The 72,089-nt window shown below is 43.9% G+C and overlaps 1 long non-coding RNA gene across 1 annotated transcript; it reads right to left on the minus strand.

Annotated features, from left to right (window-relative positions):
* Positions 1–15,027: 15,027 nt before the first annotated feature.
* Positions 15,028–32,833, minus strand: LOC116984222. The gene is made up of 3 exons (XR_004414930.1): positions 32,807–32,833; positions 29,152–29,158; positions 15,028–15,042 (listed from the first exon to the last, which is right to left on the minus strand). It is a non-coding gene; the product is annotated as an uncharacterized LOC116984222 (long non-coding RNA).
* Positions 32,834–72,089: the final 39,256 nt, after the last annotated feature.

Consider the following 72,089-nt stretch of genomic DNA (forward strand, 5'->3'; position numbering starts at 1 on the left):
TTTACAACTGCAACCATGAATTGTTGGGCAAAATTCATTTTCAGATTTTTACCTGGTCATATTAATGAATTTGAGACATTTCTCTCGGCAATATCCTATAAGCAAATAAAAAAGACATAAAGACACAACTCAGGCGGCATTTCTATTTTTAATGTAAGTTTCTTCACAACATCAGATTGCAGCTGAGAGTGGGAGTAAACAAAATTATGGATATAACATTAAGGTAAGATGCGAGGCAACCTTCTGTCTATTGCTACAGTTTTCAAAGATATTGAGTGCGTTTTAAAGCTATCAAAAAAATAGCTGCTTCATGCTGTTAATGCATGCATTGTTCTTTAGATTGAAAATGCTTTCATTCTGAAGATGAAAGACCATACATTCTGAAGCGCTTCAGTGGGTGAAATGGCTACTTAAGAAGCTCCCCTGTCTCATTGATCGCAGGAGTTCAGGAAGTGGGATTTAAGTAGCCAAGGTGGAGATCAGGGTGAGTGCACTAATTCCTGTAGAAATCGCTGGTAAACAGTTGTCTTTGACAAGATGACAAAGGACAGCTGGCAATATTAATCTTATCCTTGCTTCATCTTGTGTCTAAATCCTTGGTTGATAGAAATCAAGGAAATGTCATTCTTACAGTCATTGTGACTTTCTTCTTGGGTTGAAGATAAATTGTGCCCTCATAGAGTTACAGTTATAGTGTCATATAGCACAGAAATAGGCCCTTTGACCCAATTTGTCCATGCCGACCAAAATGCCCTATCTAAGTTAGTCCCATTTGCCTGTGTTTGGCCCATATCTCTCTAAATAATAATAATTTAAAAAAAAAAAAAAAAAAATAATAATAATAATAATAATAATAAAAAAAATAATAAAAAAAAAAAAAATAAAAAAAATAATAAAATAAAAATAAAAATAATAATAATAATAATCATAATAATAATAATAATAATAATAAATGTATTTGTATAGCATGTTTAAAAACAACTCTCGTTGACCAAGTCCTTCACATCAGTGCAGGTACTAAATTTGATACATATAACGGTAGACAGACCTAACGATACATACATACACTGTTTACAGCGCCCCCTCAACGGGGCTCAAAAACGCTTGGGTGTAGAAATAGGTTTTGAGAGGTGACTTTAAGGAGTCGATGGTGGGTGCAGTTCTGATGAGGAGCGGGATGCTATTCCACAGTTTAGGTGCTGCAACCGCAAAAGCGCTGTCACCCCTGAGCTTAAACCTAGACCGTGGGATAGTCAGTAGCCCCAAGTCGGCCGACCTAAGGGCTACTATCCATTTCCTAAATGTTTCCTATCCATTTCCCTGTCCAAGTGTCTTTTAAATACTGTTATAGTATACGCTTCAATCACCCTCTGGCAGCTTATTCTATATACCCATCTCACCTTCTGAGCGGAAAAGGTTGCCCTTCAGGTTTGTATTAAATCTTGTCCTTTTCACCTTGAATATATGTCCTCTGGTTCTTGATTCCACTACTCTGGTGAATGTCCCATTCACCCTATCTATTCTCCTCATGATTTTATACTCCTCTATAAGATTTAACTTCCTGCGCACCATTGAAACTTACAAAATTCTTAAGAGGTTGGACAGGCTAGATGCAGGAAGATTATTCCCGATGTTGGGAAAGTCCAGAACTAGGGGTCACAGTTTAAGGATAAGAGGGAAGTCTTTTAGGACCAAGATGAGAAAATCATTTTTTACATAGAGAGTGGTGAATCTGTGGAATTCTCTGCCACAGAAGGTAGTTGAGGCCAGTTCATTGGCTACATTTAAGAGGGAGTTAGATGTGGCCCTTGTGGCTAAAGGGATCAGGGGGTATGGAGAGAAGGCAGGGATGGGATACTGAGTTGGATGATCAGCCATGATCATATTGAATGGCGGTGCAGGCTCGAAGGGCCGAATGGCCTACTCCTGCAACTATTTTCTATGTTTCTATGAATACAATTCTAGCCAGCTCAATCTCTCCATGTCAAATCCTGGCAACAAACTTGTAAATCCTCTCTGCACTCTTTCCAGCTTAATGACATCCTTCCTATCACAGGGTGACCAACACTGAACATAGTTCTCCAAGTGTGGCCTCATCACCTTCGCCATTTCTTACTGCAAAGTCTATCTCTAATTCACTCCCTTCAAATTTCACCTGATGTGTTGAATGTTTCCAGATATTCTGGTTTTATTACTATGAGTTCTGAGGTGGCTAATAAATCCTAAGTGGTATCTTATGAGATACAATGGGAGAAGTGTGTGCATAGGATTGAGAGATCCTAAACTCTTTCACAAGTTCACGGTCACGACTTATAGGAGCTGAATTAGACCATTAGGCTCATCAAATTCACTCTGCCATTCAATCATGGTGTTCTATCTTTCCCTCTCAAGTTTCTGTGAGTTCCCTCCTCATCCATCTAAACTGTAGCGGGGCCAGCCCCGTGTCATGAAACACTCATCATATGTTAACCTAATTATCCCTGGGATCATCCTCGTAAATCTCTGGATAATCTCCAATACCAGCACAACCTTCCTCAAATATTGGGCCCAAAACTTAATTGTGTTTCCTTGGACTTTCAAACACATTTGGCTCTTCAACGTGCTTCTGTGACCCCCCAAATAACCATTATCCATTTCAATTAATCATGGCCTGGGTTTCACATAAATTGATGATAATTCTTCCAATTTGTCCAGAACGTTTTGAGAATGATGTGGGTCCTCCTGAAATTCTCTTCCCATGTCCGCGCTTGGAACACACAGCCTCCTTCAAGGATTTAGTGTCAGACACTTGGATGATACGTCCTACATATTGTGACTTAGGGCACAATAAGTGGAACAGAATTTAGTTGCAGCAGTTATATTTAAGGGCGGCACAGTGGCGTAGCGGAAGAGTTAGTGCCAGAAATCCAGGGTCACTCATGCCGATCTCCGCCTTGTCAACCTATGCCCTTTAGTGTTGGTTATTTCCAGCCTCGGAAAAAGACTCCAACTGTCTACCCTATCTGTGGCTCACATAATTTTATATACTTCTATCAACCACCCCCCCCCCCCCCAACCTCCGACGTTTCCTGATTGTATACCTTGTTGTCACCTTCTTCTCAGTTAACAACGATCAATTTTACATTTTCCTTGAACTTTGTCCCCTTTGATCAATGCTTGCTTCTCAATGCATGGTCCACACAATTTGGACACATAACATCAAGTAGAGCCTATCACCCAGTATGCTTTTTGAATCTTCTCAACTTGTCTTGCTATCATCAAGAACATGTGAGTATTTCTGCTTGCTCCAACCCTACCCTCTGATCTTCGCTGCATACATCTCTGCTAAGTTTGTGCTCTTTGCTTTACACTCGCATTGCTCATTGTTGCATCCAAAATGAGTCACTTCACACTTGTCAGCATTAAGTTTCATCTGCCATGTGCCTGTCAGCTTATTTCCTCCTACTCCATCATTGTCCCAACAACATACTGCATTTCTCAAAACCTCTGCGACTGGAGCTTCCCGACATCAACCTCTACCCGAGACTGCGAGCTCCTCAATGGCGAAATCCGCAGGCCGCGGTTGGAGTGTCGATCCCAGGCAAGGGATTGCAGGATTCAATGGTAAGTCCACGGCCCCGCGGTGGGGCTCAAAGTCTCGAGCAAGGCAGCCAGCTCCATGATGTTAGGCCACAAAGTGACCGGAGATACAATTCGGAAAACAATCGCTTCTCCAGCAAGGTAAGAGATTGAAAAAAGTTTCCCCCAACCCCCCACATAAAACAAATCAGAGAACATTAGCATATAGTTTTAAAACACACTAAAAATAACAAAAAAGACGAAAAAACAGACAGACAGTTGGCGAGGCTGCCATCACTGACGGCGCCTCCCGGTATGGACATCCATTCCCGTCCAATAAATTTACAATAATATACTAGGTAACCAGGCCCTAATAGTGCGTCAATGTACATAGTCCAACATACAAAGTCAGACACAAAGTGCTGGAGTAACTCAGCGGGTCAGGTAGCACCTCCAAAGAACATGGATAGGCAACGTTTCAGGTTGGGACCCTTCTTCAGACCCACAATTCTGAAAGACTTCAGTTATTCAGTGCTGAGATAGGATTATGGTTAGGGTAGTGCAGTGTGGTTCAAATACATGATGCTTATGGATGAAGCTGTTCTTGAACCTGGAGATAATAGTTCTCAGACTCCTGTATCTTCTTGTTTATGGTAGCAGCGAGATGAAAGCATGGCCAGCTAGCATTCCAGGGGCATCTTAATCAGAAATTCCTCCCATTTTCCCTGTGAGTGCATGAGTTTCTTCCAGGTGCTCACGTTTCCTCCCACATCTCAAAGACAAGCGAGTATGTAGGTTTGTTTAAGAAGGAACTGCAGATGCTTGAAAATCGAAGGTAGACAAAAGTGCTGTAGAAACTCAGCGGGTGTGGCAGCATCTATGGAGCGAAGGAAATAGGCAACGTTTCGGGCTGAAACCCTTCTTCAGACTGATGAAGGATGGGGGGAGGTGGGGGGGGGGGGGAGAAGAAAGGAAGAGGAGGAGCCAGAGGGCTGAGGGAGAGCTGAGAAGGGAAGGAGATAGTGAGGGATACCTGAAATTGGAGAAGTCAATGTTCATGACGCTGGGGTATAAACTGCCCAAGCGAAATATGAGGTGTGCTCCTCCAATTTCCGGTGGTGCTCACTCTGGCCATGGAGGAGGCCCAGGATAGAAAGGTCGGATTCGGAATGGGAGGGAGAGTTGAAATGTTGAGCCACCGGGAGATCAGGTTGGTTATTGCGGACCGAGCGGAGGTGTTCGGCGAAGCGATTATGTAGGTTAATTGGGCTCTGTAAATTGGCCCGACTGTCTAGGAAGTGGATGAGAACATGAGATAACATGGAACCAATGTGAATGGGTGATGGATGTTTGGCGTGGACTGGGTGGGTCGATAGGCCTATTTCCATGCTGTATCTCTAACCTAAACTAAAATATCTTATCGCTCATTAATTGCAACTCGATAATTCTTGAAACCACAGTCATGCCATTCATTTCTAAGAAAAGCAAAGTGTTGCCCGTCCATTCCCTCTACAAATATTGCCTGACCCTTTGAGTTCCACTAGCACTTTCTGCTTTTCTGAAGATTCCAGCATCAGCAGTTCCTTTCGTCTCCATTTAAACTTATTAGTTGAGTGCAATTTAGAATTACCATTTACTTTGTTATATAAACCAAAAATATCAACAGATGTCACAGTTTTCTGGATCCAGATTAAGATTCTCAAAGGTGTTCATCATAACATTCTGTCCAGCCACGTGAAATTATCCAAGGGATTGGCGCAAGACGACTATATTGCTCTGAACTTGATTGATTGACAAATCTATCTTTACTGGCATTAATAGTTTAAATGCTGTGTATTTGATTCTCTTTCTGAGCTCCAGTTGGATTTCTACAAAATGGTCTGAATAATAATCTTGTAAACTTTATTATTTTCTATGGGGCATATAAATCAGGATTAACAAGTAGTTGTATTATGCGACATATTTAAAGCAGGAAATAATCTCAAGGCATTAAGCAGAAGAATACAGACTAACTGCTGAACCAAATAAAAGTCATATTAGGAAGGTTGATGGCAAGCTTCATTCAATGCATGGAGTGTTAAAAATAATTGTAAAGTAGGAGGTACTGATTTTCAGAGAGGTAATTTGTGAGCTTGGATTAACATGGTGCAATGGTTCTTTATTGTCATGTATGTACAGCACAGTGAAATTCTTTTGCACAGCCCACAAATGCACAGGCACCATTTACAAAGAGAAAGAGCAGTCCGTATGTTGGAAGCACTGGAATACCCCCGATCCAGGTAAACCCAGGTAAGCCCAGGCGAGCTCAGGTAAGCCCCAGGCTGCTGCCGATGCACTACTAGACACTCCTCTCCTCGCCTCTGTGTCTCCTGCAGTCGATTTTGAAGGCACAGGAGGCAACACCAAAGAAGCCAGAAGCAAAATTTCTATTTAATTGCACTGCAATGTCATTATTGCCCAATATAATTTCTCCAGTAAACACCAGAGACCGCAGATGCTGGAACCCTGAGCAAAAGAGGAACTCAATGGATCAGACAGCATTTGTGAAGGGAAATGGACAGGTGATGTTCCAGTTTGAGACAATTCTTCCTGACCCAAAACATCACCAAACCATTTCCCTTCAAAGATACTGCTTAGTCTCTACAGCAGATTGCTTTTGCTTTATAACTTCTTAGACTTAGTCCTTAAGGACACCACATTAAAATTTGATAATCTTTTGTTTTGCATAAATATAGAATTCTTACAGTGTATTTTTATGTAGGTCAGCTTACATTTTTATTTTAATATAATGTCTCAGAGTGAAAGGGAGAACACACAAGGCATTGGGGAATGAGGAACATTAAATTCTTATACCGGCCTGGATGAGATGGTAAATTGAATGGCACAAGGGCTATTGAGGGATTTGAATTGACCATTGGGAAATGCACTAATGGCTGATGAATGCTTGACCTGGGAGAAGATGGTGTTCTGGAGCTACAAGGAGTTGCAGTGAATAAGAGCAGGTGAATATTTGAATCAGAATTAAATTCCTAGAAAGCACTCAGGCAACGTCTGTGGAGAGATAAAAAGTCAATGTTTTAGAGTAATGACCTTGGGACTGGGAATGGACCATGTTCTGAGTTTCAGGTAAAGAAGAGGAGTGTAGAGAAGAAATACAATATTTGTAATTGGGTGGAGATCAAGAGAGGCAGTGATGCACATGGTGATGCGGATAGAAGATGCTGAATGCTGGTGAACTATGGCTGATTTGCCTGGTGAAGAAGTAAATAAGGATTATGTTCAGTGTACTTTAGTGTACTTTAATTTAATTTAGTTTTCTATCGATTAGTTTAAGGGGACAACGTGAAAACCGACCCTTCGGCCCACCGACTCTGTGCCAAATAATGATCACCTATGCTCTAATTCTATCCTACACACTTGGGACAATTTACAGAAGCCAATTAACCTACAAACCTGTACGTCTTTGGAATATGGGAGGAAACCTATGCAGATCACAGGAAGAACCAAAAAACTCCATACAGACAGCACCCGGAGTCAGGATCGAACCTGGGTCTCTGGTGTTGAAAAGCAGCAACTTTAGTTTATTAGTTTTACAGATACAGCGCGGAAACAGGCCCTTTGACCAACCAAGTCTGCACCAACCAGAAATCCCCGCACATTAACACAAGCCTAAACACATTAAGGGCAATTTACACTTATACCAAGTATACGAACCCCAGCCAATTAATCTACAAACCTCCACGTCTTTGGAGTGTGGGAGGAAACCAAAGGTCTCGGAGAAAAACCACGTGGTCACGGGGAGAACATACAAACTACATACAGACAGCACCCATTGTCAGGATCGAACCAGGGTCTCTGGTGCTGCAAGCGCTGTAAGACAGCAACTCTACCATTGCATCATCGTGCCGCCCAACTCTACCGCTGCGCCACAGTTGCGTAAGGCAAAGGAGAGCAAAAAAACAGGGCTCGATCTGTGAGATCAAAAACATTGCTGTTGCTGGGAACCTGAAATAAAAGAGAATGCTGACAATACCAAACAACTTAGGCAACATCTTTGGTAACAAAATAAAACATTAGAGATTGATGAATTTTCCTTAGAACTGGATAGCTCCCAAACAAAATGGAAAGACAATTATTGAATTTAATGTTGAGTCGTGATGGCTGTGAAGAGATGCTGCTCTGTAAGCCAATGATAACCATTCAAATAATGAAAGAGGCCAAAGACTGAGAAGAGTGGGAGTGGAATGAAAATATAAAGTGACAGCCAACTGGAAACTCAAGGCCAACTTTGAAACTAAGTGTGTGCCATAAAGTGGTTATCCAATGTATTTTTTAGCATTTACTGTGTAGAGAATTACACCTAATTAAAAGAAGCGGTAGTGAACCATTGCTTCAACTGGTTGGAGTATTTGTGTTCTTGGATAGTGGGAAAATAAAAGGTAAAAGGGCAGGTGGTGTATCTTCCATTAGTTGCATGGAGAGTGCTAAGGGAAGGGGATTGTATTGATGGAGTGAATGAACCAGGGAGTTGTAGAGGCAATAATGTCACCATAAAATTTTTTACCACAGTTTCTGGCATTGGACCAGTATCCACAAAAACAGATACATAGGGGGTTTAATACATCAATGTCTGCTAAATCTGGAACCGTTTATAAGAGTTTTTAAATTACATCTCTTAAGGTTGGTTAGAAGCAATCATTCCCACTTTTGAAAATCTGATTTGTACCAAAGAATTATTTTGCTGCAAATCGTCAAATGAAGCAGTACTGTAACATAAGAGATAGTTATATATAGACATGGTTTGCAGCATTTTGTTATGCCATTCTCAAACAAGCTAAGTTTCTAATGTGTTTTTGTTTTGCATTTTTTGCTGCCAGTTTTCTCTCCCAAGTGATTTCTTTTGTCAGTTTCTTTTTAATCAAACTTTTTTTTTCCGAACATTGCATTGAAATGTTTCAAACCAATGTTCAAAGAACTCTTCAGGTGCATTTGACTGTCAAAGTCTTTTTCTCTGCAAGTGTCTATTGTATAGGTTTTATACCCGCCTTGAGACAGATTTTTGGTTTATCAGATTTCAAAGTTAAATAAAAAACATTGTTCTTTGCCTAGATTGCTGCATGTATATCTCCAACATTCTCCTGCATGATCCTTTCAGAATCTTACTGGTGGACTAAAGGGCCTGTCCCACGAGCATGTGACTGCATGCGGCGAGCGCGACCAAACCGGAAGCGGGGGCCGCTCAGAGGTTGAGTGAGTGGCGTGAAGTTCGAGCGAAGTCCGCGGAAAGTTCGCGCGTAACGTACGGCGTCAAGACGCTGCACATGCCCGTCGAGGCGGTGCGTACAGCGTTGAGGCGGCTGCGGGCCGGTAGGCCGTTGCCGCGCGGAATTTTTGAACAGTGTCAGTTTTTTGGTGCCCCGCGCGATGTCGGGACCAGCTCCGCACAACTCCATACGGCTCCGGCGATCGAAGTGGGACCGGCCCCGCGAGGCCGTACGGCTCAAGCGACCACGTTAGGTTGCGCTTGCCGCATGGAGTCGCATGCTCGTGGGACAGGCTCGTAACCGTTCATGCGCACAGGAGGTCCGAGATAGAACAGGGTGTTATCGTTTTCCATGTAGCAGTATGTACTTCTGCATTATTCACAGAGGAACAAGACACTGCTGCGTAGGAAGGAACTACAGATGCTGGTTTAAACCAAAGATAGACACAAAATGCTGGAGTAACTCAGCTGGACAGGCAGCACCCATCCTTCTCTCCAGAGATGCTGCCTATCCCGCTGAATGACTCCAGCATTTTGTGTCTAACAAGACACTGCGGTTGTAATAAAAGATGCTGTGATGTACATGTAACCCTCATTATAACAGACCATGGGGGGGAATGGTGTCCGTTATTACCGATTGTCCACAATAACCGAGTAAGGGGGAGGGGGTTAAAATGTACAGTATTGGTAGAACAACAAATAAACATACACTAAACAAGACACACAAAAACAGGAATGGACACATAATACATAATACTTTAAACAGTGTAAAAACATTTAAAAAAGTTAACATAATGTAAGATTCACTCTAACCATCTAGTGATCCCTCCGTGAATAAAAATAAACTAGATCCCGTGTTCTGGTAAGAATGGATGCCTCTGTTACAACAGATTCTGCCCGCTGTAACCAAAATCCACTATAAAGAGGTCCATAATAAGGAGAGAAGACTGTAGTAGGAATTATTTATTGTAGACTTATGAGGAACCACCATTGAAAGAAATGCAGGCTCAGTAATTGAACTGTTCATAACACATTATGCTTAGTAGTAAATTAAGAGTGCAGAGTACCATAGGCAGTAGAGTTACTGCCTCACAGAACCAGAGACTTGGGTTTGACCCTGACCTCAGGTCTGGATCAAACCCAAGTCTGTGTGGAGCTTGCACCTTCTGCATGGGTTTCCTCCCACATTCCAAAGACATGTGGGCTTGTGAGTTAATTGGCTTCTGTAAATCATCCCCCTCATCAGCGTCCACATCTGCGCCAGGTGCGTCGAGTTGGGGCTCCTAAGGGACCGTGTTAAGACCCTGGAACAGCAACTCGATGACCTCTGTCTGCTCAGGGAGAGCGAGGAGATCATAGAAAGGAGTTACAGGGAGGTGGTCACTCCAAGACCACGGGAGACAGAAAACTGGGTCACAGTTAGGAAGGGCAACGGGCAGAGGCAGGGACTGGTGAGTACCCCGATGGCTGTACACCTTGAAAATAAGTACTCATGTTTGAGTAAGGGTGGGGGAGACAGCATACCTGGGGGCAGCGACAGCGGCCGGGCCTCTGGCACAAAGACCGGTCCTGTTGCTCAGAAGGGTAAGGAAAAGAAGAGGAGGGCAATTGTAATAGGGGACTCTATAGTCAGGGGGTCGGATAGGCGATTCTGTGGATGCAGACAGGAGACCCGGATGGTAGTTTGCCTCCCTGGTGCCAGGGTCAGGGATGTGTCTGAACGGGTCCTAGAAATCCTGAAATGGGAGGGAGCAGAGCCTGAGGTTGTGGTACATATAGGTACCAACGACATAGGTAAAAAAAGAGAAGAGGTCCTGAAAGAAGAATTTAGGGAGTTAGGTAGAGAGTTAAGGAGAAGGACTGCAAAGGTAACAATCTCAGGATTACTGCCTGTGCCACGCGACAGTGAGAGTAGGAATGGAGCGAGGTGGAGGATAAATGAGTGGATGAGGGACTGGTGCAGTGTGTATGGATTCAAGCTTCTGGATCATTGGGACCTCTTTTGGGGAAGGTGCGACCTGTACAGAAAGGACGAGTTGCACTTGAACTCGAGGGGGACCAATATCCTGGCGGGGAGATTTGCAAAGGCTACTGGGGAGACTTTAAACTAGTATGGTTGGGGGGAGGGACTCAAATTGGGAAAGCTAGCAGTCAGTGTGTGAGGCAAGGGGCAGAGAATGGTAGTACTCTGACCCAAAATGTAGGGGAGAGAGAAGAAAAAGACAATAAACAGATAATAAGAGAGGGTGGGTTTCTTAAATGTGTATATTTTAATGCTAGGAGCATTGTAAGAAAGGTGGATGAACTTAGAGCCTGGATTGACACCTGGAAGTATGATGTTGTGGCGATCAGTGAAACATGGTTGCAGGAGGGCAGTGATTGGAAACTAAATATTCCAGGATTTCATTGCTTCAGGTGTGATAGAATTGGAGGGGCAAGAGGTGGAGGTGTTGCATTGCTTATCAGGGAAGATATTACAGCAGTGCTTTGGCAGGATAGATTAGAGGTCTCGTCTAGGGAGGCTATTTGGGTGGAACTGAGAAATGGGAAAGGGGTAGCAACACTTATAGGGGTGTATTATAGACCGCCAAATGGGGAGCGAGAATTGGAAGAGCAAATATGTAAGGAGATTGCAGATATTAGTAGTAAGCACAAGGTAGTGATTGTGGGAGATTTCAATTTTCCACACATAGACTGGGAAACACATTCTGTAAATGGGCTGGATGGGTTGGAGTTTGTAAAATGTGTGCAGGATAGTTTTTTGCAGCAATACATAGAAGTACCTACTAGAGAAGGGGTGGTGCTGGACCTCCTGTTAGGAAATGAGACGGGTCAGGTGGCAGAGGTATGCGTTGGGGAACAGTTTGGGACCAGTGATCACAATACCATTAGTTTCAATATAATTATGGAGAGGGTCAGAACTGGACCTAGGGTTGAGATTTTTGATTGGAGAAAGGCTAACTTTGAGGAGATGCGAAAGGATTTAAAAGGAGTAAATTGGGACAGTTTGTTTTATGGGAAAGATGTGGAAGAGAAATGGAGTACATTTAAAGGTGAAATTTTAAGAGTACAGAATCTTTATGTCCCTGTTCGGTTGAAAGGAAATAGTAAAAATTGGAACGAGCCATGGTTTTCAAGGGAAATTGGACACTTGGTTCAGAAAAAGAGGGAGATCTACAATAATTATAGGCAGCATGGAGTAAATGAGGTGCTTGAGGAGTATAAAGAATATAAAAAGAATCTTAAGAAAGAAATTAGAAAAGCTAAAAGAAGATATGAGGTTGCGTTGGCAAGTAAGGTGAAAGTAAATCCAAAGGGTTTCTACCGCTATATTAATAGCAAAAGGATAACAAGGGATAAAATTGGTCCATTAGAGAGTCAGAGTGGACAGCTATCTGCAGAGCCAAAAGAGATGTGGGAGATATTGAACAATTTCATTTCTTCGGTATTCACCAAGGAGAAGGATATTGAATTATGTGAGGTAAGGGAAACAAGTAGAGTAGCTATGGAAACTATGAGATTCAAAGAAGAGGAAGTACTGACACTTTTGAGAAATATAAAAATGGATAAGTCTCCAGGTCCGGACAGGATATTCCCTAGGACATTGAGGGAAGTTAGTGTAGAAATAGCAGGGGCTATGACAGAAATATTTCAAATGTCATTAGAAACGGGAATAGTGCCGGGGGATTGGCGTACAGCGCATGTTGTTCCATTGTTTAAAAAGGGGTCTAAGAGTAAACCTAGCAATTATAGACCTGTTAGTTTGACGTCAGTGGTGGGAAAATTAATGGAAAGGATACTTAGAGATAATATATATAAGCATCTGGATAAACAGGGTCTGATTAGGAACAGTCAACATGGATTTGTGCCTGGAAGGTCATGTTTGACTAATCTTCTTGAATTTTTTGAAGATGTTACTCGGGAAATTGATGAGGGTAAGGCAGTGGATGTTGTATATATGGACTTCAGTAAGGCCTTTGACAAGGTTCCTCATGGAAGGTTGGTTAAGAAGGTTCAATGGTTGGGTATTGATGGTGGAGTAGCAAGATGGATTCAACAGTGGCTGAATGGGAGATGCCAGAGAGTAATGGTGGATGGTTGTATGTCAGGTTGGAGGCCAGTGACGAGTGGGGTGCCACAGGGATCTGTGTTGGGTCCACTGTTGTTTGTTATGTACATCAATGATCTGGATGATGGTGTGGTAAATTGGATTAGTAAGTATGCAGATGATACTAAAATTGGTGGGGTTGTGGATAATGAAGTAGAGTTTCAAAGTCTACAGAGAGATTTATGCCAGTTGGAAGAGTGGGCTGAAAGATGGCAGATGGAGTTTAATACTGATAAGTGTGAGGTGCTACATTTTGGCAGGACAAATCAAAATAGGACGTACATGGTAAATGGTAGGGAATTGAAGAATGCAGGTGAACAGAGGGATCTGGGAATAACTGTGCACAGTTCCCTGAAAGTGGAATCTCATGTAGATAGGGTGGTAAAGAAAGCTTTCGGTGTGCTGGCCTTTATAAATCAGAGGATTGAGTATAGAAGTTGGGATGTAATGTTAAAATTGTACAAGGCATTGGTGAGGCCAATTCTGGAGTATGGTGTACAATTTTGGTCGCCTAATTATAGGAAGGATGCCAACAAAATAGAGAGAGTACAGAGGAGATTTACTAGAATGTTGCCTGGGTTTCAGCAACTAAGTTACAGAGAAAGGTTGAACAAGTTAGGGCTTTATTCTTTGGAGCGCAGAAGGTTAAGGGGGGATTTGATAGAGGTCTTTAAAATGATGAGAGGGATAGACAGAGTTGACGTGGATAAGCTTTTCCACTGAGAGTAGGGAAGATTCAAACAAGGGGACATGACTTGAGAATTAAGGGAATGAAGTTTAGGGGTAACATGAGGGGGAACTTCTTTACTCAGAGAGTGGTGGCTGTGTGGAATGAGCTTCCAGTGATGGTGGTGGAGGCAGGTTCGTTTTTATCATTTAAAAATAAATTGGATAGTTATATGGACGGGAAGGGAATGGAGGGTTATGGTCTGAGCACAGGTATATGGGACTAGGGGAGAATACGTGTTCGGCACGGACTAGAAGGGTCGAGATGGCCTGTTTCCGTGCTGTAATTGTTATATGGTTATATGGTTATATCCCTGGTGTTTATGGAGTGAAAGTGCAAGTGGTATAATATAGAACTGGTGTGAATGGGTGATTGATAGTCACCATAGACTCAGTGGGATGAAGGACCTGTTTCCATGAAGTATCTTTGAATCATTCAATCAAGCAAATGCCAATGTATGGGTACCCCTGCCTTACTACCCTGTACCACCACTTTATTTTTGTATAGTGTGCATGGTCCACCTCCAGGGTTTGAGTGCTAAGCCTTGGCAAATGCATTGTTTTGTCCATCCATGCACAATAGTGGCCAGAAGTTGGGAAGTCTATGGTTACGCTGGGACTACCCATACTAGTTTGCGGCATTCCTGCACCTCTGATGAAGAGTTGCCCACTGGGTCAAACCACTGAGCGATGAATGTGCAGCCCGTGAAACATTGAGCAGAAGTATGGTTGAGTAAAACATGGAGTGTCTTTGTTTCAGTGGCATTGACTTTGACCTCCTTTGTGGGTGAAAGCAAAGATATCCTCTGCATTCAAAAACTCAGAAATATGGCCAAGGTGAAATATCAATGGAATATGCTGAACAGGGAGATCAGCTTCACAGCTAAAAGCCTGCAGGCTTGATCCTAGAGCATGGAAGGTTTTAGTGACCAGACACAAGGTCAGTGAAAACACCAACTCCCAACTTCCAATAAATGTATTATTACCATGGATGGCACAGAGGCCAGAGCAACGTTTTTAAACTCTTGAGTAGGAAGGAACTGCAGATGCTGGTTTAAACCGATGATAGACACAGGAAGGTTTATCCGGAGATGGTGTCTGACCCGCTGAGTTGCTCCAGCTGCCTCTGTCCTTCTTTTTTTTAACTCTTGATCTCCCTTTGCATCTCATGCAAGGATAATAAAACAATCTGGACACAAAGTGCTGGAGTACCTCAGCGTTTCAGGCAGCGTCCATGGAGAACATGGATAGGTGGCGTTTTGGGTTTGGAAACAGAGTACACTCTACAGACCTACAGTCTGAAAAAGGGTCCTGACCCGAAACATCTCCTATTCATGTTCTCCAGAGATACTGTCTGACACGCTGAGTTACTCCAGCACTTTGTGTCCTTCTTTGCAAACCAGCACCTGTAGCTTGTTTCTACAATAAAAATAATCTCATCTGTATTATAACATGCAGATGGTTTAAACATGTTTCTCTCTCCATTGCCCTAGTTTCTTTTACCTTTATCATTTCAGATAAAGAAAAAACAGCCATACTTTGGATGATTAGGAGACTGGACTGGAGTGAGGGACATGGACTTGAGATATAATCTTTCATCACCAAGATCCACTGGTCATTCTGGCCTGGTTACAGCAATTAAAAATGAGATTGGTTACAGCAATTACCTGACAGACAGGAAGCAGCATGTGAGGCTGGGAAAGCACATTTCAGACCCGCAAACGCTCAGCATAGGAGCACCTACAGCAGCTGAGGAAGCACAATCTGCCACACGGCCATCGTAGAGTCTGTCCTCGCCTTCTCCATCATGGTCTGGTTTGGCTCAGCCACCAAGCACGACACCTGGAGGCTGCAGTGAATCGTCCGATCAGCTGAGAAGGTTATTGGCTGCAACCTTCCCTCCATTGAAGAACTGTACACTGCAAGGGCCAGGAAGCGAGCAGGCAAAATCATCTCTGACCCCTCTCACCCTGGCCACAAACTCTTTGAATCACTTCCCTCTGGAAGGCGACTCCGGACAGTCAATGCTGCCACAGCCAGACATAAAAACTGTTTTTATCCACGAGTAGTTGCTCTACTCAACAGCCAAAAATCTGTAGCCTCCCTTTGATCTGGTATTTTGTTGGTTCACATGCTTGATCAACAGTGTTTTATCATTAATGTTTTATTATTATTAATGTTTAGTGTTTTCTGAGTCATTCGTAACTGTCACTGTATGTCATGTTGTTACTTGTGGGTGGAGCACCAAGGCAAATTCCTTGTATGTGAATACTTGGCCAATAAACGTACTTACTTATTAAAAATGGCATTGGTTTATTATTGTCACGTGTCCTGAATACAGTGCTTGACATCTAATTATAAACATCCATCCATGATCAGAACATACATGAGAACAGCAGGTAGTGCAAAGAGAAGGGAACTGAGTATTACAGATACAGAGAAAGTACAGATAAAAGAAAAGTACAAGGGCAGTAAAGAGTTAATGGGCTGAGCTCAGTGAGGAATTGGTCATGTGCTTCTTGGGGTTTGAGACTTGATCAAGAGGATATTTATATTGTGGTTACAAGATCGGTCCAGTTAATAATTTGATGGAATGCCAGTTATTTGGTGTTGGCAAATGGAGCCTTGAACAGCACACAGGTGTGGTTAATCCTTCCCTGAATCTGTGGGAATGTTACAATCCAGACAGTACAGTGGTGCAGGCATAGAATTGCTGCCTTACAGCGCCAGAGACCCGGGTTCGATCCTGACCATTCTGTCTGTACGGAGTTTGAACGCTTTCCCTATTTGTGGGTTTTCTCTGGGTGCTCCGGTTTCCTCCCATGTTTCTAAGACATGCAGGTTTGTAGGTTGTTTGCCTTCTATAAATTGTCCCTAGTGTGGTATAGAACTAGATTGAATAGGTGATCGCTGGTTGGCATGGACTCTATGGGCCGAAGGGTCTGTATCCATGCTGTACCTCTAAAACTAAAACTAAAAGCTAGACTGAAACTAAACAATGTGTTAGATTTAAGGGACGAGGAAGTTCTGTGTGACTGTGGCTTTCACTTCTAGAGATAGTGGGTTAGTGACTGGAATTCTGCCTGCACTAAGTTACACACCTCCGTCACAGTTGCCATTGGCCCCTGCTGCATTTCTCTCCAAATAGATTGAGGTAAGAGTGTGGTTCCCAAATTACTCCTAGCCAGACCTCTTCTCCCTCTCCTCCTCCACATTTCCGTGCAAGAAAGTTATTGTGTTTAAGACCTCTCCACTTACCCTGACCATGCACGTGCACCAGATGGACCAGAACTAAAGTATCTTAAGCTATAGGAGCAGAATTGGGCCACTGGGCCCATCACGTCTACTCCACCATTCAATCATGGCTGATCTATCTTTCCCTCTCAACCCATGCTCCTGCCTTCTCCCCATAACCCCTGACATCCTTACTAATCAAGAATCTGTTCATCTCTGCCTTAAAAATTCCAATTGACGACCCTCCACAACCGTCTGCGGCAATGAATTCCACAGATTCACCATTCTCTGACTAAAGAAATTCCTCCTCATCTCCTTTCTGAAGGTACATACATATTCCAAGTCTATGGCCTCTGGTCCTAGACTCTCCAATTAGTGGAAACATCCTCTCCACTTCCACTCTATCCAGCCCTTTCACCATTTGATAAGTTCCCCCCTCATCCTTTTAACCTCCAGCGAGTACAGGCCCAGTGCCGTCAAACGCTCACCATACTTTAACCCAATCATTCCTGGGATCATTCTCTTAAACTATCTCGTACCCAGACAAACCTATAAACATCCCATCCTCAGAAATATTCTGAACTCTGCAGAATTGTTGCATGTCCAATCTTCTGTATATCTGGCTTCAACAAGCTCAGCTGCAGCTGGCTCCCTACAATTAATCGATCCATTTAAATAGGCCAACCACCAGGTTTAATCCTGCTTATTTTCTGTGCGTGGTTGACATTATGTGGTAATTGCATCTACATCAATCATTTTCACAGCGGAGGTGACTTTGTGGGAGGACTGATATCACCCACGTGCACATCTTGCATTTCCAGTGTGTACGCACAGCACTGGGAGGCTGGACGTTTAAACACAACGTGCATCAGTAGCTCCCAATTGCATTAAGTGGCCAGTTCTCCATTATAATTCAATCCAGTAGTGGTAGTTAACATGCACCATGTAATTGAATTTACAGGTTGAAAAATCTATGCTGTGATACAGTAGCTGCAAATGTGCAATGGGGGCACAAAGCAACACTGAGAGTTGTAGAGGAAGGTTAAATTATGGTATGGTCCCATAGAATAAAAACAGTTATATGGACAGAAAATAAATGGCACCATCGTACAAGTTATTAATAAGTTTGATTAATGCAATGTTATTCTTTATTGTCGAGTTTACTCATGTTGTTTAGAGACGCAGTATGGCCCTTCGGCCCATTGGACCCGTGCCGACCAGCGATCTCATATGAACTAGTTCTATCCTACACTCTAGGGGCAATTTACAAAAGCCAATTAATCCTACAAATCTGCACATCTTTGGAATGTGGGAGGAAACCGGAGCACCCGGAGAAAACCCATGTGGTCACAGGGAAGATGTACGAACTCCGTCTAGACAACGCCTGAAGTCAGGATCGAACCCGGGTCTCAGGCGCTGTGAGGCAGCAACTCTACCGCTGTGTCACTGTGCTGCCACTTTATTGACATATGCATAAGCATGGTGAGGTACAGGTTCAATGTGAAACCTTGCTTGTAATTTCATCACAGGGACACACTCAGACAAACACACAAAAATCCATTATGAATGAATGAATGAATGAATGAATGAATGAATGAATGAATGAATGAATAAGTTTATTGACCGAGTAATCACATACAAGAAATTTGCCTTGGTGCTCCGCCCGCAAGTGACAACCTGACATACAGTAACAGTTAAGAATGATACATAAAACATTAAACATTAATAATAAAACATTATTGATTAAACATGTGAATTAAATAAAATACAAGAGCAAAAGCAGGCTACAGATTTTTGGTTATTGAGTAGAGCTATTACTCATGGAAAAGGCTGTTTTTATGTCTGGCTGTGGCAGCTTTGACAGTCCGGAATCGCCTTCCAGAGGGAAGTGATTCAAAGAGTTTGTGGCCAGGATGGGAGGGGTCAGAGATGATCTTGCCCACTCGCTTCCTGGCCCTTGCAGTGCACAGTTCATCAATAGAGGGAAGGTTCCAGCCAACAACCTTCTCAGCTGATCAGGCGATTCGCTGCAGCCTCCGGGTATCCAAACCGGACCATGATGGAGAAGGTGAGGACAGACTCTACGATGGCCGTACAGAATTGGACCATCATTGTCTGTGCCAGATTGTGCTTCCTCAGCTGCCGCAGGAAGTACATCCTCTGTTGTGCCTTTTTGATTGTGGAGTCGATGGTGCCCCCCCCCCACTTAAGGTCCTTGGAGATGATGGTCCCCAGGAACTTAAAATACCCCACAGATGTGAATGTGGTGTTGTTGATGGTGAGTGGGGTGAGGGGAGGGGGAGCTCTCCTAAAGTCTCCAATCAATTCCACTGTCTTAAGAGCATTGAGCTCCAGGTTGTTGCGATGGCACCAGGAAGGCAGCTGTGTCACTTCCTGTCTGTATTCCTCCCCATCATGGATCAGTCCAATCAGGGTTATGTCTTCCGCAAACTTGAGAAGCTTGACAGAGGAGTCAGTGGAGGTGCAGTCCTTGGTGTAGAGAGAGTAGAGGAGAAGGGAGAGTATGCAGCCTTGCGGTGCTCCTATGCTGAGGGTTTGCATGTCTGAGATGTGCTTTCCCAGCCTCACATGCTGCTTCCTGTCTGTCAGGAAGCTGCCGATCCACCGACAGAGGGGTTCAGGCACAGTCAACTCGGAAAGTTTGAAGTGTAGTAGCTCTGGCACAATGGTGTTGAATGCAGAGCTAAAAACAACAAACAAAATCCTTGCATAGCCTGGCGGTCTAGGTGCTGGAGGATGAAGTGCAGGCCCAGGTTGACGGCATCATCCACAGATCTATTGGCCCGATATGCAAACTGCAGATGGTCCAGCAGGGGATTCGTGATATTTTTCAGCTTGGCCAGCACAAGCCTTTCAAGGGTCTTCATGACTGCAGAGGTCAGTGTGACAGGCCTGTAGTCATTAAGACCAGGAATCCTTGCCTTTTTGGGTACAGGGACAATAGTGAAGACTTTGAAGCAGCAGGGACAGTACAGGTTTGCAGGGACTGGTTGAAAATGTTTGTGTAGACCGGTGCCAGTTGTTCGGCACAGCACTTGAGAGTAGAGGGGGAAACATTGTCCGGTCCTGGAGATTTCCGGCTTTTCTGTCTTCTGAAAAGCCTCTCCACCTCCTCTATTTTTATTGTTGATGAAGGAGACTGACAAAAACCTCCGGGAACCTCCGGGAACCGCACGAAAACCTTGGGTGGGGCGCAAAGTCTCCAGATGTTTCCGTTCGGGTTTCCTACGTGGGACAGGGGCATTACTCTAGCACTTTGTGTTCAATGCAAAATCATAATTTTATTAAAAACAAGTCCATGGTAGTGCAAGAGGTGGACTGTAGTATTTCATTATTGAGATAGGGTTAAGAGTGTGCATATTGATTCAAGAACGTGATAATTGTAGGAAAGTTAGACACATTGTGTTTGAGTAACTCAATGGGTCAGGCAGCATCTGTGGAGTAAAAGGATGGGTGGCGTATTGGGTCAGGATCTTTCTTCAGACCCAAAACTAGCTGTTCCTGAACCTTGCGACGTTCGTTATGCTTTTGTACCTCCTGTCCGATAGGCAAAGTGAGAAGAGGCCATGGACCAAATAGTGAAGATCCTTAATGATAGACGCTGCTTTCTTGAAGCAATGCCTGGCTGAGTCCACCACTCTTTGTAGCCTATTACATTCCTGAGTATTGGATATATCAGGCCATAATGAAATCAGCCAGGATATTTTCTACAGCTCTTGCATGAAACTATGCAAACTATGCAAACTATACAGCTTGTCAGAAACTATGCTCTCCTTGGCTAGATGCTATTTTGAACCACAGACTGCAGAAGCCCTAATATCACTCCACAAGGACATTGGGCATGAGCATATTCAGACAACATGAACATGGATAGGACAGGTTGGAGGGATATGGACCAAATGCTGGCAGAGATGAGTGTAGCTGGGAAATGTTGACCAGTGTGGGCAAGTGGGCCGAAGGGCCTGATTCAACACTGTATCACTCTATGACTCTATGAACATTGCATTCTGAACCTATGTCCGGTGGGCGGCGCGAATCACGTCGCAGCGGCCTCTGCAGTCCGTCTGTCTTTTTATTATTTTTTGTCTCGTTTGAATGTAGTTTTTATTATTTTTTTTGTGTATGTGTGTGGGTATGTGTGTGGGGGTCAGGGGGTGGGGGAAACTTTTAAAAATCTATCCCCTGCACGGAGAACCCGACCTTTTCTCTGTCGGGTCTCCTTTGTCGTTGGGGCCTAGCACTGTGGAGCAGCCTCCAGCAGGAACGACCTGGGGCTCCAGTCATGGAGCCTGCAGACCTACTCACCATCGCGGAGCTGGCCGAGTTCGGAGCGGGAGGAGCGGTGGTGGCGCTCAGCTGCGACCCGACCCCGGGGATTCGGAGGCTTACCACAGGTCTGGCAGACAGGAACACCGGGAGCCCACAGGTCCCTGCTGGGAGACCGCTTTTCGGGGCTTCCGCAACGGCGACTTCACCTGCCCGAGTTGCGGGGTTGAAGAGTACCTGGAGCGGGGCCTTACATCATCGCCCGGCATGGCTTGGAATGGCTGCGGGACTTTGCTAGCGCACGCCTGGGGCTCCAACACCAAGACCCGGAGCGTGGCCTTGCATCACCCGGCGTGGCGTAAATGGCTGCGGGACAATTACCATCGCCCGCCGGGGGCTTTGACTTTGACTTTGACTCTGACATCGGGAGGGGAATGGGAAGTGCAGGGGAGAGATAAGTCTTTGCCTTCCATCACAGCGAGGAGGAGATGCACTGTGATGGATGTTTGTGTAAATTGTGTTGTGTCTTGGTTCTTTTTTGTGTGTATGACTGTAGAAACAATTGAATTGAATTGAATTGAATTCCTTTATTGAATTGAATTCCTTTATTGTCATTCAGATCTTACGGTCTGAACGAAATTTCGTGCCTGCAGTCATACATACAATCATACAATAATAAACAACACTTAACACAAATTAACATCCACCACAGTGTATCCTCCAAGCACCTCCTCACTGTGGTGGAGGCAAAAATCTTAGGGCTGCAGTCTCTTCCCTCCTCTTCTCCCTCTGCGCTGAGGCGATTCCCCACCGGGCGATGGCACAAACAGTCCCGCGGCTCACCGAACCCCGTTCAAACACCGCGGCCCGGGGTGGTCGAAGCTGCCGTCCTCCAGTCCAGCAGATGCAGCCGCCGGCCCGCGGCTGAACCCCGGACTCAGGTCACCGCCGCCAGAACGCCGTCCCAGCCACCCGAGCACCGTTCCAGCCCCGAGCCGGATCGCCCTCACGTGAGTGCCGTTCCTCCCTCGAGCTGGGCCGCTCCGACGGGAGTGCCGTTCCTCCCTCGAGCTGGGCCGCTCCGACGGGAGTGCCGTTCCACCCTCGAGCTGGGCCGCTCCGACGGGAGCGCCATTCCACCCTCGGGATGGGCCGCTCCGACGGGAGCGCCATTCCACCCTCGGGATGGCCACAGCCCCTCACGGGAGAGTCTCAGCCCCTCGCCAGGCCGCCCTCACGGGAGCGTCACAGCCCCTCACGGGAGCGCCGTTCCAGCCCCGAGCTGGGCCGCCCTCACGGGAGCAAGCCTAGGGTGAGTCCTGACTGGCTGCCTCCGGAGTCTCGAGTTCGCCAGCTCCGCCATTAGGCCTCAGCGCAGATGGAGGCAGAGAAGGGGGATACGACAAAAAAGTCACATTCCCCCGAAGGGAGAGACAGCAAGCCCCGTTTCAACCCCCCACCCCCCCCCCCCCCACTGTCCCCCCACATGAACACAACCTAAAAACCAAAAACTTAACTAGACAAAACGAAAAAAAACAACACAAAAAAGTAAAGACAAACGGACTGCAGGCGAGCAGCAGCCGTTCACCAGCGCCGCCACTACATTTCGTTTGAACCTAAACGGGTTCAAATGACAAATAAATTGTATTGTATTGTATTGTATTGTATTGTATTGTATTGTATTGTATCGTATTGTATTGTATTGTATTGTATTGTATTGTATTGTATTGTATTGTATTGTATTGTATTGTATTAACACTGCAGCACTCACCATAGTGCAAAGGTGCCTTTCATTTGACAGTGTCGTAATGTGAAACAGGTATTTCAGAATGGGATTAATTTAGTCCTGATGAAATAAACATTCCCGTAATAACTCATTAATATCTAGTTCAAATAAACACACACAGAAAGCCATTAGAACCACTATAGTTATCTTACACTTAATGACATTGACATGTTACCCATATGGATCCATGTACAGCATGAATTATACAGCTTGATGAGAAAGGAAAGAACATCCACTTATTGAGCATCTTTCTTCACCGGATGAAGCCCCAAAGAACCCAGTGAGGCATTTAGAACGGCAGTCTCTGTAGTAAGATGTGTGCCCAAGCAATGAAATAATGGCCTGATGATCAGGTTAGTGTTGTCAGTTGAGGCATAATAATTGGCTAGGACACGGGAAATAAAATTCTGCTGCTTTTGAATAATAGTGTGGAATTATTTACAATTGGATTTAGACAGCTTCATCCAAGAATGGAAAATACTTACATGACCGTAGATTAGGATAAAAAGGCCAATTTGTAACTTAATTTTTATTTTATTTTTCAATTATTTCCCAGTGTTCAATTTGTTGTAAAAAAATATATTATAATTTTTTAATTGACAGTAAATGTAATCATTTTTACCTACTTCTGCATATTAGAGATATTTAAATATCATAAAATAGCTGATAGGGTTTGACTGTTTCTCCCCAGCTGTTATCATGCCTGTCAATGGGTAAATAGTTCCATTTGGTTGGTGTTTCTGCAAAGAAAGCTAATTGTAATTAGCTGACACCATTCGCATTTCTTTCACAATATCACAAATGTTTTTATGACCAATGAAGACTTTTTGAACAATGTGAAATAGAAATATGGCAATCATTTTGCACACAACAATCCTACCAACAGCTAGAGAACTGTTGAATGTATCCTCAATAAGGATTGTATCATAGTTGTTTGGTAGGTTATTATGGATATATGTTTGTATTGTATTATGGTGGTGGGTTCTGGCTTGTTTTATTGTAGTGTAATTATTCTTTTTTAATAATTTGAATACATTTTTTGATTAAAAAAAACAAAAAAAACAGCTAGAGAACAGTCCTGAGCTACTATGTACCTTATTGGAGACCCTCAGCCTATCTTTGGTCATACTATACTGGACTTTATCTTGCACTAAACGTTATTCAAGTTATTCCCTTCATCATACACTGTGGGTGGCTCGATTGAAATCATGTATTGTCTTTCTGCTGTCGGGTTAACACACAACAAAAGCTTTTCACTGTTCCTCAATACACATGGCAATAAACTGCACTAAAACTCAAGCTCAAACACAAAGGAGATAAGGCTCTAGTTCTGTCCTTGGGACACTGGCATTAAACAGATCGTGGTTTGTTAGCTTGTGTCAAAATCAGCTGGGTAAAAAAATGGACTATTACCAAGGGTAATGAAAAGCGACTATTTGGCGCTATTAGTCAAATACCAGTTGTAACCCAGAGAGTTGAATTGTTCTTTGTAAAGAAGAGTGACTAATGACACTAAAAAGGCACTGAATACTCAATACATGAAATGTGGTTAATAATAGCTCTAATCACCATACTGTTCCTATGGTAATGATTAATCACAACATTTTTGGAAGTTGCTATGGACAATCGAGGCAAAAACAACATTGAGGTTGTTGACAATATTATATAACCCACTGCTGTGGAGAGTTGGGAGTTTAGTCACACTTGGCTTCTGCTACCTGAATTCACTCCACTCGCCGGTTTCAAAGTCAGCACAGTGGCGCAGCGGTAGAGTTGCTGCCTTACAGAGCCAGAGACCCAGGTTTGACCCTGACTGCGGTGCTGTCTGTATGGAGTTTGTATGTTTTCCCTGTGAACTCGTGGGTTTTCCAAGGGGGGGCTCCGATTTCCTCCCACGCTGCAAATATATGCAGGTTTGTAGGTTAATTGGCTTCTGTAAATTGTTCCTTGTGTGGAGGAAACCGGAACACCAGGAGAAAACCCATGCAGTCACAAGAAGAATGTACAAACTCCATACAGACAGCACCCATAGTGAGGATCAAACCCAGGTCTCCGGCGATGTAAGGCAACACTGCGCCACTGTGCTGCCCTTAATTCTGACACACGTTGAATCCTCTTTCTCCGCTTCAATATCTCCGCTTCAAATAAAAATGTTGGATCACCACCCTGTTTAGGCAAAAGTAACGTGGCAATGATGACACGCTTTAATGTCATAGACTCTAAAACTCTTGTGGAAACGGTGACACAACTAAGGCCATCCACCTGCTGCCTTGATGCTTTACCTACCAACTTCTTTAAGAATGTTTTTGACTGCCTAGCAATAGACATACTGCAAATAATTAACAGCTCTCTTCAATCAGGCAATTTCCCAAAAGCCTTGAAAACTGCAGTTATTAAACCCCTTTTAAAAAAGCAGAGCCTAGATGCCTCTATTATTAACAAATATAGACCAATATCAATCATAAGTAAAATCATTAAGAAAGTTGTCCTCCAGCAACTTAATCACTTCCTGGCTTCAACTGGCTGCTATGACAACTTCCAGTCAGGATTTCGACCTCTTCATAGCACCGAGACCGCCCTTATTAAAGTTGTAAACGACATCCGTCTTAACACAGACTCTGGCAAAGTTTCAATATTAATGCTATTAGACCTCAGTGCTGCATTCAACACTGTTGATCACTCAATACTTTTGGACAGATTGGAAAAATGGGTGGGGCTTTCAGGCACAGTCTTAAGTTGGTTCAGGTCATATCTACAAGATAGGAACTATTTTGTTTCCATTGGCGACTTATCAGAACCAACCAACGTGACGTGTGGAGTCCCGCAAGGTTCGATCTTAGGGCCCTCTTTATTCAACATCTACATGCTCCCACTAGGGCAAATCATGCGAAATAATAATATTGACCACCACTGCTATGCCGATGACACTCAAATCTATGTAGCGCTATCACCAAATGACTATCGCCCCATAGATCTGCTGTGCCAGTGCATTGAGCAAGTCAAAGACTGGATGTGCCAAAATTTCCTCCAACTAAATAAGGACAAAACGGAGATAATTGTTGTTGGTGCTAAAAAAGAAAGGCTTAAAGTAACCCAACACCTTCACTCTCTGTCCCTGAAAACCTCTAACAAAGCCAGAAATCTTGGGGTTATTATGGATTCAGATTTACATTTCGACAGTCACATCAAATCAGTAACAAAATCGGCCTACTATCACCTCAAAAACGTAGCAAGATTAAGAGGACTCATGTCAGCTCAAGACTTAGAAAAACTTGTACATGCCTTTATTACTAGTAGGCTAGATTATTGTAACGGTCTCCTTGCAGGTCTTCCGGAAAAAACTGTCAGGCAGCTACAGCTTGTTCAGAACGCTTTTGCTAGAGTTCTAACAAAGACCAAAAAATTTGAACACATTACACCAATTCTTAAATCCTTACATTGGCTCCCTGTATGTCAGAGAATTGATTTCAAAATCCTGCTGCTCACCTATAAATCACTACATGGTTTAGGGCCAAAGTATATCACTGACATGCTTCCACTATATAAGCCTTCTAGACCGCTAAGATCTTCTGAGACCAATCTGTTAGTGATTCCCAGAGTAAATACAAAACATGGGAAAGCAGGATTTAGTTACTATGCAACAAATAGCTGGAATAAACTTCCTGAAGATTTAAGACTTGCCTCAACTTTGACCACTTTTAAAACAATACTGAAAACTTTTATGTTTACTTTAGCTTTCAGCTAAATCTTAACTACATTGCACTTTTAACTTTTGCACTTTTTATAATGCATTTTTAATTTTGCTTTATTTTCTTTTAACTCTTCTATTTTATTTCATTTTATTATTTCATTTTATTGTATGACATGTTTTTATGTGAAGCACTTTGAGTCTGCCTCGTGTATGAAATGTGCTATATAAATAAAGTTGCCTTGCCTTGCCTTGCCTTTCTGTGCCAAAAAGTGACATAAAATTCTGGTATGAGAAGAAAGAAAAAGTTAACAAGAAACTGCAATAGAACGTTGAGTTGAACTATTAAAATCACTGATCTTTGCACATTTAAAGAGGAAATTAATAAAAAAAACCTCAAAGTTCTTTTGAAACAAAAGTTGTATGAAAGGATGGGATTTTGGCAGCATTGCACTCAAATTTAATAAGGCAACATCCCATTAATCAGTTAACCTCAAAATGATGGTTAAAAAAATGGCAACTCGACATTAAAAGAAGGCATGTGCAGGCTCTTCTGTTCCTCAGTATGAAGTTTGGGAACAGGAATGTCAGGATTCTAATGGACACGCCCAACATTAACGTGGCAAAGTGCCGCAACAAATAGAGACTCTGCCTCACACCATCGGTGACATGCATTCAATAATAACCTCTGTTGCTGTCTGTGTGGAGTTTGCATGTTCTCCCTGTGATCGCGTGGGTTCTCTCCAGCTGCTTCAATTTCCTCCCACATCCCAAAGACATACTGGTTGGTAAGTTGAAGGTACACAAAAATGCTGGAGAAACTCAGCGGGTGCAGCAGCATCTATGGAGCGAAGGAAATAGGTGACGTTTCGGGCCGAAACCCTTCTTCAGACTGATAGGGGGTGGGGGGGGGGGGGAGAAGGAATGAAAAGGGGAGGAGGAGGAGCCCGAGGGCGGGGGGATGGGAGGAGACAGCTCGAGGGTTAAGGAAGGGGAGGAGACAGCAAGGGCTAGCAAAATTGGGAGAATTCAATCTTCATGCCCGCCGGCCGCAGACTACCCAGGCGGAATATGAGGTGCTGTTCCTCCAATTTCCGGTGTTGCTCACTCTGGCAATGGAGGAGACCCAGTCCATGACGCGACCTTGTGGTCGCGTTGAGATGCACGGGCATCGTACGGCCTCACGGGGCCAGTCCCACTGAGAAGCGCGGAGGGGTATGCAGTTGTGCGTGACATCGCGCGGGATCCGAAATTTTTGTAGCGAACAAAATCTTTGCGTGCCTACACCTGTCACGTAACTGACGGCCAAAGTGGGACAGGCCCAAGACCCACGCAATGTCTCACCTCCAACAGCAGCAGAAGCAGGTAAACGATCGCCGAACTCGGCCTGGGGCTCACGGCCGTTGCGGTCCGGATCCGCCCCCACTTCTACTCCCAGAGTGGGGCCAAGAAAATTGAAGATAGACACAAAATGCTGGAGTAACTCAGCGGAACCGGCAGCATCTCTGGAGAGAAATAATGGGTGATGTTTTGCGTCAAGACCCTTCTTTTCAGACTGAAGAAGGGTCTCGACACGAAACGTCACCCATTGCTTCTCTCCAGAGATGCTGCCGGTCCCGCTGAGTTACTCTAGCTTTGTGTCCATCTTCAAATGACGTCACGTGCTCCAGACGGCTGTGCGTAAGCATGAAATCGCGAGCGACCTTCGCGGGACCGTCGCGGCCCAACGCGACCACAAAGTCGCGTAATTTGCGTGCCAAGGACACGTAAGTGGGACAGGCCCTTTACTCTCATTTGTTGCTCATGAAATTTGCTGTTGACTATTATTCAAGAATTGATACAGAGAGACTGCTTTTTAATCTGGATTAGAACATAACGCCTAGAACAAGAAACACTACAGCACAGGAATAGTCCCTTCGGCCCACAATGTCTGTGTCAAACATGATGCCAAGTTAAACTGATCTCCTCTGCCTGCATGTGATTCATATTCTTCCATTCCCTACATAGCCGGATGCCTATCTAAAAGCCTCTTATACGCCACTACCATATCTACGCTCACCACCAGCCCTGACAGTTTATTCCAGGCACCCACCACACACTGTGTAAAAAACCAGCCCCGCACATCTCATTTAAACTTTGCACATCTCACCTTTAAGCTATGCTTTCTAATATTTGACATTTCCACTCTGGGAAAAAGGTTCAGACTGTCTACCCTATCTATGCCTTTCATTATTCTATATCCTTAATGTTGCGAAGGTGGGAGTTAAATAATGAATATAACAAGCAAGTTATAAAAAAAACTCTAAACTCCGGCTTGCAGGCTTTGTGAAGTTGGACAAGGAATGGACTACCAATCCACTCCTGGGATGGCATTTAAACAGGTTTATTTAACTTTCGACTTTAAACTTTAGAGATACAGCGCAGATACAGGCCCTTTGGCCCATGGGGTCTGCTCCCACCAGCAACTACTCTGTACACTAGCACTATCCTACACAATTTACAATTTTACTGAAACCAATTAACCTACAAACCTGCACATCTTTGGAATGTGGAGGGAACCTGGAGTGTCCGGCGAAAACCCACGTGGACACAGGGAGAATGTACAAACTCTGCACAAACTACACCTATAGTCAGGACAGAACCCGAGTCTCTGGCGCTTTAAGGCAGCAGCTCTACTGCTTGACACTGTGCCACCCTATACCCTTTACCTAAGAACTCCATTTTGTTAGTTAGATATAGTTTGAGTTTAAAAATCATGCAGATTTACATAGATTAATCCTGAATTTCTAATGCAACAATTAGCCTTGTCTGGGATTATTATCTCTACAGGATTTCCTAGAACATTTGCAAATGCCTGTAGCTGTGGAGTTTAATGATCTCAGTGTTGATCCAAATAAGGCAGCAAATATTGTAATTATCAACCTTCTGTGCAACATATCTACAATCATTGCAGGGAGAGAAATCTTCAGATAAATATCTTAGTGTTTCTTACAATACATCCAAGTTTTAATTATAAGATAGCTTTTAATCACAGCACACTAATAACCCTCTGAATCCCTGCTAATATTGATGTAAAAAAATGCCTTTGTAAGGTCATGTGATAGGAGCAGAATTAGGCCATTTGGCTCATCAACTCCGCCATTCAATCATGGCTGATCTATCTCTCCTAACTCCATTCTCTGCATAACCCCTGACACCCACTTTCCGAAACCAAGGTATAACATAGGTTCGACTTTACTTCTGATGAACTGAGGGAGCTATTTTTAAACTACCAAGGTCAATGCAAAGGAGTTGCAAGACATAAGGAACTGCAGATGCTGATTTGTGAAAAAAAAACAAAGTGTTTTTTTAGTTTAGTTTAGTTTGGAGCAAGACAGCGGGTCAGGCAGAAAATCTCAAGGACGTGGATCGGTGACGTTTCAGGCCGGGACCCTTCTTCAGTATGTCTCAGTTTCAGTTTAAGGAGTTGCTGTGCTATTTGCCTCCCTTAATACGTATCCAGTAGAGGGAGCACTGAGTTTTCCAGCACTCTAGGTTATTCAGCGGTTGTGCATTACCGGTAATGGTTATGTGTCTGGAAGTTTGTAGGTTGATACCCATTTAAATAATTAAAACTTAAGCAGATAATTTCCTGTTTATAATATCTTGCTGGCTATGATTGTCAGCAGGATTAATAGTTTTTATGTTAAGCTCATTTGAAAGCAATTCTTCCTCAGGATTTCATTAGACGGGCGTTATGATCGCTCAGTCTGTAAATAGCAATCAGCCGCTCCATTTATCTAAAGTTACCCGGTAATTCTATTTTTAGCTGTAAGTTGCTACTTTCATATGCAATTTGCTGGAAGTCAATTCACTTAAATTCATAAAAATAGATTTTGAGTTTGCCATGAACCGTCTCTGTTCCCAGATGAGGAACATAGAATACAGCTGTCATTAAATCCTCTCTGTTATACAGACATAGTATTTTTGTAATAGTCTCATCTCTGGCCTGGGCAAAAATCTTTCAACAAGTGTACAACAACGACAATATTATGGAAGTGCTATATTGGAAAGCTATGTGTGACTAGAATAGGTCCTACCTAATTTTGCTTACCAGATAGGTTTAGATACATTGCACATAGAAAACACATCCTCCTCACACCAAGCATAGATTCGTAAAGAGACATGGATTCGTATAGCTGAGGAAACAGGTTAACTTGCCTACCCCAACCAACATGCACCATCTACATTAGACCCACCTGCCAGCGTTTGAGACATAGCCTCCAACACTATTCTATCCATGTACCTGTCTAAATGCTTCTTAAACATTACAATTAACTCCTCCGGCAGCTCATTCCATTCACCCACCACCCTTTGTGTAAAAGAGTTACCCCTCAGGTTCCTATTAAAGTGAAACGTTTGTTTCCGTGCAATCCATTCATGAAAAGATTCTACATGAAAACAATCAAGCCGTCAACAGTGCAAAGCAAAAGGATAAAAGGCACAACATTTTAGTGCAAAGAAATAACACTGAAATATTTTGCTAATTACTGGAGCTGAAGCCATGTAAATCAAACAATTCATCGCCCTGAAATCAATAGAGCATCTTCCTTCTAAACCCCAAAGCAATTCTGCTAATTGTCTTTAGAAATTTATCACCTATCTTTCCAATGCATTTGTTGTTGCTGTGTTTCCAGAACCTGATTGCTTAGTTGCTTGTAGGTTCAGCTGTTTGATTTTGCTCGCTCCCCCATCAACACCTGGACTTTAGTAAGGCTGGACAGGGTGGCGCAGTGCTGCAGCGTTACAGCACCAGAGACCCAGATTCGATCCTGACAACAGGTGCTGTCTGTACAAAGTTTACATGTTCTCCCCATGACCACATGGGTTTTTTTCTTTGTGCTCCGGTTTCCTCACACACTACAACGGCAGACAGGTTTGTAGGTTAATTGGCTTCTGTAAATTTGTAAATTGACCTTAGTGTGTAGGATAGTGCAAGCGTATGGGGTAATCACAGGTCAGCACAGACTCAGTGGGCCGAAGGGCCTATTTCTCAAAAGCTGTTGACATTGCTCAGGGTGAATCCAGGTTTTAGTTTAGTTTATTGTCACGTGTACTGAGGTACAGTGAAAAGATTTTGTTGCGGGCTAAGTAGTCAGCGGAAAGACAATACACGATTGCAATCGAGCCATCCACAGTATACAGATACATGATAAAAGGAATAACGTGAATAATGCTTAGTGCAAGATACAGTCCCGTAAAGTCCCATCAAAGGTAGTCTGAGGGTTAGCAATGAGGTAGGTTGTTGGTAGGATAGTTCAGTTGTCTGATAACAGCTGGGAAGAAACTGTCCCTGAATCTGGATGTTTGCGTTTTCACACTTCTATACCTGCGATGCGTCCTTGAATATGTTGGTGGCCTTGCCTAGACAGCGTGAGGTGTAAATGGAGTAAATGGAAGGGAGGTTGGTTTGTGTGATGGTCTAGGCTGCGCCTACAATTCTCTGCAATTTCTTGCGGTCTGTGATATCTATTCTTCTGTCAGCTGATTTCTTAGCTGCCTTGTAAGTTCAATGCCCCTGTCCCACTTAGGAAACCTGAACGGAAACCTCTGGAGACTTTGCGCCCCACCCAAGGTTTCCGTGCGGTTCCCGGAGGTTGCAGGTGGTTGCCGGAGGTTGCAGGTAGTGGAAGCAGGTCGGGAGACTGACAAAAACCTCCGGGAACCTCACGGAAACCTTGGGTGGGGCGCAAAGTCTCCAGAGGTTTCCATTCAGGTTTCCTAAGTGGGACAGGGGCATTAGTGTTTTTTTCAAAATCGGTTTCAGTTGACTGTGATTACAAAGTTTTATACCAACCAGAGATCAGCAAGTAAGACTTCATTAAAATTGTTGAATGTATCTTTAATCACAATTCATTGCATTATTGACAACATAATTCTACACCTGCTGCATATTCCATCTGTCATACAGAGTTACAGATGCAAAAGAATCATTAAGTAAAGAGAAAAATAACAGCCTTAAGCAGCTTCAATTAGTCATACTGTAAATTACATGCTTCAGTCAATGATCTGGCTACGTGCAGTTAGAACTTTCTTGCAGTTTTATATAGCAGCATCTCCTTGTTTTTGGCTCTCTGGACCACATTGTTACAGATGTAATCTTTGAGGTCCATTAACCAAATGCCACATGCTTTTTCCAACCTCCATCTGTAATTAGTACAGAGCAAATTTTCCTCTAATATTTATAAATATGATAAAACTGTAGTAGGTTACATTTCGTAGTCATTGAGTTATACGGCAAGGTAACAGGCCCTTCGGCCCAACTCAGTCTGAAAAACAGAGGCAGGTGGCATTGAAATTTTCCCCTTCACCTCTTTTAATTAATCCGGTTCAAAAGACTGTGACCCTCCATGTCTATAATCATTTTGTAAACCTCAATAAGGTCACCCATCAGTCACATTCACTCCAAGGAAATCAGTGAAAGTAAGCATGCAGGTACAGCAGGCAGTTGAAAAAGCTAATGGCATGTTGACCTTCAGTGGATTTGAGTTTAGCAGCAAGGAGGTCCTACTGCAGTTGTACAGGGCCCTGGTGAGACCACACCTGGAGCATTATGTGCAATGTTGGTCTCCCAATTTGAGGAAGGACATTATTGCTATTGAGGGAGTGCAGCGAAGTTTCACCAGGTTAATTTCCAGGATGGCGGGACTGACATATGATGAAAGAATGGATCGACTGGGCTTGATTTCGCTGGAATTTAGAAAGATGAGAGTGGATCTGAGAGAAACATATAAAATTCTTAGAGGATTGGGCAGGGTAGATGCAGGAAAAATGTTCCCGATGTTGGGGGAATCCAGAACTAGGGGTCCCAGTTTAAGTATAAGGGGTAGGCCATTTAGGACTGAGATAAAACAACTTTTTCACCCAGAGAGTTGTGAATCTGTGGAATTCTCTGCCACAGAAGGCAGTGAAGGCCAATTCACTGAATGTTTTCAAGAGAGAGTTCGATTCAGCTCTTAGGGCTAAGGGAATCAAGGGAAAAGGGGAAAAAGCCAGAACAGGATACTGATTTTGGATGATCAGCCATGATCACATTGAATGGTGGTGCTGGCTCGAAGGGCCTAATGGCCTACTCCTGCTATTTTATATGTTTCTATGTTTCTAAGTGCCATCCTATACCAGACTCACCTTAAAATTCAAGCCCTGCACACCTGGCAACATGCATATGAATCTTTTCTGCACCCTCGCTTGCTAAATCACATCTGTAGTCTAGAATAGCGAACAGGACTGCACACAGTATTCTAGGTGTGGCCTCGCCAACATCTGAGAAAGTCTAACATAACATCCCAACTATTGGACTCAATACATACCTGATGAAGGCAAGCATGGTATACACCTTCTTCACTACCTGCATCACCACTTGTATAGACCTACAGTATGTACTTTTATATCTTGGTCTCTCAGTTCTTTGACATTCCCCAGGACCCTCCCATTCACCACGTAAGTCCTGTCCTGGTTTAACTTCCCAAAGGGCATCACTTCACGCTGGTCAGAGTTAAATTCCATCTGCCATTCCTTTACCCATTTTCCCAGTTGATCAATATCCTGTTGTAACTATAGATAAACCCCTTCACTATCAGCAACACTACTAATTTTGGCATCAGCTCAATTTCAATCATATGATTTTATACTGCACAAATTTTAATGATTCTGTTTTTCCTGTCATTTATATAGCTGGATATTGTTATGAGTAGCAACATTTGGCACCATATCACCAGGAGCTGTTGTTCCATGCTTCAGTTATTGGATATGACCTTTCCTTTGCCTTTTAATGGACAGTGAAAGTAATTGTTTTTGCATTAATCAAAGACAAATGTTGTTACTTCAGTCATAATTCACCCTGGCTGCCAAAGATAAACCATTCTTAATCCTCCCATCCATATTTTACTTCGGAGTCACGTGAGTGACTACGTGAAGAACCCCGCCAGGACGCATGCGTGTCATATCGCTACACGCATTGCAACGAGTCACAGCAGGGGGAACGACGTTCCCTTAGCGGCAGAATTTGAAAGCCGGGAACAGCAGGTAAGGAGACTCTGCGTCTCTTCCACTTACCTTACAGGTGGAGACATGGACCAGATCCACGAAGGCTGCAGAAAAGCTGGCGGGGGAGAACCGCGGAGTTGCGGGCAGCCGGCAGCAGCAGTCAACGGCACGCCAATCTCCCGAAATGGGAACAGCTGTGCCTGACTTCGCTCCCGCACCGGCGAAGCCGGGCGGGAAAGCGAAGCAAAAAACGGACCGAATGCCAGACTCCGATGAGTCTGACTTTGAGCAGCCGCGAGCGGCCAGTGCCTGTGAGCACCGGGGCCGGTTGGAGCGGCTGCAGGATGATGAGCAGCCGCGAGCGGCCAGTGCCCGTGAGCATTGGAGCCGGTTGGAGCGGCTGCTGGAGGAAATACTCCAAAGTGGCAGGCTCCGGGAGATGGAGGCTAGCCACAGTGGGCAGTTAGTAATGCGGCTTTTACACGGGGCGACTTGACGCAAGAGTTAACCAGAGTTCAACATCGTGGGAACCTCGTGCGATAACAGTGCGGCATTCGTGGACCACCGTGGACCACCGTAGCGCTAACAGCAGGTCATCGTGTAACTTGGTCACTCGGGAGAAAATTCAAGAAAATTGGAATTTCTCCAAGAGTGACTTGTACACTTGTGGTTGAGTATTGCAACATTATATGAACGTAGTGGCCAGTGCGATATCCGTGCGATATCCGTAATAACTCTTGCGGGTACCGTGGGAACTCCTGCGAACGGTGAACCCGGAAGCTGGACAGAGGGGACAGAAGGTGATTAAAAAAGGTGGTCTCAAAAGGACACATGGGAACATGTGTCCTTCGAGGACGTCCCACCTAATTGTCATTGTTGGATAATCTTTTTAACAGGAACACTTGCAGAGATGGCTCCCAGAAAATCTCAAAGGAAGGGGGAAAAGCGGGTCAGAGATGTTTTTGCCATGCAGGAGAATGAGGAGGAGACGCAGCAAGAGAGACAGGTGGAGAGGCAACAGGAGATGCCACAGATAACACTGCCTGTGGGCTCCTTGGAGCAGGGAGAGGGTGAGCAAGGTGCAATTCAGATTGCCTCCCCAGTAGCCGTTGTAGGAATAGCCTCTACAGACGCTTATGTAAAGGGAAGATGGCAGAAGGTAAAGCCATATAACTTCACCAGGGAACAAGAGGGGGAACTTGTAGAATGGTTCCAATTTAACGAGATTCTGTACGATAAATCCAGAGAGGATTATAGAAACAGGGAGAGGAAAAGGAACCTGCTGGAGACGAAGGCTGCCGAGTTTCCCGAGTGCTCATGTGAGTTTATATAACGATATATAAGTTCATCAAGAGGAGAACCATTTAATGTTATCCAAGATTTTAAAACATACATTGCTATTGATGTAAAAGTTCTGTGTTTGCAGTAAACTTAAACTTCTCTTATAAGTCTGTCTGTCTGCCCTGCAGCTGCAAAGTAAAAAAGTCGCAGACAGCTTTTACACCCTCTGTGTTTGAAGTTTAAAGAGCCATAAAAAGAATTATGCATGAGGGCAGGCAATTCTCACTTGTAATGCTTGCCTTTAAAAAGGCCATCTGTATTTACCAACTTGTGCTCAGGTATCCAAGAAGCACAAGAAATAGCACATTAAATGCGGAGGGCAGGCTCTATTTACTGTTCAGAACTTTTAATATAACGGAATACATCCAATGCTTGAAGTTCTATTTAATTCCACCACTCTACTGTAATGCAGATGACCAACTCATGCAATGGTTCACTAATCAGAGGACCGTCTATGGAAAGGTCACCGCACTTGGGACCAAAACAGGGTCAGCTGTCAGTCTTCTTCAGCAGAGGTCCCAAATTATTCTTTAACTCATTAAAGAGCTCGGGTGAAATTCTGACAAAGTTTTTGAATGCACTTGTATCCTCTTCGCACAGCACATTAAGCAGTTGCTCATATTGTCCAAATTGAGCTCTCCGTTGAAAGATGGGCTTCACCCAGTGAGACTTCCTCTTAATTCTCTTTTTAATTAATTTCTCCCTTCTGCCTTCAAGCAAACGTTTTCGATGCACATAGTGGGCAGCTGCATGCAGCGCGACAATGAAAAAAAACAACATCCTGTACTCGAAATTATTTCGTAAAGGCATGTCTCCAAATGAGCCGATTCAACCAAGGGAGGATATATATAGTGTGTGAAAAAAAAAGTTACATCATTTGTGTCACGTGTAGTTCACGATGTTCATTCAAGATTTAACGCGACTGCTCGGGAAACGGCCAAGTAACTCGCACGAATAACATAAATGCCGAGTACCGTGGGAACTCTTTATCTACTGCCGTTATATCGTGCGAGACTCGTGCTGGACCACGACCTCTTCACTCTGGTGACATCTTGCGTCAACTCGCCCCGTGAAAAGGGGGTTTAAGCCCCACAGCAGTACCTCTTGTGGGGCTGCACAGTGTTTCTCCCTCATCAGAGGGGAGCACGGAGGGTCAATCCTGGGCTGACTGCAGGAGCTGGAGCAGGAGCGGCTTCAGGAGCAGCCGCGACGGCCAGTGCCCGTGAGCATTGGAGCCGGTTGGAGCGGCTGCAGGAACTAGAGCAGGAGCGGCTTCAGGAGTAGCGGCTTCAGGAGCAGCCACGACGGCCAGTGACCATGAGCATTGGAGCCGGTTGGAGCGGCTGCAGGAACTGAACCAGCAGCGAGTGGCCAGTGCCGGAGAGCATTGGAGCCAGCTGGAGCGGCTGTTGGAGCAAGTAAGTGGCAGGCTCCGGGAGATGGAGACTAGTCACAGGGGGCAGCTAGTAAGTCCTACAGCAGTACCTCTTGTAGGGCTGCACAGTGTTTCTCCCTCATCAGAGGGGAGTATAGGGGGTCAATTCTGGGCTGAACCTGAAGAGGGGTGCAGAACATACCCCTAGTGCATATGGGGTGCAAGAAAACCTATTGGAAGACACTTACCATCAGGGAACTGCAAAACACTGAATGTTCCCAGTGTCAACCAGTGTATTTGAAAACATGGCAGAGCCAGGGACTTGAAACAACAGAAAGTTCTGAAAGTCCTAACAGCGGGAATTACGGTTTTCGCCCGCACAATAAACAAAAAAGACATGCCACAAGATCACCAGGATGCACTGGCTTTATTTTGCAACTACCAATACGAGTAAACAGCATTAGAAGAAGTGCCATCCAACCGGCTTTAGACCCTAATTTGCAAGCCTATGCAAACCTGGAACCTCCAAACCACCAATATTACTATTTGGAGGCAACTTATCAAAACAGGTAAAAGAACTTGACAAAGAGGGTAAAACCCTGGAGCTCATTAAAGCAACGTCTAAAAACTACTTCCTGGGGAATGCGCTAACCCTCAACACCGACCCAACTACAGATCCAGACACCGGCACCTCAACGTCCACGGAGGATGCCGTAAAAGTAACAAACCTACCAATAGTAACCATAGAGGTAGGTGGGTCTGGTTCCTTACGAGGTTGGTGGGAGATTACAATTCTATCTGGATGCATGGAATAAATTAACTACCGACACTTATATTTTCAGAAGTATAGGGTTATACCATAGAATTTATTCAAAACATAATCCTCCAGTTCAGCATGTACCGAACCGAATGTTCGTGCTTACAGGCAAAGAAAAAATCAATAGCGCATGCTGAACTACAGTGCCCATATAAAAAAGGAGTAATGGAGGATATCCAACACGAATCACAGGAATTCGTGTCCAAAATCTTTATCATAAACTAGATGGTGCTTGCCATATCATCATAGATTTGACTAATTTGAATACTTTCGTACTATATATTCATTACTAGATGGGAACCTTTGTTACTGCTAAGCAATTGATTCCCAGGTTACTACATGGCAAGCATCTTAGTAAAAGATGCTTACTATACAGTACCCATTAGAGGTGACCACAGATGTTATTTAACACAATGGATCATCTGCGGTACACCCTTAACACAGTTCACATGTCAGTAACTTTGCCGAAAGAAAAGGTTACAGCCTTAATGGAGGCTTGCAGCAAAACAAAACCATCCATCAGACTGGTAGCAAGAATAATTGGCATTATAGTGGCTGCGTTTCCAGCCACACAAATCGGACCTTTACATTATCAAAAATTACAGAGGGCACACATTCGTGCACTCAAAAATTATGGGGGTCATTCTGACAGACCAATGAAGCTACCAACAGAGGCCACAGTGGAACTAAAATGGTGGAAACATAACATTAGGCATTGTTCCGATCCAAACATTATCAGCTACCCGACTATGGAACTACATACTGATGCCAGTGCACTTGGATGGGATGCTACCAATTCCATCTCCAGCTGTGGGGGAGATGGAATGCACAGGAGGCATCATTATTACAAACACTGGGCATAAACTACCTGGGAATGTTGAGTGCATTCCATGGCTTTAAGACATATTGTTCTGGGTTATATCACCAGCATGTTAGACTACAAATTGACAACACCACCGTGGTAGCATATATCAACCATATGGGTGGAAACATATCAACATCATGTGACAATCTGGCCAACACAATTTGGCAATAGTGTATCCAGAGAGATATTTGGATATCAGCTACCTACTTACCAGGTAAACTGAATTTAGTGGCAGACAACAGGTCACGCTAATTCTATGAAAACACTGAATGGACGTTGGATAAAAAATGTATTGCTGAAATTACAGCACGGTATGGAACACCAGATATCGACCTATTCGCATCCATGCTCTCACCAGTTATCGAATTATGTTCATGGGAACCAGAACCTGGGGCAGTGGCTACAGATGCATTTTCGCTGCATTGAGGGATTATTTATTTATGCATTCCCTCCTTCTGCCTCATCAGTCGGGTATTTAGGAATATACAGTAGACTCCGCATCTGGTATTTTGATAGTACCCGATTGGCCTACTCAACCATGGGTCCCGGTGATACACAACATGGTTTTAGAACCATACATCACCATCCATCATAGACCTAATTTACTGGTTCTTCCCGCAACAAGGGGTAGTTACCCATGTCATAATTATATAAACCTATTAATTTATAGAGTTGAAAGCACCTCTACTACACCTGGGACTGATGGACCGAACAGTGGATATTATTTCAGCGGCCCACAGACAGTCCACCAAAAAACAGTACTTGGTGTCATCAAGAAATGGGAAGTACTGTCACAACAATAAACATCACCCACAGATCTATGAGCATCCCGTCTGTTCTGCAATTCCTGGCAAGCCTCCATTACGATGAGAGGCTCAGTCATAGTGCCATCAACTGCGCCAGAAGTGCTCTGTCAACATACCTGTGGCAAGGAACAGAGCGGCATTCTGTTGGGACACACCCTGGTAACCAAACTCATGAGGGGCATTTTAATGTTAATCCCCCAAGAACCAGGTACTCCCAAATATGGGATGTGAGCATTGTACTGACCATGTTAAGAAACTGGTCTCCAGCTACAGCTCTGTCCCTACAGAAACTGACTATGAAAACAGTCATGCTGATGGCCTTGGTCACGGCACAAAGGGTCCAGCCACTACAGAAACTAAGGCTGGACAACATGATTATTTCATCTGGAAATTTAACTTTTCACATCAATGAAATAGTCAAACAGAACAGACAGGGGTCAGCAGGCCTAAAAAATAAATTTAAAAAAAACAGAATTCAGGGCCTACCCGACAGATGGTCGTCTCTGTATTGCAACACACTTACTATTATATATGGAGTATACTAAGATCATCAGAGGGAACAAAATGTCACTTTAATCAGCTACAAACAGCCACTCAAAACAGTGACAGTCCAGACCATCTCTAGATGGCTAAAAAAAAGGTCCTAATAAAGGGTGGAGTAGACACTAGCATTTTTAAATCTCACTCCACCAGGGCTGCAGCTACATCGGCAGCTATGAAGTTGGACGTTCCTATGGACCAAATCCTCAAGACAGCAGGATGATCAACGGAGGTAACTTTCCAACGACTTTATAACAAACCAGTCATTGAACCTGGAACATTTGCAGAAACAAATTTAAGTTCTGTAATATAATTTACCCCATAAATAGGGGCAATAATTGGTGTTAATATATTTATCGTTGGGTTTTCAATATCGTATTGATGTCTAATGATGTTAACACTATTCTCCCCATAATCAAGGCAGATGTGATGCATGGACTCGTTTCCACGGCATGAAATCACAGAGCTTTAAAATCTTCACGTAGTCACTCACGTGACTCCGAAGTAAAATAGTAAGATTAAACGAGAACTTACCAGTTTGAAGTTTGATCGTTATTTTATGAGGAGTAACGTTGAGGGATTACGTGCCCTCCGCTCCCACCCTTGATCATATACTCAACTGGCATCTCTTCTCTAATCTTACTATGTTTAGTCATTACCGTTATCTGTGATTTCACACCGCTGCTTTGAAGAATGACACGCATGCGTCCTGGCGGGGTTCTTCATGTAATCCCTCAACGTTACTCCTCATAAAATAACGATCAAACTTCAAACTGGTAAATTCTCATTTAATCTTACTATTAATCCTTGCTTTATCAGTTGGAACTCACCATGTCCATTGCTAAATCTGCTTCCAAGGTGCCAGTTTCTCCTTGGCAGAGATATTTTCCTTCAACAATTTTAAATCTGTATAAAGACCAGTAAATTAAATCTGTAATTTACAGCCCAATAATTGGTCTTCCAACATCTATTATATTGTTTGATAAAACACAGGAATGGATGACTCTCTTTCTCCCCTCTTCAACCTCAAGGCTGATTGAACTGTTATTTTGTCCTTAATATATATAATTTTTGATTTCTTTAGTTTTGCACAGTCGAGGAGGTGCTGAAGGACCTGATGTGTATGAAGGTAGACAAATCTCTTGGACCATGTGCAACGCCAAATTAACTTATCGAGCTGCTGACCAGCTGCCTCACAGCATCAGAGATCCGGGTTTGATCCTGACCTTGGGTGCTGCCTGTGTGGAGTTTTGAACTTTGGTCTATGATTTCATGGGTTTCCTCTGGGTACTCTTACATCCCAAAGAAGTATGGGTTTGTAGGTTAATTGGCCCTCGGTAAAATTGCCCAAAATGTGTAGGAAGTGGATGAGAAAGCGGGGATTCCGTAGAACTGGTGTAAACAGATGCTCGGTGGTCAGCGTGGATTCAGTGCTGAATCTTTAAACTAAACTAAACCCAGAGGGAAGCCCTGACAGTCACAGGGTGAACATGAAAATTCCACACTGGAACCGTGAGATAGTTTCTACAATACTGCACCACTGTGCTGCCATAGATGAATGTGGGGTGACAAATCAAGCAGAAAGGGGTAGTAATGTGGAAAATAAAGAAATGATAGATGGCTCTATGGAATGCAAAAACATTGTCTGAATTGGTTTTACTATTCCTTGAGCTTTAAAGGCTGCAATTTGTTTAGTCAAAAGATGAGGAGATATTCCTTAATCTGAGATGTGATATGATTAGAAACAAGGAAGTACAGATGATGTTTTACAAATTGTAGAGATATGGGTTGAAATTATGTGCAGGAAGGAACTGCAAGGACTGGTTTATACTGAAGATAGACGCAAAGTGCTGGAGCAAAGCGCATCTCTGGAGAAAATCAACTGGTGATGTTTCGGGTCGGAACCCTTCTTAAGACTGGACTGAAATGATTTTTATTCCTTTAAACCTTAGCAGAGCCTTGCAGTGAGGACACCGATTTCCCAACCAGATTTCACTGTAATTAGAACAATCGTATTTGCTTGGCACATTGTGATATTTTATCATTTATCAATGCTCGAGAAATTTGCCTGTGTCATTTTCTAATGTTAAAATAGTGTTGGAAATCTCCCTAACAGTGTTTCAAAAACAGGTCATGAAATGTGTTATTGCCAGTTCCAATAATTGCCGGCTTGTGTTAGTTTGTGTAATGTTACACTGTTTAAATAATACTCGATTGAGTCAAGTTTCTACTGTGACAGTGCAGTGCCAGTCGTGATTCAGGCCGATATGGATGGAAATCTCACCAGAAATATGGGGAAGAAGATGCTAATTTGGTCAATTTCTCATGCCGATTGGTTTATGGGTTTTACCTTCAACAAGTCCACAGAAACAAATAAAACATTAAAGCAAATGTTATCTGTACAATTCTGATTATATGGGTTTGGTGCAAGTGAATGTTTGATCCATTACGTATGCTATTATGTATCCACCCGAAACACATGCGGTGAACTTATTTTGCTCCAGCTTTTCTTTAATTTAACATTTGCACTGGATTCAAATCTCTTACCTATTCTATATCACTTCTTCTTCCATTTCTTTTTGACATTACCTCGAGAGATGATGTCTATAGAAATGGAAGAAAAAGTTGTAGGGAAGTAGTATTAAGGGCAACACAGCGGTAGAATTGTTCCCTTACAGCACCAGAGACCTGAGTTCGATCCTGACTAGGGGTGCTGTCTGTGCAGAGTTTGCACGTTCTCCCTGTGACTGCGTGCTCCAGGTTCTCCAGGTGCTCCGATTTCTCCCACTTTCCAAAGACGCACAGGTTTGTTGGTTAGTTGGCTTCTGTAAATTGTCCCTGGTCTATAGGATAGACGACCGACCAGTTAGACCCAGTGGGCTAAAGGACCTGATTTAAAGCTGTATCTGTGAAACCAAAACTAAAACTAAAAGGCCTTAATCCAACAAATCAGAGATTAGACAAGTCAGGAATCAAGAGTGATTTTTTTGTCATACGTCCTAAAACGGAGCAATAAAATACTTACTTGCAGCAGCTCAACAAATATGTAAACATAGTGTGTCGGAAGGAACAGCAGATGCTGGTTTAAACTGAATGTACAAAAACAAAACCAAGCCCAAAATACCTAATCCAACCCAGCAGTTCATAGTTCAGAGTTTACTTCGAGGTGGATTGTTGGGAGGAAGCTGTTCCTGAACCTGGGCATTGTAGCTTTCAGACTCCTACACCTTTTACCCGATGGCAGAAGTGAATATTAGAGCATGGCTGCAGTGGTGTGGGTCCTTGATGATGCTGGCAGCCTTTTTGAGACAGTGCCTCCTATAAATCCCTTCGATGGTGGGGGGGGGGGGGTCAGTGCTCATGATGGACCGGGCAATGTTCACCACTTGTAATCTCATTTGTTCATGGGCATTCAAGTTGCTCCAGTTTCCTCCCACACTCCAAAGGCGTTGAATGTTTGTAAACTAATCTTTGGTAAACTTTGGTAAATTTGTAAATTGTCCCTAGTGTGTAGGATAGTGTTATTGTATGGGATGATCGCTGGTTGGCACGGATTCGGTGGGCCGAAGGACATGTTTCCATGCTGTATCTCTAAAGTCTAGAGGTCTAAAGGTATGCTCCAACATAGCTGTAACTGCAATTTAAAATCAAATTGTATATTGTTTGATTGTCAAGGACATTGTCAGCAAATCTATGAGCAGACCCACTTCCAAATTGCTCCAGAGAACTGCAAAGATAATTTATTTCCTTCATGTACTTACTCCCAGCAAGTAGCAATATTGAAATTAACCTTCAGATTAGAAAACAGAAATAAAGCAATTAAGGGAGCTATCAACAATACAAAACACAGTTGTACTACGCTTAAATAAAATTGCATAGTGCCTGGAAATCACAATAACCTGTAATAACTGTGTCACTACTTTTCTACTGTGCTACAACACAACTTTATCTGTAATTTTAAAGAACAATAGTTTCAAATCTAATATAAAATGTACAGCATCCACTCAAAATAATACTATTGGATATGCCAAGGATTCAAGTATTGTTTTCAGCTTAGAGTCATGGAATCATACAGCACGCAAACAAGCTCAATGGCCCAACTTGCCCACATCGACCAACATGTCCCATCGACTCTAGTCCCGCCTGCCTGCGTTTAGCCCATGTCCCTCTAACTCTATCCTGTCCATGTACCTGTCTAAATGTTTCTTAAACATTGCTATAGTACCTGCCTCAACCACCTCCTTCAGCAGCTCATTCCATATACCCACCATCCTTTGTGTAAAAAGTTACCTCTCAGGTTCCTATTAAATCTTTCTCCCCTCATCTTAAACCTATGTCTTCTAGTTCTCGATTCCCCTACTCTGGGCAAGAGACTCTGAGACCCAATCTATTCCTCTCATGATTGTATGCACTTCTATAAGATAACCCCTCATCCTCCTGCGGTCCAAGGAGTTCTTACCTGCTCAACTCCCTATAGCTCGGGACCTTGAGTCCTGGTAACATCCTCATAAATCCTCTCTGTACTCTTTCCTCCTTGACAACTTATTTCCTGTAACATGGTGCTCAGAACTAAACACAATACTCTATATGTGGCCTCACCAACGCCTTTGGTAATTGTAACATGACTCCAAAACTTCTATACTCAATACTCTGACTGACGAAGGCCAAAGTGCCCAACTTCTGCTAGTGTATAATACAAGATCTGTCAAGTACTTTCTCGCTGTTACTGGCAAGCGCACAGGCAGTGTGCTCAGGATGTGAGTGCTGATGTTCAGTCCTTATTCCCTGAAGTAGTGCGGGTCGCCTTTTCTTCCTGGTGGTGATCACATTCCTGCAGCGCTATTAAATAAAGAATTTGAGAGTACTGGATAACTGAGATGGTGCATGATAGGAACATAATTAATCCTGTGCCTAAACATTACTGGCTTTGATTTTCTGCAAAGAATCCTGTAGCACATACATATTTCAACCATGAAGATCATTGAGAGGATGGATATTAAGGCCAGGATGGTGTTATAATTCAGCAAACTGCTATCTTCCAGATTATGTTGAAGCTCTTAAGGTGTTGGTGAAGCTTGACCGATCCAGACAAGTGCTTCAGTATTTCATTGTACTCCTGATTTGGCACAGGGAGAGAGTGTTACAGAGCTCAAAGTGACAGACAATAGCAAAACACAGCCTCTATTGTAATAATTTGCCCTATTCATCTCCCAGTCAATGGTGAGCCTTCTGAGCGATGATGGATCAGATCAACGAGGCCAGGTTATATTAAGTTCAAATTGCCTCAAACTTTGATTGAAAATCCATAGATATAATTTCTTAGCTCCTTAAAATATTTTTTTCTCGGCTGCTGAAAAATGTGACGCAGATTTGTGAATGACAAGTTAAATTTATTACAGATCCATTCATTCCCAGAGGTCTATTTTGTAATCAACAAGCTAATCAGAAAGGCAGCAATCTACTTAACCTATAGATCTGGATTGTTCCTTTGGAGTAGAGGTTAGCAAAAATGACTCCACTAGGAAGGAAAGAGAAAACAGGGAACAAATAGAAACATAGAAACATAGAAAATAGGTGCAGGAGTAGGCCATTCGGCCCTTCGAGCCTGCACCGCCATTCAATATGATCATGGCTGATCATCCAACTCAGTATCCTGTACCTGCCTTCTCTCCATACCCCCTGATCCCTTTAGCCACAAGGGCCACATCTAACTCCCTCTTAAATATAGCCAATGAACTGGCCTCAACTACCTTCTGTGGCAGAGAATTCCACAGATTCACCACTCTCTGTGTAAAAAATGATTTTCGCATCTCGGTCCTAAAAGACTTCCTTCTTATCCTTAAACTGTGACCCCTAGTTCTGGACTTCCCCAACATCGGGAACAATCTTCCTGCATCTAGCCTGTCCAACCCCTTAAGAATTTTACATCTATGTGTTAACCTCAGGTTAGATGTAAGGAGAATGCTGGTATCTAAGGGCTTTTAGATAGGCACAAGGATATGCAGGGAATAAAGGAATATGTAGATCATGTGTAGGCAGATGAGATTAGTTTATCTTGGTATAATGTTCAGCATGGACATGGGGTCAAGGAAAGAGCGTTCACGTTGCTGTTTCCACTGATCTTTCCACCACCACGCACAAGAACCACAAGAAGCGACACGACAGACACCATTGTGTGCAGATGCCGAGAAATGTGTTCAGCTCTGGCTGAACAACTTCTAATCTTGTGTGTGGACTCGATAAGAAGAAGCATGGACATTATGGGCCGAAGGGCCTGCTCCTCCGGTATCCTTTTCAATGTTTTATGTTTCTATGTTTTATAATGAAGGATGTTATAACAGAAAACCCTTGGAAAGAATAATAGGATTGAGCAGAGCCAATATGAATCTATGAATGGAAAATCATGTTTAACTAATCTACTGGAGGATAAAACTAGTGGAATAGATAAAGAGGAACAATGTTTGGTTAGTTTAGATGCACAGCAGGAAAACAGACCTTTCGGCCCACCATGTCCACGCTGACCAGCGATCCCCGTTACACTAGCACTCACGACACAGTAGGGACAATTTACAATCCACCGGTGGCGCCGGCAGCAATGGCAGCCTCGCCAATGGTCTGTCTGTCTTTTTGTCTTTTTTGTTATTTTTAGTATGTTTTAAAAGCATGTGTTAATGTTCTCTGGGTTTTTTTTTGGATTGGCTGGGCTTGTATACTCTGGAATTTAGAAGGATGAGAGGGTATCTTATTGAAACATAAGATTATTAAGGGTTTGGACACGCTAGAGTCAGGAAACATGTTCCCGATGTTGGGGGAGTCCAAAACCAGGGGCCACAGTTTAAGAATAAGGGGTAAACCATTTAGAACAGAGTTGAGGAAACACTTTTTCACTCAGGTGGAGGCCGGTTCTCTGGATACTTTCAAGAGAGAGCTAGATAGGGCTCTTAAAGATAGCAGAGTCAGGGGATATGGGGAGGAAGCAGGAATGGGGTACTAATTGTGGATGATCAGCCATGATCACATTGAATGGCGATGCTGGCTCGAAGGGCTGAATGGCCTACTCCTGCACCTATTGTCTATTGTCTATTTTATGTGTGGGGTGGGGGAGGGGGTCGGAGTCGGGGGTCGGGGGAAACATTTTTTCAATCTCTTACCTTGTCAGAAATGCTTTTTTTCCCGGATCGTATCTCCGGCCACTTTGAGCCCCACCGCGGGGCTGTGGACTTACCATCGGAGCCTGCGATCCCTTACCTGGATGGCCGCTCCAACCACGGCCTGTGAATTTCACCATCGAGGAGCTTGCAGTCTCGGGTAGAGGTCGATGTCGGGAAGATCCAAAGTCGCAAGAGGTTCGACCCAGGGTCTGATCGCCCGGTGCGGAGGAGCTGACATCCCCCCGATGCGGGTGCTTAATCGCCCCAACGTGGAGGGCCCGACTGCCGTCTACGGGAGCCAAGATCATCCTGTCAACGGATGGCTCAAAGCCCCCGACCATGGGATAACAAAGAAGGGAAGTGTAATGAGTCGAGTCGTGCACATGTCAAGGTACAACACGTATTTATTAAAGCCCACTTATAGCATTGGTCTGCAAGGTGTTACAGTAACTAGCAGCTACTCAGACTGAATTACGTAAGCAAACTCCAGGTAATTTGAACCGCATAGTAGGTGGAGCTACTACTAACAAGCACTACAATTGGTTAGTAGGAAGTAACCAATTTACATCATTCCTTGTGGAAACAAAATAAAGCACAGATACGTGGATACCTGGTGGCTAAACAATAATAGCCGAAACCCTCATAACGCATATGGGGAGGTATAAATGGTTACACAAAATCACCATGTCTAAGGGGTGGGCTGCTGACCCATCCGGCGCGTGTGCAGTACGAATCTGCATCTCCTCCTTTCACCAGTGAAGTGACTGGGGATGGGACCGGGGATGTAACCGGGTACTGCATCAGAGACCCGCCTGGTGGAGGTGGTGAAACAGGCGAGCTGGCCGCTGAACGCCATGGAGCGGCCACGGGGGACACAGTCTCTGGCTGTGGAACAGTTGGCCTGGTGGTGGGAGGGTATACAAAACGCGAGACCTCTGGATACGGAGTCGCAGGATGTGGTTCCTTCACAGGAAAGAGATGTTGACGGTTGCATCTGTAAATGGCCCCGTCCGCAGTTACCTGGTAAGAGCGCGGTTCTTTAGCAGGGCTGTGGACGTGACCCAGACGGCCATAGCCCTTGTTGGTCTGGAGACAAACAACCTGTCCACTGAAGAGAGGTTTAAGTGGCTTACTGGACTTGTCACAAAAATGTATTTGTGCATTGCGCTTCAATTGCAGTTGTTTCTGGACCACGGGAGGAGAACGGACCTGTGGCTACAAAAGCACCGTTGATCCCAAAGTTACTCCTGTGGTTCGAGCACCACATCATGTTCTGCATGCCATGCGCGACAGAGAACACAATGAGCTCCAGCGGATTGTCTCCCTGGGAGTCATTGCTACGGTTACCTACCCATCTGACTGTGTTTCCACCATGGTGGTTGCAACGAAGAAAACCAAGGAAGAAATTTGTATCTGCATCAACACAGACCTCAACACAGCTATCAAATGCCCACACTACCCTATGCGAACGGTAGAGGAAGTTGCTGCTCAAATAGGCAACGCATCCCTGTTTTCCCATTCTGGATGCCAAAAGCTCGTTTTGGCAGATTCCGCTGAACGTAGTAAGGTCCAACCTTACTATGTTCAGCACCCCCTTCGGCCATTACAAATTCCTGAGAAAGCCCTTTGGTATCAACTCTGCCAGTGAGGTTTTCCAGTGCACCATGGAACAACATTTTGCGGGGTAACCATGCACCATCATTGTTGATGACATTCTTGTAAACAGGCACGACCTGGCTGCGCATGATGCCAATCTGAAGAAGGTGCTGGACCGTGCAAAAGACATTCAGCTCAAACGCAATCCCCTGAAGTGTAAGTTTTGTGTCCCGGAAGTTACCTTTGTTGGGCATGTTTTTACAAGTGATGGTCTCAGACCAGACCCATCAAAAACTGTTGCTATCAACAAAATGCCGGTTCCTACTGACGTCACGAGTTTACAAATGTTCCTTGGAATGGTCAACTACCTGGGGAAATTTATTCCCAACCTCAGATATATCTGCCCCCCTGCGGGAAGTGACACACAAAGACACTGAATGGTCCTGGTATCCACAGCACCAAAGAGCTTTTGATATCCTCAAGTTGCAGCTGGCCAGCGCGCCCACCCTAGCCTACTTCGCTTTGGAGTTACCAGTAACACTCACATGTGATGCGTCCCAATACGGACTTGGCGCTGCTTGCCTACAGACCACTACCAATGGTGACTGCAAGCCTGTTTCATATGCATCCCACTTCTGACACCATGTAATGATTAAGTCGTGCACACGTCAAGGTACAACTCATATTTATTAAAGTACACTTACAGTATTGGTCTGCAAGGTGTTGCAGTAACTAGCAGCTACTCAGAATGAATTACGTAAGCAAACTCCAGGTAATATGAACCGCATAGTAGGTGGAGCTACTACTAACAAGCACTACAATTGGTTAGTAGGAAGTAACCAATCAACAGGAAGAGATTTAACTTTTTTTTTTGCCTTCTATCACAGTGAGGAATGTGAAGGAGTTACTGTGGTGGATGTTTATGTTAAAATATATTTTGTGTGTTTTGCTGTTTTTTATTGGTATGACTGTATGACAAATCAAATTCCTCATATGTTGCAAAACATACTTGGCAAATAAAGTACAATTATGATTATGAATTTTAACCAAAGCCAATTAATTTACAAACCTGTACATCTTTAGAGTCTGGGAGGACATCGGAGCATGCAGGGAAAACACACCTGGTCACGGGAAGAGCATATAAACTCTGTACAGACAACACCCGTAGTTAAGATCGACCTTGGGTCTCTGGACCTGTAAGGCAGCAACTCTACTGCTGCACCACCATGCCGCCATAATGGATGTGTTGTGTTTGGTTTCTGAGAAAGCTTTCAGTAACGTTCTACACAAGTAGTGGGTTAAAAATTGTTAGAGCACATAGAACTGCGGGTGATCTATTTACATGGATTGAGAACTGGTTATCAGACAGAAAACAGAAATGGTTCTTTCTCAATTTATCAAGCAGTAGGGATCAGTAACTAGGCTCCAGCTACTCACAATCTGTACCAATGGTTTGGCTAAAGGGAACAAATGTTTTCAGATTTGTTACTTATATTAAATTAGATGGGCTCCAAGTACAGAAAAGGATATGAGGAGCTTTCAGATTCATAAAAGTTAACTGAGCAAATAGGTGAAAACATAACAGCAGTAAAACTCTAATAATCTGGCACTGGGGGGACTTTGGTGGTGCTGCACGACCAGAATTGTACGGATGATTGGATGTTATTCCTATTGGTACCGCAACACAGTTTTAATTCACATTTTTAGATACAACACAGTATTATAATAATTTCTCCATTGAACTCAGTAACTTGAGAGAGAGCACAGGATTGGAGCCCCAGAGAGTTGAAGGGCAATGCAGGAACCAGGACCCAATTAGTAAGCCAGATGCAGATCCATGGGGATTTCTCAGTGGATGGATAGTGGATTATTAGGGTTTTAATGTAATGTGGAAAGCTGTGAGGCCGACACTTTGGATTGACAAATCAGATACTAAGATTAGGGTGGCGTGATGGCACAGTGGTAGAGTTGCTGCCTTACAGCTCCAGAAAAGCAGGTTTGATCCTGACTATGGGTGCTGTCTGTATGGAGTTTGTACGTTATCCCTGAGACCACGTGGGTTTTCTTCAGGTGCTCCGGTTTCCTCCCACGCTCCAAGACGTATAGATTTGTAGGTTAATTTGCTTCAACAAAGATCATAAATTGTGCCTAGAGTGTAGGATAGTGCTCGTGTATGGGATCACTGGTCGGCGTGGATGCGGTGGGCCGATGTGCCTGTTTCCACACTATCTCTAAAGTACACTGAACTCAACTAAAAAAACTAAGAAACAACGAGACCTCAAATGCTGTATTAGTTTAGATTAGTTTAGTTTAGTTTAGTTTAGTTTAGTTTAGTTTAGTTTAGTTTAGTTTAGTTTAGTTTAGTTTAGTTTAGTTTAGTTTAGTTTAGTTTAGTTTAGGGATACAGCATGGAAACATACCCTTCGGCCCACCATGTTCTTGCCAACCATGCAGCAAGTATCTGTACACTAGTTCTATCTTACAAATTAGAGACAATTTACAGAAGCCAATTAACTTACAAACCTGCACATCTTTGGAATTTGGGAGGAAACTGCAGCACCCAGAGAAAATTAAGATGGGTATCAACATTGACATCAGGATCCTGATCATTTGGGCAAGTGGACTGATGCAGTTTAATGCAGAAGCCCGAAGTGTTGCATTTTGCGAATCAAAGCAGGGCAAAACCATCACAGTGGATGGTAGGGCACTGGGGCATGTTGTAGAGGGATCTAGAATTACATCTACGTAGTTGAAAGTGGAGTGACGGGCAGAGAGGGTGGTCAAGACAGCTATCAGTACATTTGACAGAGTATGATTATAAAAGTTGTGATGTTATGTTACAGTTGAACAGCATGTTGTTGAGGCTGCATTTGGAGTATTGTGCTCTGTTTTGGTCACACTGCTGTAGGAAGGACATCATTAAGCTGGAAAGGGTGCAGAGAAGACTTACAAGAATGTTGCCAGGACTCAAGGCCCTGAGCTATAGGGTGAGCTTGGGGAGTCTAAGACTTTATTCCTTGGAGCACAGGAGGCTGAGGAGTGACCTTATAGAGGTGCATAAAATCATGAAGGGAATAGATACGTTGAATGCGCAAAGTTTTACCCAGCATAGGAAAACCAAGAACTAGAAAACATAGGTTTAATGTGAGAGAGAAAAGATTTAATAGGAATAGGAAACTGAGAAGTGACTGAGGAGTGTGGTGGTGTGTGTAAATGGAACGAGCTACCAGAGGAGGTAGTTGAGGCAGGTGCTACAGTATAACAACATTTAAACAACACTTGGTCAGGTACATGGATAGGAAAGGTTTAGAGGAATATGGGCCAAAGGCAGGCAGGTGGGACTAACATAGCGGGGAAGTCTTACTCAGCATGGACAAGGTGGGCTGAAGGACCAGTTTCTGTGCTGTATGACTCTATGACTATAACTATATTTAAAATACAGAAACATGTTGTCACTCATAGAGTGATGATTCTCTGCAGGTTTCTATTCCAGAGGATTGTGGCACTTCGGCAATTGAATTCATTTAACACAAAGATTGATAGAGTTTGGAATATTAAGAGAATCAAGGATTATGAGGATAGAAAAGGAAATAACTGTGATAGAAAATGAACCATGATCTTGATGAATGAAAGGGCAGCTTGAAGGGATGTGTGATAAGCTCCAGCTTCTATTTCTGATGCACATTTAGTGCGGAAAAAGGCCACTGGGCCCACTGGGTCCACGCCGACCAGTGATCCCCACACTATCCTAACACCCACAAGGAACAATTTTTACATATACCAAGCCAATTAACCAACAAACCTGTATGTCTTTGGAGTGTGGGAGGAAACCGAAAATCTCGGAGAAAACCAAGGCAGGTCACGGGGAAAACTCCGTACAGACAGCACCCGTAGTCGGGATCAAACTGCAGCACCCATAGACTTCAGCGCCGCATTCGCTGTAAGGCAGCAACTCTACCACTGCTCCATCGTGTTCTCATGTCTGAATTACAAGTCATCTGAAGTGATCAATATTAATGACATGTTCTTGCTCTGGAAAACTACTTTTGAAAATGTATAAAAATAGAATCTCAGTTTACTGATGACGGAATAGATATTTCAGATAGTGCAAACTAAATATAGCAACCTCCTTTCTAAATCTCATTGATTGTACAGAAATAGGATACCAATAAATCTAATTTAATCTTGAACATCCGATCGAACCCTGAACATTGTATACCACAATGGAATTAATATTGATTCAGAACAATGTATTAAATATTCATAGTTATGCAGAATGTGCATTATTTCCTTCTCAATGCAAAAGATGTCGTTCACATCTAAGATTTTTAGTTTTGTTAACGTCGACTAATTGCATTGTTCATCCAAAATTGTAAAGACTTAATGTGCTCATTAATTAGAAATTGTTTTCTTTTTGATTGTTTGCTGAGTTATTGATTCATTGGGCCAGGCAGAAGCACAACTGACAATCATTTGATCCGCCGATGAATCTAATCCTATCTGTACCTTCGGGATATCTGGCATCATCTCAGCCTGCTTCCACTTTGTCATGTATCTCTTGTTCTTCACAAACCCTTGATGTCTAACTTGTCCAGCTGATGGTTATGCTGTCATTGTGCCAGGCATTTGACGTCTACTCTTTATACAAGTCGACCATCCAATATTGATGCAAGAAGGTTGGTTGTCGGCTAATTTCCGCTGGGTTTTACGTCTGACAGAAGTACCATCATTTGATGTTAACCTCAATCTAGTGATCAAAGGCATCATGTGTAGTGCTGGCTTTTCAAGTAATTGAAAATCCCATTAGTTTATACCATTGTTTCAACACAAAGCAAGCTTCTCGTTGCAGTCACTCCAACACATTAATCTGAGAAACCTGTGTGACCTTTAACAACTTTAAAAGCACCACATCAATATAAGTTGCTGTTATTGAATTGGACACTTTACACAGAGCATCTTTGGATTTTAAAGACAAAGTAGTCAGATTGAGAGAATGACAAAACATTAAAGTAATTTCTGATTAAATTATTAATTAAAAGGCAAGGAACAAGATGTTCTCATTAAGCTGAGAGAACGTTCCTTAATATTTGACAGAAAATTGACTTTGGTTGGATAGGATTTTAGATATTCCTGAATTTAGGATATTTTAGTTACTTAATCAAAGATAGGATCTAGTGGCTGGGTTAGTAATAGGTTAGGGGTTTAAATATGAAACCAACGGGCTAATGATACCAGAAATAAGGACTAGGCCACTATTGGAATTAATGCATAAGAAACTATTTAAAGCAACAGCTACCTGTAGAATGAGGATGTACCTCCTGCGGCAGCTGAGGAAACACAACTTGCCACAGGCAATGATGGTCCAGTTTTTTATACTGCCATCATAGAGTCTGTCCTCACCTCCTCCATCATGGTCTGGTTCAACTCAGCCACTAAACATTACACCCGGAGGCTGCTACACATCATTCGCTCAGCTGAGACGGTTATTGCCTGCAACCTTCCCTCCATCAACAAGCTGCACGCTGCAAGGGCCAGGAAGCGAGCGGGTAAGAGCATCACTGACCCCTTTCACCCTGGCCACAAACTCTTTGAAGTCTTCCCCTCTGGGAGGCGACTCCAGACTTATCAATACCTCCACATCCAGACGCAAACACAGCTTCTTCCCTCGAGCGGTAGCTGTAATTAACAGCCGCACCACACCACTACATTCTGGTCTGAAAACACTTATGAACTCTGCAAGTGCACTTTAAACATCTACGTGTACAACATATAGCAAAGCTGCCCCTTTTTACTCTTGCACTCTATTTTTACATTTCTTATTTTAATGGGGGTTTTTTTATTGTCCGCTGTATATATCGTGTTTTTACCATGTATGAGCAAAGCACCAAGTCAAATTCCTTGTATGTGTACATACTTGGCCAATACATTGATTCTGATTCTGATTCTGATCCTGATAGGTTCTTTAGAGCAGATTAGAGCAGGCCCCATTGCTAAAGCTTCCATTCTCTAGTTCAGGCCCGCTGAAGAGTGTGTTCAGTGTGACTGATGGAACTAACATGTGGAAAAGAAATTTGTCCCGCTGATATTAAAACATTTATCATACTTCCTATAGTTGACTTTAGACTTTACTTTAGACTTTACAGATACAGCGAGGAATCAGGCCTTTCGGACCACCTAGACTGTGGCGATTAGTGATCAGCCCGTTCACACAGGAACAATTAAAATGTTTTACCGAATAAAGTAAACCCCATTCACAAAGACCCATGCACGAGCACAAACAAGTTTTTTAACCATGGCAGGTATACTTCACATACGTGGACTGCAACATACTCAGTTTTCTGTGAGTATTTCAGTCCACATATGTGGAGTATACCTGCCATGTGCTCGTGCATGGGTTTGTATGAATGTGGTTTACTTTAGAGAAACAGCGTGGAAACAGGCCATTTGGTCTACCGAGACTGTGCCAACCAGCGATCACCTGTATACCTGTTCTATCCTACACACCAGGAACAATTTACTGCAGCTACTTAACCCACAAACCCGCACATCTTTGGGATGTGGGAGGAATCCGGAGCTTCCTTCATCCAGCTCGGCAGCGCATTCTGGGAGTCTTATGCTGCCGTATGGATGTAACAAAGGTTCTTATTTGGTAGTCCCTAAAGATTAAGGATGACTTCTTGTTTAAGATGGTACTGCAGATGCTGGAAAAATCGAAAGTGGACAACTTTAGAACAAAGACATAAAAACATGGAGGAAGTGGAAATGCCCTGCACACAACAACCACTGTCAAAGTTGCAGGATGTAGAAGCAATTAATGCATGAATGGTGAATGTTGACTTTTTTAAACTGAAATACAAGCAAAATGGGCCTTTCACCTTATGCAATCAATTCAGCTGAATACTCTTTCCTCTTTCGATTGGTGTCATTATGTGTACATTAATAACTGGTTCAGATTTTATATAATGTCACCGCAATCCTAAAAATTATACTGCACACAGATATTACATATGTGGCAATGTGTGCCAAGTGGTAATGTTATTGCATGAGGTGCTCATCTGTTTTCCCCTCTATTCTGGTTACACCACATAGAGATCGAAAGGGATGGGGAGATGAAGAGGTGAATAGTAAGATTAAACGAGAATTTACCAGTTTGAAGTTTGATCTGTATTTTATGAGGAGTTACGATGAGGGATTACGTGAAGAAGCCCGCCACGACGCATGCGTGTCATTCTTCAAAGCAGCGGTGTGAAATCACAGATAACTGTAATGACTAAACATAGTAAGATTAGAGAAGAGATACCAGTTAAGTATATGATCAAGGGTGGGAGCGGAGGGCACGTAATCCCTCATCGTAACTCCTCATAAAATACAGCTCAAACTTCAAACTGGTAAATTCTTGTTTAATCTGAAGGTGAGGATTAAGGAGGGGAAAGAAGCCTATAGGTTTAAATTAGAACGACAGCTGCAGCAAGATGGAGTGAAGCAGGTATGGGCTGGAATGTGAAAGATCACGGGCATGAAGCAGAAGGGCGGTACACTGCCTGATGGTGAACAGAGTCTGGCTGATGATCTGAACAGATTTTTCAACAGATTTGACTGCCCCACACCACCCCAGCCTCCCCCACCTGGTCTGCTGACCATTGCTGCTTCCTCTCCACCTCCCCTCCCTCTCTCCAACACTCCTGAGATGTCACCTGTACGAAGTCCCCTCTTTCCACCTCCCACTCCACCAGCAGCCCCACCTATGACTCTTCATACTGCTCAGGTCAAGATGATGCTGGACAGACTGAAGCCAGGGAAAGCAGTGGGGCCCGATGACACCAGCCCAAGGCTACTGAAGACCTGCTCTTCAGAGCTGTGTGGTATTCTAACACACCTGTTCAACCTGAGCTTGCGTCTACAGAAGGTTCCAAGGCTGTGGAAAACATCTTCCCTGGTACCTGTCCCAAAGAAGACCCATCCCACTCACCACAATGACTACAGACCAGTAGCGCTCACTTCACATATTATGAAGACATTTGAGAGACTTGTCCTCTCCTACATCAGGACTAGTGTGTCAACTCAAATGGATCCTTTACAGTTTGCATATCAGCCTAACATCAGTGTCGATGATGCCCTCATTTACATGCTGCAGAGGGTGTACACACATTTGGACACTACTGATGCATCTGTAAGGATTACATTTTTTGACTTCTCAAGCGCCTTTAACACAATTCAGCCCCGACTGCTAGGGGAGAAGATGGAGAAGATGAAAGTGGATCCATCACTGGTACTGTGGTGTTTGGATTACCTTTCCCTCAGACCACAGTACGTGCGCATACAGAACAATGTCTCAAGAACCATCTTGAGCAGCACAGGGGCTCCACAAGGAACTGTGCTGGCTCCATTCCTGTTTACCATCTACACCGCGGATCTCCAATATAACACCAACAGCTGCTTTTTGCAGAAATTTTCGGATGACACAGCTGTTGTCGGCCTCATCAAAGGGGGCAATGAGGAGGAGTATAGAGACATAATAAGCAACTTTGTGGAGTGGAGTGCACACAATAACCTCCATCTTAACACCACAAAAACCAAGGAGATAGTTGTGGACTTCAGGAGGGGGAGGAGGGGGAGGAGGAGGACTCAACCAACACCAATCACCATTAAGGGCACTGAGGTGGAGGTGGTCGCTAACCACAGGTACCTTGGTGTGCAGCTTGACAGTGAGCTGGACTGGAAGAGTCATATGGAGGCGGTGTACAGGAAGGGACAAAGTCGACTGTATTTTTTAAGGAGGCTGAGGTCATTTAACATCTGCCAACCCCTGCTGTGCAGTGTCTACCATTCAGTGGTGGCCAGTGCTCTGTTTTTTGCTGTGGCCTGTTGGGGAGATGGCGCCCGCATAGCGGACAAAAACAGACTGGACAAGCTGATCAGGAAGGCCAGCTCAGTGGTCGGGGCTGAGCAACGAACGGTCCAGCAGGTGGCAGAGGCCAGAACTCTGAACAAACTGGGTTCAATAATGACCAACCCCACTCACCCACTCCATGCCCTGAAGGTGATCAAGAGCAGCATCTTCAGTCAGAGACTGATTGCACCAATGTGCAAAACTGAGAGACATAGGAAGTCTTGTATACCAGCTGCTATAAGGTTATATAATGCGCATAAATAACTGCACTTTTTTTCATTCATTGTATTTTAACTTGTATTTTAACTTGTATTTTAACTTGTTAAGTATGGAAGCTATTTGAGGAAATGTGTGGTGTTATGTCTGTCTTGAAGCTGTCGTGGCATTGTAATTTCCTGTAAAGGATTATTAAAGGTATAATCAATCAATCAATCAATCAATCTTACTATTTTACTTCGGAGTCACGTGAGTGACTACGTGAAGATTTTAAAGCTCTGTGATTTCATGCCGTGGAAACGAGTCCATGCATCACGTCTGCCTTGATGACTGTAGGAGGAATTGTGTTAACATAATTTGGACATGAATTCGACATTGAAATCATAAAATTTATTAACACAAATTTATAACCCCTTTTTATGGGTTTAAATTAATTTACAGAACTTAAAATTGTTTCTGCAAACGTTCCAGGTTTCATTACTGGTTTATTGTAAAATAATTGGAATGTTTTTTCCCCCCCAGACCATCCTGCTGCCTTGAGGATTTGGTCCATTGGGACATTCAACTGTATCGCTGCCGATGTAGCTGCAGCCCTGGTGGAATGAGATTTAAAATATTAGTATCCACTCCAGCCTGTGTTAGCACCTGTTTCAGCCATCTTGAGACGGTCTGGAACGTCACTCTTTTGTGTGGTTGCTAGTGGCTGACCAAAAAGTGCCTTCTCATTGCCTCTTAGGATTTTCGTTTTCTCCATGTATAACGACAGATGTCTTACTATACACAGACGGTCATCTGTTGGGTATGACCTAAATTGTATATTGAGGCCTGCTGATCCCTGTCTGTTCTGCTTACTAACTCATAGATATGAAACATAATATTTTCTGTTGAGGAAGTCATGTTGTCCAGTCTTAGTTTATGCAGTGACTGTACCCTCTGTGCCGTGACCAATGTCATTAGCATGACTGTTTTTAATGTCAGTTTGTGTAGGGACAGAGCTGTTGCTGGAGACCAATTCCTGAGCATCTTCAGGATAATAATTACATCCCATATTTGGGAGTACCTGGTTCTTGGGGGATTAATATTAAAAATTTCCCTCATAAGTTTTGTTGCCAGTGGGTGAGTCCCAACAGAATAACGCTCTGTCCCCTGCCATAGGTAAGTCGATAGGGCACTTCTGGCGCAGTTGATGGCACTGTAACTGAGCCCCTCATCATAGTGGAGGCCTGCCAGATATTCCAGAACAGACGGGATGTTCATGTCTCTGTAGGTGATGTTGTTTTTATGGCAGTGCATCGCCCACTTCCTGATATAGACCAGATACTGTTTTTTGGTTGACTGTCTTTGGGCCGCCGAGATCATGTTCACTGTTCGGTCCGTCAGTCCCAGTTGTAGTAGAGGTGTTTTTATAACTCTACAAATTAATAAGTTCAAATGTTTATGGCATGGGTGGCTATCCCTTGTTACGGGATGTAGCAATACATCTGGTCTATGTGGGATGGCGATACATGGTTCTAATACCATGTTTAATACCACTGGGAACCATGGTTGAGTAGGCCAATCGGGTACTACCAATATCAGACGCAGAGTCTTGTTGTATTTTCCTTAATACCCGACTGATGAGGCAGGAAGAAGGGAATGTGTAAATAAACAATTCCCCCCCCCCCCCCCCCCCTCTGGTCTGGATGCGAATAGATCGATATCTGGTGTTCCATATTTTGCTGTAATATCAGCAAATACTTTTTTATTCAACATCCATTCGGTGTTTTCATTAAATTTGCGTAACCTGGTGTCTGCCACTAAATTTAGTCTTCCTGGTAGGTAAGTGGCTGATATCCAAATATCTCTCTGGATACACCATTGCCAAATTGTATTAGCCAGATTGCCACATGATGTCGATTTGTTTCCACCCATGTGGTTAATGTATGCTACCACGGTGGTATTGTCTATCCGTAGTCTAACATGCTGGTGATATGACCCAGTACAATATGACTTTAGGCCATGTAATGCACCCAACATTTCCAGGTAATTTATGCCCAGTGTGAGTAATAATGATGCCTCCTGAGCAGTCCATCTACCTCCACAGCTGGTGATGGTATTGGTGGCTCCCCACCCAAGTGCACTGGCATCAGTTTGTAGTACCATGGAAGGGTTACTGACAATGATTGGATTGGAACAAAGCCAGATGTTATCTATCCACCATTTTAGTTCCATTTTAGCTTGATTGGTAGTTTCATAGGTCTGTCAAAGTGACCTGCATTAATTTAGAGTGCTTGTATTTTTGCTCTCTGTAAGTTTAGGTAATGTAGAGGTCCAAATTGTGGCTGGAAAGGCAGCCACCATTTTGCCAATTACTTTTGCTACCAATCTGATGGATGGTTTGCTGATGTCAATGAGGTTATTGCAAGCCTCTATTAAATCTCTAGCCTTTCCCTTAGGCAGAGTCACCAACATGTGAACTGAGTCAATGGTGAAACCCCAAATAGTCCATAGTAGTGGAAGGCGATAGTTTAGATGTAACTGTATGGATAATAAATCCCAGTTTTTCAAATAACTGTTTTGTGGCTGTTACAGTTTGTTTGGCCAATTCCAAAGTTTTGCCCACAATGAATATGTCATCTAAATATGCCATGACCATGTGTTTACGTTTACATAGAAACGCTAGGGCTGGTTTCAAAATTTTTGTGAACAGCCTGGGGCTGATGATAACTCATTTGGCAGTGCTTTATACTGCCATAGTTGTCCCATCCAGTTGAATTTTAAGTAACATCTGTGGTCACCTCGTATAGGCACTGAATAGTAAGCATCTTTTAAATCGATGCTGGCCATGAAGTAATCTTTGGAAATTAATTGTTTAGCAGTAACAAAGGTATCCATTTTGTCAGATCTATGATGATGCGACAACCACCATCTTTTTGTTTTTGATAAATATATTGGACACGAATTCTAATGGTTCGTGTTGAGTTTTCTCAATTACACCTTTTATGTAAAGCCGCTCCAGTTCAGCTTGCGCTTTTGATTTTTCTTTATCAGAAAGCACGAACATTCGGTTCAGTATATGTTGAACTGGAGGGCTGTACTTGTGTATAAACTCTATTGTATATCCCGCAATGCTCCCCTCTGATGAGGTAGAAGCACTGTGCAGCCCTTCAAGAGGTACTGCTGTGGGTTTATCATAGGGCCCACAGTGACCTGACTCCATCTCCCGGAGTCTGTCACGTTGGAGCAAATGCTCCACACACCGGTCCATCCGGCTCCAGCGCTCTCGGGCGCTGGCCGCCCGCGGTTGTTCAAAGTCGGACTCCTCTGAGTCCACGACCTTGTTTGTTTTTGTGTCTAGTCTTACCGCCCGGCCGCGTGGATCTGGCCGGTGCGGAGGCGACATCGGGCACAGCTGATCCCACTATCGGTGATCCGAGTGCCGCTGGCTGCTGCTGGCTGCCCGCTGCTCCGCGGTCCTCCCTCACCAGCTTTGTCCTTACTGCCCTTCCGTGGAGTGGATCTGGCCGGTGCGGAGGCGACATCGGGCACAGCTGATCCCATCTAGCCCACCAGCTTTGTCGCAGCCCGTTGGTTTCTCCACCTGTAATCAGCATGGTAAAAACACAAAAAGACCGCAGCGCTTACCTGCAGGTCCAGGTTAAAATTGTCGCTACGGGGGAACGTCGTTCCGCCCCATCTCCTGCCGTTTTTGACTTGTCCAAAATGTCAACGGCCCCATTTGAATAGTCTCCCGCCCGGCCGTGGTGTTCTGGCCGGCGCGGGACCAAAAGTCGGCACAGCTGATCCCTTACGGGGCTTGTGCCTTCAGCTGCTGCTGGCTCCCGCAACTTCGCGGTCCTCCCCAACCAGCTTCACTCGCAGCACTTGTGGGCACTATTTTGTCCAGCTTCCCCCCCTGTGAAAAAACAGCGCGGGGAACAAAATTACCGCAGAGTAAATTTCTTACCTGCAGGTCGCGGTTTCAAACTTACCGCTGCGGGGGAACGCTCCCCCCCGCCTGTCATTTCGCAAGCGTGAAAGCGATATGACACGCATGCGTCGTGGCGGGGTTCTTCACGTAGTCACTCACGTGACTCCGAAGTAAAATTATAAGTTCACATACATAAAATCCTGCTGGCACACCAAACAGCACAGATAGAGTATGCTTAATGAACGGAAACATCTCGATATGCACTTAGCCGCTGAGCACCTTCTGCTGCACTTCAGCGCCTGATAACTGGCTTTGGAGAAGTGATGGCACAATGCATCAGCCTGCTGCCACTTCACCAGACCGTATATGGCGTGTGTTTCTGCTGGACACCGGATGCTCTGTGAGAGCCCAGAATAAATGTACAATCACAGCATTTTCTCCATTTGTTCGCAATCTTGTTCTGTCAAGCATTAAATTGGAACATTTTGGAGTGTCCCCAAATTGCTAACAGCAGAAACAAAGATGAGGGGCTCCTTCTTCACTATTTCTCCTTGCATCAGTGAGTAAATGTTTCGTGGAAAACCTATTTATGTTGCGGGTTTAAGTAATCGATATTTCTTATCAAGGGGCTCAGAATGAATGGAAACTATTTTGATTTAGCGAGTTAGTGAGTGAGTTGGTGAGTGTGAGATCCAAAGTCCTAAGCAACAGATGTGCAAAAGCTCGAATGAGATCCCACTTATTAATCATTTTCCAGTTATCATTGTCATTTTTATCAATGAAGGTGTTACCTTTAATTGGTGCTGATGCTGATTGCGATTAGATTTTGGATGGTGGTCTCTCAGCATCCCCTTCCATTGGGCTTAGAAGTGCAATGATGCATCATTTATACATTAAAAGTAATTGAAAGCACCAATTAAAAGAAAGACAAAGTGTGCAAAATTTGGTCGGCATGGTTCTTTTGAACTTGTAGTGCAGTGAACTCTTAAGGGGCTGTCCCACTTGGGCGACCTAATCTGCGAGTTTAGAAGAGTGTCTTCGACCTTCAAACTCGCAGCATGATCGACACATGACCCTAGGAGATCCTATGAGGTCCTATGAGTTCATGCTCGAGGGAAATTCCCAAATACTCGTGGCCTCAGTTAGGTCGCAGAAAATTTTTCAGCATGTTGAAAAAATTTTCCGAGTAAAATTTGGTCGGCATGGTTCTTTTGAACGTAGTGCAGTGGAGTGGGGTTGCTATTTAGTTACAGGCAGTCGAGGGCAGCCGTAGGCAATCTCCTTCGCTGAAAGGGCATTTTGATTGGCTCATTGGAGTTTTCAGGACCAAAGAAAACCTACCGGTAGGTAAAATGCCCGTTAAACTTTATTATACCTTAAAAGTGTCTCCACTCCGTCTCCCCCCTTCTCACCCCCCCCCCCTTCTCTCCCCTTCTCCCCCCCCCCTTCTCCCCCCTTCTCCTCCCCTTTTCCCCCCTTTCCCCCCCTTCTCCCCCCCTTCTACCACCCTTCTCTCCCCTTCTTTATCCTTCTCTCCCCCTCTCTCCCCTTTTCCCCCCTTCTCCCCCCCTTCTACCACCCTTCTCTCCCCTTCTTTCTCCTTCTCTCCCCCTCTCTCCCCCTCTCTCCCCCCCCCCCCCCCCCCCCACCTCCCCCCCCCCACCCCCCGCATGCTCTCTAAAGGACTTACCGTTACTGTGCAGCCGTTTTACCTTCCTCTTCATTGCGGGTGTGAATTTCAGACAGCGCTCCCCCGCTTTCCCTGGCCCCTGCCGTTGCGATGTGTTTGTGTGTGTGTGTGTATATGTGTGGTCAGTCGCTCCAGCTCGCGGTTTCAACGCGGACGGTCGATCCAGCTCGAGGCTTTCCAGGCGAGTGCCCTCGTGCTTGAAGGTCGAAGACACTCTTAATAACTCGCGGATTAGATCACCCAAGTGAGACAGCCCCATTAGTATCGTGTTGCTTAATTCAAGCCTTGCTCATTCTTACCCAAGATAGACACAAAGTGCTGGAGTAAGTTAGCGGGTCAGGCAGCATCTCCAGCACTTTGTGTCTATCTTCCATATAAACCAGCATCTGCAGTTCTTTTCTACACTCATTCTTACCCATCTGCCCAAAAGTGGTTAGCATAAAGACTCTCACATGTCTCTTGTTGAGTGAAAGCACATTTTATCAAGGAGAGTTTGTAGACATCCGTTTGTTTCTCCATTATACAAGAACACAAACGTCATGAAAATTTATTGTGGGCTTTTTGCGGTTGTCCGCTGCCATTAATTCCTCTCTGAGACTGTACAACACAATGGATTGCTAAATGTTAACAATCAAGGAAAATGCGGGAGGTTGCAACTCAGACCATCAATTTGACCTGTTGGTGCAGGCTCATCAAGAACAAGTGGTTTAAAAATCCCTTAGTGTTTTATCCATCAATAAAGTGAATTACAGACCAATGATTTCCCACTGCTATAAAGACAAAAGCTTTTTCAAGGCCTGGTTCATTAACACGACAGTGTCTTTCACCCAACGGAAATGTGACAAAAGGCTTAGTTATATTTTTAGTTAGTTAATGCCTCCCAGTGATCTAACGTATAGAGGGACATATTAATGGCATTGATATTGATGATGAAGGAAATTTGTTTTGGTAAATTACCAGATCGTGAAACAATCTTGGGAACAAATAAGTTTCAAATTATTTAACTAGCAATTTATAATTACAGTCCCTCAGCTCACAATCTCGATGTTGCGTGCAGAAGCAATTAAAGATTTTAGTGCTTCTGTAAAGCTTGATTGCACATGAAATGTTCAATTAAGTGAATCTACGGAGATTAAACAATAATCTCAGTGATTTAGCAATATTGTTTTCATTTAGCAAGTTAAAAGTGTGCAAACACCCACTTAATTCTCATTGGAAGTTGCACACTCCAACCAACTCTGAAATCGAAAAAAGCAATTACTGACGTTTGAGATCCAAGCCATCAATTTGACCCGTTAATGCAGGTTTTATGGACATTCAATTTCCATTGAACCAGATGAAGTATAAAGGAAATGAGGCTGTCGAACTTAGTTCCCTTTATGAGAAGACTTTATTTATTCATTGTGCCTGTCGTATGATGTACTTTACATTATTTAGTGGACAATGCGTCAGTATTGATGTCCTAATCTTTCCTGTTAGTAATTGTGGTGTCAGGTGTCAAGGACAGATTCTGCGCAGGATATTGAAATGCTCATATCTTGGGTGATTTATTATGTCAAGAGAAGACTGTAAAGTGAATATATATACTTGAAGACAGTTATAAGGTAGGTATACATTAATGGACTAATGGTGGACAGCATGGAGTAAGATTAATACATTTATTGGTTGGTTTTATAACACACCAATATCGTTCATATTTAACAGTGATATTACTTACTTCATTGTACCTTGGAGAGCAAGAAAGGTTCATTGGCCAGGAGGAACCCAGAGTAGTACAATGGCAAAAGTCTGTAAATGACATAGATCATTCGAAGGTTTTGTTTATGATGCTATTTACGATGCCCCAAGCTCATTGTCCCCTATAATTATATTTACATTATTAGGTATCAGCTGTACACAGTATCTAAATAATAGATCAATTACTGCCAAAATTCTGGATCATTTGATCTGTCCGTAACCTCAGACTGACTTTTACATAAATACCAGAACCAGTTAAAGCAGTCCTTGCTGTGTTTTCTCAAGAATTGAAATTCATTATGTGAGAAGTTTCAACTCAATGGCATAGTAGGAAAGTAATCTGATAAATGCCAATGATAGTACATGGGTGGCATAGTGGCAGAGCAAATTTAGTTGCTGCCTCTTGCTGATCTAGTGCAGTGAATAATCCTTCAATTTATATACCTTTTGTGTAACTAAGGGAAGGAAACTGTGCAGGAAGTTGTCCAAAAAAAAACAAGAGCCATTTATGGCAATGAGTGGAGGATCAATCAGCTCCTCATTTTATTGTACAGACCACTACTGTAGATTTTTATAACACATGTTATAAGCACCATGCCATAAGCACTTTGGAAGGGGTGGCACATGCAGTGCAGAGACCCAGGTTTGATCCTGACCTTGGGTGCTGTCTGCATGGAGTTTGTACATTCTCCCCGTGATTGCATGGGTTTTCTCCGGGAGCTCCGGTTTCCTCCCACACTCCAAAGACGTGTGCAGGTTAATTGGCTTTCATAAATTGTAAATGTTCTTTAGTGTGTAGTGTAGTGCAGGGTGATCAATGGTCTGTGCGGTCTCTGTGGGCTGAAGGGCATGTTCCCTACACTTTATCTCTAACCTAAACTAAACTAAACCAAGCTAATTACCCTTGTACCAATAATAAGTATTATGGTCTTTCACACACCTTAGAACATCCCTTGTACCATTAGCGAGGGAAAATGGCCTTCATCATCTCTCCACAAACAATGATCGCACCGGCTCCCAGCACTGGATTGAGTATTATGATTGTAGGAGGGAAGGGGGGGTGTGTGGTAAATATGATTATGGTGAAGGGCGGGTCTGAGAAAGACCTGCAGTAAGTTGCGATTATCAAGGAGATTCACCTGGAATAGGTTCCCAGCCACCACAAGACACCAGAGGAAATAGCGAAGCAGCCTCATGTTTGTTGGAATGACTTTCATGTCACAAACTCATAATTGAATATGCGATAATGGAAATGGCATCCAAAAATAATTATCTGCACATGGAACTAATTGTGCGCTTGCATGGATCACTATTGATTGAATTGAATTGAATACCTTTATTGTCATTCAGACCTTACGGTCTGAACGAAATTTCGTGCCTGCAGTCATACATACAATCATACAATAATAAACAACAATAAACACAAATTAACACCACCACAGTGTATCCTCCAAGCACCTCCTCACTGTGGTGGAGGCAAAAATCTTAGGGTTACTGTCTCTTCCCTCCTCTTCTCCCTCTGCGCTGAGGCGATTCCCCACCGGGCGATGGCACAACAGTCCCGCGGCTCACCGAACCCCGCAAACGGGCCGGTTCAAACACCGCGGCCCGGGGGTGTGGTCGAAGCTGCCGCCCTCCAGTCCAGCATACGCAGCCGCTGGCCCGCGGCTAAACCCAGGACTCAGGTCACCGCCGCCAGAACGCCGTCCCAGCCACCGGAGCACCGTTCCAGCCCCGAGCCGGATCGCCCTCACGTGAGTACCGTTCTCCCTCGGGCTGGGCCACTCCGACGGGAGTGCCGTTCTCCCTCGGGCTGGGCCACTCCGACGGGAGTGCCGTTCCACCCTCGGGCTGGGCCTCTCCGACGGGAGTGCTGTTCTCCCTCGGGCTGGGCCACTCCGACGGGAGTGCCGCTCCTCCCTCGGGCTGGGCCACTCCGACGGGAGTGCCGTTCTCCCTCGGGCTGGGCCACTCCGACGGGAGTGCCGTTCCACCCTCGGGCTGGGCCACTCCGACGGGAGTGCCGTTCTCCCTCGGGCTGGGCCACTCCGATGGGCCACAGCCCCTCACGGGAGAGTCTCTCAGCCCCTCGCCAGGCCGCTCTCACGAGAGCGCAGTTCCAGCCCCGGCTGGGCCACCCTCACGGGAGCGAGCTCAGGGCGAGTCCTGTCAGCTGCCTCCAGAGTCCCGAGGTCGCCAGCTCCGCCATTAGGCCTCAGCGTAGACGGAGGCAGAGAAGGGGGATACGACAAAAAGGTCGTATTCCCCCGAAGGGAGAGACAGCAAGCCCCGTTTCACCCCCCCCCCCACATAAACACGACCTAAAAACCAAAAACATAACTAGACAAAACGAAAAAAACAACCCAAAAAGTAAGAGACAAACGGACTGCAGGCGAGCCGCAGCCGTTCCCAGCGCCGCCACTACAACTAATTCATATTGGACCCACAAGCTAATTCGCAAATTCCATTAATATTAGAGACTGATACTTTTCTATCTTGTTGCACAAATAAACCCAATTATTATGCGATAACATTTTCTAGCCTCAGGTCCACAGATGATGTTGATGGTACCAGTTATTTCGGTTAAATTAGGAATACAGAAAATGTCTGAAATGGTTAATGGGTGAGGCAGTGCCTGAACAGAGTGAAACAGGATTAATGTTTCAGGTTGATGGCCGTCAACATGAAAATAACTTAAAGATCTGCTAAAGTCATGATATTAAAACCCAAGACATTCCTGACTGGCCCTGGGTGGACCAAAGGGCCTGTAGTCTAAAGTCTAAAGGAGAAGATGTGTCAAATGCTGAGATGAGGCACAGGAAGCAGAAGCTAGTCGAGTAAAAGGTGAGCACTAAGGGAATTCCACCTGTGTTCTGTTTGTAGCACAGTGGGGTGAGAACGGAAGTTCGGGAAACAGAGAAAATTTGAGAGAAGATTCCCTAAATGCAAATGGAAGAGGAGGCAGGTTTCCTGAAAAAGGAAGACTTTGGAGATGTTGTGGAATGGAAAGTCTCATCCAGAGAACAAACGCAGCAGGGACAAAGACAGTGAATGCAGGAAACTTATAATAGACAAAAAATGCTTGAGTAACTCAGCAGCACAGGCAGCATCACACATTTCTTCTATCCAGAAATGTTGCCTGACCCGCTAAGTTGCTCCTGCATTTTGTGTCTATCTTTGGTGTAAACCAGCATCTGCAGTTCCTTCCTGCACTGGAACCTTATGATTATTTTGATACTTAATCATTGCATCCAGAATCTTTACCCAGTATTGCCATCCTTACCCAGAATCTTTACCCAGCATATACCAGGGTATACGTCTGCTAATATGCAATGGCATATTTATTAATAAATCAGCACATTTATTCACAAGGTCCCTTGGAACAGTGCAATTATTTATGAAGAGCCAGCTTTACCCAAGCGTGATGAATTACAGGCATATCCCATCACCCTCAGGTCATGTAACTGAACTGCAACATAAACTTTGATTTCACATTTCTAGACTGTGCAATTATTCTGCTTTTAGTTAAATTATTGCCAGTTGATGTCACAGGCAGTGAATGGTGACAGCAGAAGATAAAAAACCAAAGAGAAAATAATACAAATTTAGCCCTGGGAAAATGAGACCAGAAAGTCACCCAGCTTCATTTCAAATGTAAATACCAAAAATATCTCATTCAGACCGTCATCTATGCTTGGAGTTTTAGTTTAGTTTAGAGACATAGTGCGAAAACGGGCCCTTTGGCCCACCGAGTCCGCGCCGACCAGTGATTCCCACACACTAGCACTCTCCTACACACTGGGGACAATTTGCAATCCTTACCAAAGCCAATTAACCTACAAAGCTGTATGTCTTTGGAGTGTGGGAGGAAACCCACGCAGTCATGGGGAGAACATACAACCTCCGTAAGACAGCACTCGTAGGTAGGATTGAACCCAGGTCTTTGACGCTCCCCCCCTCCCCCTCCCCCCCCAGCATTTCTGACCAACATCTATCACTGATAACTTCTCAAAGAAGGAATAGCTCTGGGCAATCCACAAATCATCGATATTTCCGTCCCAACTGTATTATTCCAATAAATCTTCCAATACTTTTCATTTTTCTCTGCAGAGATATTTATTTCGCTAGGACATGCCTTTTGCTTCAAGATAAAACTCGCAGGAAATCTGAAATATACTGAAACAATACTGGGAAAAGTCAACCTGTTAGGTAGGATGTGCAGAGAGTAAACTCGGGTTAACGATTCAATTCTCATGAAGTTGACATGAGATATTGGTTCATTCCGATTCCGATTCCGATTCAACTTTAATTGTCATTGTCAGTGTACAGTACAGAGACAACGAAATGCAGTTAGCATCTCCCTGGAAGAGTGACATAGCATATGATTTCAATAAATAAATCTATTTACATGTATACAGTCATAGTGTTTTTCCTGTGGGAGGAGTGTCCGGGGGGAGGGGGTGATTGGCAGTCACCGAGGTACATTGTTGAGTAGTGTGACAGCCACAGGGAAGAAGCTGTTCCTGGTCCGGCAACGGAGAGACCTGTAGCGCCTCCCGGATGGTAGGAGGGTAAACAGTCCATGGTTGGGGTGAGAGCAGTCCTTGGCGATGCTGAGCGCCCTTCGCAGACAACGCTTGCTTTGGACAGACTCAGTGGAGGGGAGCGAGGAACCGGTGATGCGTTGGGCAATTTTCACCACCCTCTGCAGTGCTCTCCACAGATACACACACGCCTGCAGGGAGTGAGCTGGCCATCCAATCGAAGGACTCTGTGGAGTGCGGAGAGAGTGTGGGGAGAGAGCCGGCCCACACTCACCCTCAGCGGTTGAACTCAAGACCTGGCGGACCTCGAGCTGCAGAGGGGAGGCAGCAAAGTCGGCCCTGCATGTGCCCCAAAGACCAGAATCCGGGAGGATGGAGATGGTGCCGATGACGAACGCGATGGGCGAGGAAAAACGTTGGTCGGAGAGGGAACCGGACTCTGGGCTACCGCAAACTCATAGCCAGCTGCAGGAGGCACCACGGGGCAGAAAGGTGGATGGGCAAGGAGAGGGACGTCGCATTGGAAGTAGACAATAGCTGGAGGCCCGCAGCAGCCTGGGGCCCAGGATCGGGCACCGCTCATAAGAACTAGTGCACAGACTGGAATTTGAAAATTGTGACAAAATATGGCGCCTCTTCCAGGTTGATTGGACACTTGCTAATTGAGGATGTGCTTGGGTATGGGAATACTGTACTGGACTGTATGTAAGAATAATAGTTTCACTGTGAGCGTAGGATGGAACTCGTGTATGGGTGATTGTTGGTCGTTACGGATTCGGCAGGCTAAAGGGCCTGTTTCCACACTGTATCTCCAAATTAAATTAAACTAAACTAAACATGGTCAAAAGCAATGAAGTGAAAAATATGAAAGAGACCATTTTCCTCGGTGACTCCTTTTTTTAAAATCATTAGCATGATGTCAATGTTACTGACAAGCCATCAGTTCGAGTTGAGCCTTAACTCCTCTTGAGAACGCCTCTGGCCAAGACCTTAGGTATTTTTAAGGCAGAGATTGACAGATTCTTGATTAGTCCGGGTGTCAAGAGTTATGGGGAGGAGGCAGGAGAATGGCGTTGAGTGGGAAAGATAGATCAGCTGTGATTGAATGGCGGAGTAGACCTGATGGGCCGAATGGCCTGATTCTGCTCCCATAACTTATGAACATATGAAAAGGCGGTGGTGAGCCACTTTCCTGGATCCCCACAGTTCTCTGGTGAATGTTCTCCCACAGTGACACTGGGAAGGGAGTTTCAAGCATTGGAATGAAGGAACAGAGATATACTTCCAGATCTGAATGGTGTGTGGCCTGATGGGAAGTCCATAGGTGATTGATGTTACCACGTGCCTGTTGTAGCAATGTTACAAAATTTTGAGATTTTAAAAATCAAGTCTGTAATTTATCCCATCAGATAAAGCATAAAAATAAGTTTAGTTTGACACCTAATTCACTTTCATATCTCAAGTATTTAAAAAGTTATGGCCATTTTCATACTGGGAAATGAGCATCTTGTTCCCTATTGATTTTCTATGGACATAACAAAAAAGCTGTGATCGTGAACAGTCAAAAGCCCATAACTTTCTTAAAAATTAAGAGAACTGAATGAAATTTTCAGTTATCATAGATTGAAGCATTCTGAAACAAATATAAAATAATCTTACTTGGATGACCTGAAATTAAAGCATATAATTAGTTAGTTACCTAATTGTAGCTAATTTCAGACTTCAATTACTAGATCTAAACATCTATCCATTTCTTAATAAATGATTAACATTTTTAAATAGCCTAAATGTCCAAATAATATTCACAAATAATTCACAATAAAACATGATTTTTAAATCTCATTTACATTAATTTATAGGCCAAATGGAAGGAATTTAGTGTTTAATTGCTGTAAATAAATGCCCATTTAAATCAGCTTTCCAGTGGGTCCCTGTG

Source organism: Amblyraja radiata, chromosome 19 (assembly GCF_010909765.2).
Source record: "Amblyraja radiata isolate CabotCenter1 chromosome 19, sAmbRad1.1.pri, whole genome shotgun sequence".
Classification (NCBI taxonomy): Eukaryota; Metazoa; Chordata; class Chondrichthyes; order Rajiformes; family Rajidae; genus Amblyraja; species Amblyraja radiata.